Raw genomic sequence first — 72,089 nt, 5'->3', positions numbered from 1 at the left:
TGTCTACCTTCGATTTAAACCAGCATCAGCAGTTTTTCCCCTACACTTTATTTCAGCTCTGGTGGATTAAGCTGTACATGATTCTATTGTTCGCTAAAACAAGCATGTATTATACATGCACAGTTAAATACACTTGAAAATATCTTGAATATTAAAACAATGCTTTTATCTCAGTCTCCTCTGCCTACGCGATCTCTGATTATCGGTTGAAATATTCATACCTCGGGAAGGATGGTTCTGTGAATAAGAGAAAGGAGGAGAAATAAAAACCAGAAGGTGGTAGGAGGTAGATGAAGGGAGGAGAAAAGGTTCACTAGAATGTGTAGGAAAGAACTTGCAGTTGCTGGTTAGAACCAAAGATAGACAGCAAAAGCTGGAGTAACTCAGCGGGACAGGCAGCATCTCTGAAGAAAAGGAATAGGTGACGTTTCGGGTCGAAGCCCTTCTTCAGATCAGAATGCTGCCTTGTATTAGAGTTGTTGAGAGTCATAAGGCGTGGGAAAGGCCTTTCGGTGCGACTTTTCTGTGAGGACCCATAGTCCTGCCAGTGTGAGTTTGGCCCACATCCCGCTAAACCTTTCCTTTCCACATACCTGTCCAAATATCTTTTTAAAGTTTTTTTATGAGAGGGGAATATATTTATCGTAGCTATAAGGGGTGGGTGGACAAACTTTGATTTTTTTTTTCTTCTGGAGTGTCGGAGGCTGAGGTGGGACCTAGGGATGCCTGGCTCGCCGGTCGCAGAGATGGGAAGCCCATCCTCGAGAGGGAAGCCACCGAGACCGGGCCCTGCTCCTTCCCAAGGACCGGAGAACCAGAGAGAAGGGTGGAGAGAGGCGGCAGTGGCGGCGGCAGCGGACGCAAGAGGAACCGGTGGACTTACCTCCCGCATCCACAAGGCACAGAGATGGACAACCGTTTGCCGGCCGATGCGAGGACCCAGATGGACCAAGGCGGCAGCTGGAGCCTGGACCGAACGTGGTCTGCAGCAGCACAGTGCCATGAAGAACGCCTACAACTTTGGGCCGACCCTGCAACCCCACCAGGTCAATGGGCCTTTATGCCCAGCTACACTTAAAGCTAGATGTGTTGTAGTTCACGACCTATTAACAGAATAGTCAGACAACCGAATTTGTTTAGCCTCTTTATTCTACTCGCCCAGGTGGGAGAGAGCCTAGGTACCGGAGCGTTCAGAAACGCTCAGGCAGCTAGTGTAGCCTCTCTCTCCGAAAGCTTTCATTTACACACATTTTATACCCTAAATACATGTGCCAGTATTTTTCCATCGCTGCCTTATATGGCAAGTTTACAATGTCCTATAAATCTTTGTGTGCCTTTCGGGACCTCCGTGTCCGTTGTGTCCATCGTGACCTCTTCTTTCTTGGGAACAAAGGGCAGTCCATGTGGCAAGATGTTCTTCTTAATACTTCAAAGCTTTGAACGCCGGTTGCTGATGTCAGAGGATACGATCAGCCATAACCTGTGCTACATGCTGACAAACTGGATTGCTCCAGGATGCCCCAGGATGCCCCAGCGATATAATCGAGCTGGAACGTTTACACTCCTGCAATAAAACCCACATAGCTGCATTCCTAATGTTAGCCCTCACAGATGGACCAAAACAACACCAAAACCTGGCAACTCTTGTACATTGTCTCAGTGGACTATTCCTGTTCACCATGTACATGATATGGGATTCTGCTTATGAATAGAAATACTTTGTTGGACTGTATGCCAAAAAAAAAAGAAATCTCACTGTACATTGGTGCGTGTGACAATAAAGAACCAATAAAGTTAATCTGCATGAGCTTTTATTTCGAGAGGCTAGAATACAAAAACAGGGATGTAATGCTGAGGCTTCATAAGGCGCTGGTCAGGCCGCATTTGGAGCATTGTGAGCAATTTGGGGCCCCATATCTGAGGAAGGATGTGTTGGCTCTGGAGAGGGTCCAGAGGTGGTTTACAATATTGATCCCAGGAATGAGTGGGTTAACCTAGGATGAGAGTTTGACGGCACTGGGCCTGTACTCGCTGGAGTTTAGAAGGATGATGGGGGACCTCATTGACACATACAGAATAGTGAAAGGCCTTGAATCTACCTGTCAAATGTCCTGACGGTAAATAAATTGGTAAAACACACGCATTTTATGGTATTTTGAAATGGCTTTACTTATTTTAATATTATGTGTTTCTAAATGTATCTTAAAGCTGGGGACAGCATGCGACAGCGCCCACAATAAGCAATGATACCTGGCAACAAGCCATCTGTCGCCGAGAGATTTCAAACGGTTTGATTTCTCAGCGACGCGCTGAGATCCACTAGGATCTTTGGAAGACTCCTCACGATCATGCCTGCGACACCCCGGCGAACTGTTGGCGACAGCCTAGTCACCGGCAGTTGCCTTAACATCGCCTAAGTGGGACAGGCCCTTTACTCATCATTATTTGGAAAAACAACTGCTTTCTCCTGTGCATAATGCTTGCTTAGTTTAGTTTAGCTTAGAGATACAGCGTGAAAACAGGCCCTACAGCTCACCGAGTCCACACCGACCAGCGATCCCCGCACACTAACGCTATCCTGCACCCAGACTTTAGGGACAATTTACACATTCACACCAAGCCAATCAACCTACAAACCTGTACATCTTTGGAGTGTGGGAGGAAACCGGAGATCCCGGAGAAAACCCACGCAGGTCATGGGGGGAACGTACAAACTCCATACAGCCAGCACTGACCTGTCCCTGATGCTGTAAGACAGGAACTCTACCGCTGCACCACTGTGCCGCACTGTCTCATTTTGTGACTACTCTCATTTTGTCCTTGAGGAACCAGCCAAAACACAGCGACCAACATGGTTATTATATTCATAACATCTCAATTCCGTTTGTATTGTGCTTCTTTCAAGAGCCAAAGCTAAACCAGCATATCTCATTTGAAGCCATGTATTTAGTAGAATAATCTTAGAACACCTTGCTAGGGCTCTTATTGAGATATTTTAAATCACTAATTGCAAACTGTTCTTTCCATCTATATACTAAAACTCTCGTTTGTTCCTAAACTACAGCCAAAACGGTACACGATAGCGCAACAATTTTCGTCCCTTTGGTGCTAATGGAAGAAGTTTCATTGAAATCGATGTTATATTTTCAAATGTATTCACATTTTAAAGTTTAAATCTATCTCCTAGGGAGGGAGGGGGAGGGAGGAGGGAGGGAGGAAGGGAGGAAGGGAGGGGGTGGAGGGAGGGGGATAGGGGGGAGGAGGGAGGATAAGGGGGGTTGAGGGGGATGGAGTGGGGAGGAGGGGGGGAGGGGGAGGGGAGGGGGACAGGGGGAGGTAGGAGGGAGGAGGGAGAGGGGAGGAAGGAGGGGGAGGGAGGGGAGGGGGGAAGGGGAGAGGGGAGGGGGAGGGGAGGTAGGAGGGAGGAGGGAGAGGGGAGGAAGGAGGGGGAGGGAGGGGGAGGGGAAGGGGAGAGAGGAGGGGGAAGAGGGGAGGAGGGGAGAGGGGAGGAGGGGAAAGGGGAGGGGGGAGGGGGAGGTAGGAGGGAGGAGGGAGAGGGGAGGAAGGAGGGGAGGGGGGAAGGGGAGAGGGGAGGAGGGGAGAGGGGAGGAGGGGAGAGGGGGAGAGGGGAGGGGAGGGAGGAGAGGGTGCTGCACCAATGCAGGAGAGATTTGGACCCAACCGGTCCACTTGGTCTAGTTCTTGGTTAAAAGGGCATCCCAAGTATTCTAGAAATATATCTACTTTAAATGCCCTCACCAATACTCCAGTTTAAGGAACTCTCGAGATTCACCACCCTTGGTGAAAAGACAATAGACAATAGACAATAGACAATAGGTGCAGGAGTAGGCCATTCAGCCCTTCGAGCCAGCACCGCCATTCAATGCGATCATGGCTGATCACTCTCAATCAGTACCCCGTTCCTGCCTTCTCCCCATACCCCCTCACTCCGCTATCCTTAAGAGCTCTATCCAGCTCTCTCTTGAAAGCATCCAACGAACTGGCCTCCACTGCCTTCTGAGGCAGAGAATTCCACACCTTCACCAGGGTGGTAAAATGCGGTAATCTTGGCACAAATCTCTGGATGTTATTCTATATTTAAGGGACGTTATGAAGATTAGCGGTGGGTGATGTCAGCAAGTGTAGGGCAACAAAAGGGTCAAAGTTGCAAATGGACAGATGCCTTTACTTTCATTCTTCTAGTGTGCGACATCGGTTCACTCTCACACACAGCGACATACTTCAATGAACAACTTTCCACTTCTGCGTGCCCCACTACTTCCTCATTCCTCTATTGAAAAATCATTTTAAACTGGCTGTTTTCGGTATGCAAGCTATTTCATTTGCTGTGTAGTTCTGGCGGACTTATGGTTTCCAAAACTTACCACACTCTGCTTTGTCATTTTGTGTTGCTAAATCTGTTGCAGCTGTACACTTCCTGTGCATGCATCTTGCACTGTGAAACTCCCTCGGGCTTTTTTGAAAAGGCCTTCCAACGTTGTGAATGTAGATTTTATTTCTTAAACATGAAAATTCACATTGCTGATATTGCATTAGGAGCCAGAAGCTTAAAATTTGGATCTCATCTTTGTTTATGTCTTAAACGCTACTGTAGATTGCACTAGTTTTTTTTAGTTTAGTTTGAGATACAGTGCAGGAACAGGCCCTTCGGCCCTCTGAGTCTGCACCAACCAGCGATCCACATACACTAGCAACATCCCACACACTAGGGACAATTTTCAATTTTTACTCAAGCCAATTAACCTGTAAACCTGTACATCTTTTGAGTGTGGGAGGAAACCGGAGCACCCGGAGGAAACCCACGTAGGTCACGGGGAGAAAGTACAAACTACAGACAGCACCCATAGTTAGGATCGCACCCGGGTCTCCGGCACTGTGAGGCATAGGATTGCCAACTGTCCCGTATTAGCCGGGACATCCCGTATTTTGGGCTAGATTGGTTTATAGACAATAGACAATAGACAATAGACAATAGGTGCAGGAGTAGGCCATTCAGCCCTTCGAGCCAGCACCGCCATTCAATGCGATCATGGCTGATCACTCTCAATCAGTACCCCGTTCCTGCCTTCTCCCCATACCCCCTCACTCCGCTATCCTTAAGAGCTCTATCCAGCTCTCTCTTGAAAGCATCCAACGAACTGGCCTCCACTGCCTTCTGAGGCAGAGAATTCCACACCTTCACCACTCTCTGACTGAAAAAGTTCTTCCTCATCTCCGTTCTAAATGGCCTACCCCTTATTCTTAAACTGTGGCCCCTTGTTCTGGACTCCCCCAACATTGGGAACATGTTTCCTGCCTCTAATGTGTCCAATCCCCTAATTATCTTATATGTTTCAATAAGATCCCCCCTCATCCTTCTATTTTCCAGTGTATACAAGCCTAATTGTTCCAGCCTTTCAACATACGACAGTCACGCCATTCCGGGAATTAACCTAGTGAACCTACGCTGCACGCCCTCAATAGCAAAGCGTACAGGACCGCCCTTGTCCCATATTTGGCCTGGATGGCGCTGTAGGCCCAGGCACTGTAGGCCCGGACACTTTAGGCCCGGACACTTTAGGCCCGGACACTGTAGGTCCGGACACTGTAGGCCCGGACACTGTAGGCCCGGACACTGTATGCCCAGACACTGTAGGCCCGGACATTGTAGGCCCGGGCACTGTATGCCCGGGCACTGTAGGCCCGGACACTCTAGGCCCGGACACTCTAGGCCCGGACACTGTAGCCCGGGGGCCGCTGTAGTCCCGGACAGTGTAGGCCCGGGCGCCGCCTAAAGGAGAGCGTAGGGGCCGAGGATGTCCTGGTTGGGTTGCTCCTGGACCGGGCCAAGCTGGCCATCCGCGAGTCACGGCGCCAGGCGGAAGAGGGCTCTGCCCGAGCCGGCTGCCTGCCCCTTTTCCGGGGTTACGTCCGCGCCCGGGTGGTGTTGGAGACGGACTACGCGCTGTCCACGGGCACCCTGGGGGATTTCCGGGCCCGCTGGGCACCGCAGGGGGTTAAATACATCCTGGATAGGGATTGTAACACAGTTGTATAGTAGTTCATTCAGTATATTTGTTTGTCTTGTCCTATGGTGGTGAGTTCTGTTTTGTTTTATTGTGTTGTAAATATTATTTTTAATAATTGAATACTTTTTTTGATAATAAAAAGAAAAAGAAACAAAGCATGAAGCAGGCCAACCAAACGTCTATTCTACGTGGGTGAGTCTGGTTAATGAGAGTTGGCAGCCTATGCAACTGTGAAGGGCAATGCAGTTAGGTCTCATCCTCTCCTCATCTGGTAAGGACACACATTCACTTCCCACCTGGAGCACCGATCAATGGGAGCCCTGACTGCTTTTCTCCCTTTTGGTACCAGGATATAGTGGCAAGTTCCATAACCCACCATCCCATCAATAGCTAAGTTGATTTGATCCAGGCCTTCCTGTGCTGTGTGTCCAGTACCACAGTATAACATCACTTATGTTGCCTGGGAGGTTTAGTTTGTAGATGCAGCGCGGAAACAGGCCCTTCGGCCCACCGAGTCTGCGCTGACCAGCGATCCCCGCACATTAACACTATCCTACACACACTAGGGACAATTTACACATACTGTACACAAAGCCAATTAACCTACAGACCTGTATGTCTTTGGAGTGTGGGAGGAAACCAAAGATCTCGGTGAAAACCCACGTAAGTCACAGGGAGTACAAACTCCGTACAGACGGCGCCCGTAGTCGGGATGGAACCCAGGTCTCCGGCGCTGCAAGCTCTGTAAGGCAGCAACTCTACCGCTGCGCCACTGTGACGCCCTACGGAAGATGGAAATTTATAAAAAGTAAACCAATGGTAAAAAGCTTGATTTTTCAAGAAATTGCCCAAATATTTATTATTTTTTTATTGAGATTCCTGTCTTAAAAGCCAAGACCAGCTCAATGTTGCCCTCTGAGCTTACCTTGAAACCCATTCTAATCCATACCATTGGATGGTATTAAGAGAAGCACAGGACATATGTTTAAGGTGAAGGGGAAAAGGTTTCACTGGAATCTGAGGGGTAACTGTTTCACACAAAAGGTGGTGGAACATAGTACAGGAGAGGAGCAGGCCCTTTGGCCCATAGTCTGATGCCAAGACTCCTATCCACCTGCACATAATCCATATCCCTCCATCCCCTGCATATCCATGCCTGTCCCAAAGTCTTCTAAATACCTCTATCATATCTGCCTCTATCACCACCCCTGGCAGCACGTTCCACAAGCTCACCGTGTTACAGAACTTGCTCCACACGTCTCCTTCAAACGCTGTCTTTCAATAGACAATAGACAATAGGTGCAGGAGGAGGCCATTCGGCCCTTCGAGCCAGCACCGCCATTCAATGTGATCATGGCTGATCATTCTCAATCAGTACCCCGTTCCTGCCTTCTCCCCATACCCCCTGACTCCGCTATCCTTAAGAGCTCTATCTAGCTATCTCTTGAATGCATTCAGAGAATTGGCCTCCACTGCCCTCTGAGGCAGAGAATTCCACAGATTCACAACTCTTTGACTGAAAAAGTTTTTCCTCATCTCCGTTCTAAATGGCCTACCCCTTATTCTTAAACTGTGGCCCCTTGTTCTGGACTCCCCCAACATTGGGAACATGTTTCCTGCCTCTAACGTGTCCAACCCCTTAATAATCTTATACGTTTCGATAAGATCTCCTCTCATCCTTCTAAATTCCAGTGTATACAAGCCTAGTCGCTCCAGTCTTTCAACATATGACAGTCCCACCGTTCCGGGAATTAACCTAGTAAACCTACGCTGCACGCACTCAATTTCTTACCCTAAAGCTATGCACTCTAGCTTTTGACATTTCCATCCTGGGAGAAGGCTCTGACTGCCTACCCTATCTATGCCTCTTGTAATTTTATATATCTCTATCAGGTCTCCCTTTAAACTCCGGCATTCCAGAGAACACAATCCATGTTTGTCCAACCTTTCCTGACAGCTAATCTTGTCTCAAGATTGCTATGTTGAATCTGGGCAACATTTTCTCATTTGTGCAGGTCAAAACAGAGTGGGGAATGTCATGTCAAGTCAAGTCAAGTTTACTTGTCACATACATATACAAGATGTGCAGTGAAATGAAAGTGCCAACGCCTACGGATTGTGCTAAAACTACAAAACAGAATAGAAAAAAAAATTTGAACACAAAAAATAAATTAATGCAGTAAATTAAATTAGTCCCTGGTGATATGAGAGTTAACAGTCCTGATGGCCTGTGGGAAGAAACTCCATCAGAAGGAGAAGGGTCTCGACCCGAAACGTCTCCCATTCCTTCTCTCCAGAGATCCTGCCTGTCCCGCTGGGTTACTCCACCATTTTGTGTCTATGTCCAATGCATTAGCATCCTTCGTTATAGAAAAGGAAACAATACTGAAAACAGAACTCCTGGTGAGGTTGCACCAATGCCCTGGGTAACGCCATGATCTCCATACTTTTGAATTTGGTTCCCATTGCAATAAACAAAAGCATTCTGGTGGTTTTCCTTCCTTACCTACTGCTGATGCTTCCTCACCTGCTGTGAACAATGCACCTGTACACCCAGATCCCTCTCAATCTCAGAGCTCTGTAATCTTTCACCATCTGGATGATATGCTTCTTTTTATATCTTTCCTGCCAAAATGGACACTTCCACATTTTCCCAGGTATTTGCCCAATCACTTTGCCCCGTTTTCTTCTTCACCACTACTTTTGTGCATCTCTTCCATTCATTTGTTCTATATCTCCCTACATTGCCGTCTATTCACAAAATTGCTGGAGTAACTCAGCAGGTCAGGCAGCATCTCAGGAGAGAAGGAATGGGCGACGTTTCGGGTCGAGAGCCTTCTTCTGAAGAAGGGTCTCGACCCGAAACGTCACCCATTCCTTCTCTCCTGAGATGCTGCCTGACCTGCTGAGTTACTCCAGCATTTTGTGAATAAATACCTTCGATTTGTTCCAGCATCTGCAGTTATTTTCTTACACTACATCGCCGTCTATATTTCTCGTTTCCCTTTGCCCCGACTCTCAGTCTCAAGAAGGGTCTCGACCCAAAACGTCACCCATTCCTTCCCTCCAGAGATGCTGCCCATCCCGCTGAGTTACTCCAGCATTTTGTGTCTATCTTCAGTTTAAACCAGCATCTGCAGTTCCCTCCTCCATGTAATCTGTCTATGTCTTTTGTATCCTCCTAACGTCCTCTCCACAACTACCTTTCTGTGCCATCAACAAATGTTTGTACCTGTCTGTGCCATCAGCAAATTTATTTTTATTTCATATTTCATATTTCAGATACTGCGCGGAAACAGGCCTTTTCGGCCCACCAAGTCCGCGCCGCCCAGCGATCCCCACACATTAACACTATCCTACACACACTAGGGACAATTTTTACATTTACCCAGTCAATTAACCTACATACCTGTACGTCTTTGGAGTGTGGGAGGAAACCGAAGATCTCGGAGAAAACCCACGCAGGTCACGGGGAGAACGTACAAACTCCTTACAGTACAGCACCCGTAGTCAGGATCGAACCTGAGTCTCCGGCGCTGCATTCGCTGTAAGGCAGCAACTCTACCGCTGCGCCACCGTGCCGCCCTATACTTGACCGACCATACTTGACTGTCTTCATCCAAGTCAAACGTTGAGGCCATGCACCCGTGACTATGCTGGGAATGAGTAGAGATGGGGCAGCAGTGGCATGAATATTGATTTCTCTAACTTCAAGTAACCCCGGCTTTCCCTCTCACTCCATCCCTCCCCCACCCAAGTCGTACCAGCTTCACCTTTTCACCCAACAAACAGCAAACAATGGCCTGTTTCTTTTATCGCCGTTACTATTTTTGCATCTCTTTCATTCATTGTTCTGCATCTCTGTACATCTCGTTTCCCATTCCCTATCTTTGGCACTGCAGTTTTCCAACGATCTTACCAACCATTTCTCACAACCCTTTGTGTGTGCGGGCGTTCCCCAACTTATGAAGGGGTTACGTTCTGACAAACCCATCGTAAACCGAAAATATCGTGCGTCGAGAATGCATTTAAAACTCCCAGAAGGCTCCTCGCTAAACCACCTGGCACGCGCCCATGTATTTTGTACCATCGTAAAGTCTAAATATCGTAAGTGGAAGCATCGTAAGCCGGGGAGCATCTGTACGTGTAGGTATCAGTGAAGAGCTGTACGCTACTTGAAAACAACGAAAGGAGAAACACTTCACGTGAGGATACAGCAGCACTCCTGGAAGCCTCCTGCAGGCTTTGATAAAAGACAGTTCTGGATGAAACAATGTTCCATTCACCCTCCTTGATTTGGGGACTTCAATGCAAATGTACACCAGAAACATTGAAAGTGCAAGGTCAAAGTGATTAAGTATTATCTTCTTACAAAACAAAAGATACAGACAGCCAAAGCTAGAGAATTTGTTTGGTTACAATTAGATTAATTGGCTGCTTTTGCTGGTAACATTGTTACGAGCAGAAAATGTAGGGAAAAAGAAACTGTATACATATTAACAAATACCACAGCCTGAAAGAGATGGCATTCCCCCTCTAAGGAACACTGGCAACTTTCACTTGTAATGATGTGGAATTTAGAATTTTTAGATTTAGAGATATAGCGCAGAAACAGGCCCTTCGGCCAACCGGGTCTGCGCCGCCCAGCGATCCCCGCACACTAACACTATCCTACACCCACTACGGACAATTTTTATATTTACCAAGCCAATTAACCTACAAACCTACAAATGGGTCGACTGGGCTTGTATTCACTGGAATTTAGAAGGGTGAGAGGGGATCTTATAGAAACATATAAAATACTTAAGGGATTGGACAGGCTAGATGCAGGAAAATTGTTCCCGATGTTGGGTGAGTCCAGAACCAGGGTTCACAGTTTAAGAATAAGGGGTAGGCCATTTAGGACTGAGATGAGGAAAAACTTTTTCACCCAGAGAGTTGTGTATCTGTGGAATTCTCTGCCACAGAAAGCAGTGGAGGCCAATTCACTGGATGATTTTCAAGAGTTAGATACAGCTCCTAGGGATAATGGAATCAAGGGATATGGGGGAGAAAGCAGGAACGGGGTACCGATTGTGGATGATCAGCCGTGATCATATTGAATGGCAGTGCTGGCTCGAAAGGCCGAATGGCCCACTTCTGCACCTACTGTCTACGTTTCTCTGACTGAGGATTATCAGCTGAGAAGGTGTGAATCAGAAGTGTAGCTGGAGCAGTAAACTCACACGTCACACTAGTAACCACGCGGCCATTTGTTTCACCACAGAGTGGAGTGGTCCATACTCTGAAGGTTAATGCAGACAGTTAACCAGAACAATTTGCAAACACATTTAAAGAGGTGAAGACACAAGGGACTGCAGATGCTGGATTAGGAAAAAAAAGACAAAGTGCTGGACTGACTCAGTGGGTCAGGCAGCATCTCGAGAAGACACGGATAGGTGATGTTTTGGGTCAGGACCCTTCCTTCAGACTGATTGCGGTAGGGAAGAGGAAGCTGGGAGGAAGGTGGAGACGGCACGGTGGCGCAGCGGTAGAGTTGCTGCTCACAGCGCCAGAGGCCCGAGTTCGATCCTGACCATGGGCGCTGTCTATGTGGAGTTTGTACGTTCCCCCTGTGACCGTGTGGGTTTTCTCCCAGTGCTCTGGTTTCCTCCCACACTCCAAAGACGTACAGGTTTGTAGGTTAATTGGCTTTGGTAAAATTGTAAATTGTCCCTAGTGTGCGTAGGATAGTGTGGAGAGATCGTGGGTCGGCGCGGACGCGGTGGGCTGGAAGGCATGTTTCCGCGCTTGATCGCCAAAGTCGAAAGTCTAAAAGTCTAAAAGTCTAAAAGGGACAAAGCCTGGCAAGTGGTTGTGTTGATATGTAAGAGGAATGGGTATCAAACTCGATCGGTGGCCTTGGCATATGGACAACTACAAGGTGTTCAGTAAACTTGTTCACACCATTATGATAATCCAAAAGCCAGAACAGAGATTGCCATCTCACGTAAACCAACGTTTTTTTTGATATTTTTAGATTTAGATTTAGAGCCACAGCGCGGAAACAGGCCCTTCGGCCCACCTAGTCCGTGCCGCCCAGCGATCCCCGCACATTAACACTATCCTACACCCACTAGGGACAATTTTTACATTTACCCAGTCAATTAACCTACATACCTGTACGTCTTTGGAGTGTGGGAGGAAACCGAAGATCTCGGAGAAAACCCATGCAGGTCACGGGGAGAACGTACAAACTCCGTACAGATGGCGCCCGTAGTCAGGATCGAACCTGAGTCTCCGGCGCTGCGTTCGCTGTAAGGCAGCAACTCTACTGCTGCGCCACCGTGCCGCCCAGTTGTGTTGCCTTGGCAGACTGGACAAGCTAGATGCAGGAAAAATGTTCCCAATGTTGGGCGAGTCCAGAACCAGGGGCCACAGTCTTAGAATAAAGGGGAGGCCATTTAAAACTGAGGTGAGAAGGAACTTTTTCACCCAGAGAATTGAGAATTTGTGGAATTCTCTGCCACAGAGGGCAGTGGAGGCCAAATCACTGGGTGAATTTAAGAGAGAGTTAGATAGAGCTCTGGGGGCGAGTGGAATCAAGGGATATGGGGAGAAGGCAGGCACGGGTTACTGATTGTGGATGATCAGCCATGATCTCAATGAATGGCGGTGCTGGCTCGAAGGGCCAAATGGCCACCTCCGGCATCTATGTTTATGTTTCTATGTTTCAATGTTTGTATGATGATAAGACAAAAGAGCAGCCAAGAGTTCTAGTCCTGATCGGTGATAGTAAATGTGTGCAACGATAGATGTGTAGAAACATAGAAAATAGGTGCAGGAGTAGGCCATTCGGCCCTTCGAGCCTGCACCGCCATTCAATATGATCATGGCTGATCATCCAACTCAGTATCCCGTACCTGCCTTCTCTCCATACCCCCTGATCCCTTTAGCCACAAGGCCCACATCTAACTCCCTCTTAAATATAGCCAATGAACTGGCCTCAACTACCTTCTGTGGCAGAAAATTCCACAGATTCACCACTCTGTGTGAAAAATAAAATTCTCATCTCGGTCCTAAAAGACTTCCCCCTTATCCTTAAACTGTGACCCCTTGTTCTGGACTACCCCAACATCGGGAACAATCTTCCTGCATCTAGCCTGTCCAACCCCTTAAGAATTTTGTAAGTTTCTATAAAATCCCCCCTCAATCTTCTAAATTCCAGCGAGTACAAGCCGAGTCTATCCAGTCTTTCTTCATATGAAAGTCCTGCCATCCCAGGAATCAATCTGGGGAAGGAATTGCAGGAAGGAATTGCAATTGCTGGTTTACACCAAAGATAGACACAAGATGCTGGAGTACCTCAGCGAGTCAGGCAACATCTCTGGAGAGAAGGAACCCATTCTTCCTATCCAGAGATGCTGCCTGCTCCACTGAGTTACTCCAGCATTCTGTGTCTATCTTCTGTGCAACTATAGAATCAAGTTTGACTGCGATGACTTTTATGGCTAAATGCAGCAAGAATTTATCATCTGCTCAGGAGGAATGATGAGGGACCCAGCAGCAACTGGCCCCATAGGATCAGATCCCACCTGCACCAGTGGAAAGGATGAAGACTGACTGAAAATATCCACCGCCTTGAGGCTGAATGCTTAGCCTTTGAGACGTACTATAATAAGCTGGCCATTAGAATCGTACAGCTATTCAGCATGGAAGCAGGTCCAGCCCAATACGGTCAGCATTTGTGACTTCCACAATTTCTTGGGCCTCTGCACTTATCCACACCGATCCTCACAAAGAAGGTTGCATGGTGAGTTATCAGGACACAGCACCAAATTATTTCACAAAATGCTGGAGTAACTCAGCAGGTCAGGCAGCATCTCAGGAGAGAAGGAATGGGCGACGGAAACAGAGTTGAGAAATACTGGCAGAAAATTGCTGCCGAATACTCAATAGGAGAGAGAAACAGCTTTCACAAAGTCAGATGAATTTGGAGCTCTCATGAAAAGTAATTGATCTGCAAAGTTAACCAAAAAAACAACTGCCGGAGCGGCTCAGCAGGTCAGGCAGTATCTGTGGAGGGAAATGGACAGACAGTGTGTCAGATTGAAATCCTTCTTCAGACTAAAATTAACTCTGTTTACGTCCACAGATGCTGCCTGATTTGCTGAGCGTTTGATTTAATTTAGTTTAGAGATACATCGCAGAAGCAGGCCCTTCGGCCCACCGATTCCATGCCAACCAGCGATCCCCGTACACTAATGCTGTCCTACACTCACTAGGGTCAATATGCAAACTTTACTGAAGACAGTTCACCGACAAACCTGTTCGCCTTTGGAGTGTGGTGGGGGGGGGGGGAACCAGAGCACCCAGGGAAAACCCACGTGGTCACGGAGAGAACGTACAAACGCCCTACAGACAGCACCCATAGTCAGGTTCAAACCCAGGTCTCTGGCGCTGTCAGGCAGCAATTCTACCGCTGCGCCACCATGCTGCCCTTAAACAGTGAGACCGCACCTGGACAGTTTTGGTCTCCAAATTTGAGGAAGGATATTCTTGCTATTGAGGGCGTGCAGCGTAGGTTTACTAGGTTAATTCCCGGAATGGCGGGACTGTCATATGTTGAAAGACTGGAGCGACTAGGCTTGTATAAACTGGAATTTAGACGGATGAGAAGGGGATCTTATCGAAACGTATAAGATTATTAAGGGGTTGGACACTTTAGAGGCAGGAAACATGTTCCCAATGTTGGGGGAGTCGAGAACCAGGGGCCACAGTTTAAGAATAAGGGGTAGGCCATTTAGAACGGAGATGAGGAAAAACTTTTTCAGTCAGAGAGTTGTAAATCTGTGGAATTCTCTGCCTCAGAAGGCAGTGGAGGTCAATTCTCTGAATGCATTCAAGAGAGAGCTAGATAGAGCTCTTAAGGTTAGCGGAGTCAGGGGGTCGGGGAGAAGGCAGGAACGGGGTACTGATTGAGAATGATCAGCCATGATCACATTGAATGGCGGTGCTGGCTCGAAGGGCCGAATGGCCTCCTCCAGCACCTATTGTCTATTGTCTATAGAAGGAGAAGAATACAAAATAAAGGCTTTTCAGCACTCTCTGTTTCATTTCATATTCCCATCGTCCACAATATTGGCCACAGTAAATTGTTTCACGCGTGTACATAGTGCTAGGATCTGACGGTACAGGAATGGGGTCAATGGGCCGAAGGTCCTGTTTTTGTGCTGCACCACCAAGACTGCAGAATCGTAGAACCTTGCAGCACACAGATGGGAAATGTATTCCGTCTCTCTCTCGTTTGAAACAAGGCGAAAATTAAATTAAAAGTAATACCCGGGGGGAACATCACCACTCAGTGTGAAACGATGGAATAATGTGCCAAGGGAAGGTGGAGGGTAGTGCTGCTGGAATCGTCAGAAACCAGGGCGGCATAGTGGCACAGTAGTGGAGCTGCAACCTCACAGTGCCAGAAACACGGGCTCCATCCTTACTACGGGCGCTGTCTGCAGGCAGTTCCTATGTTCTCCTTGTGGCCGCGTGGGTTTTCTCCGGGTGCTTTCCTCCCACACTCTAAAGCCATACAGGTTTGTAGGTTCATATTTATTCACAAAATGCTGGAGTAACTCAGCAGGTCAGGCAGCATCTCGGGAGAGAAGGAATGGGTGACGTTTCGGGTCGAGGCCCTTCTTCAGACTGATGTCAGGGGGGCGGGACAAAGGAAGGATATAGGTGGAGACAGGAAGATAGAGGGAGAACTGGGAAGGGGGAGGGGAAGAGAGGGACAGAGGAAATAGCTAAAGTTGGAGAAGTCGATGTTCATATCACTGGGCTGCAAACTGCCCAGGCGAAATATGAGGTGCTGTTCCTCCAATTTCCGGTGGGCCTCACTATGGCACTGGAGGAGGCCCATGACAGAAAGATCGGACTAGGAGTGGGAGGGGGAGTTGAAGTGCTCGGCCACCGGGAGATCAGTTTGGTCAATGCGGACCGAGCGCAGGTGTTCAGCGAAGCGATCGCCGAGCCTGCGCTTGGTTTCGCCGATGTAAATAAGTTGACATCTAGAGCAGCGGATGCAATAGATGAGTGTAGGTTAATTGGCTTCTGTCATTGGTAAATTGTCCCTAGGTGTGTAGGATAGTGTTCGCTGGTCGGCACGGACACCATGGGCCGAAGGGCCAGTTTCCACGCAGTATCTCTACGGTCTAAAGTCAAGTCAGATGTCCCCAACATGTCCCCATCTCATCACACCCACTCGGAGAAGGAACTGGAGCCCATCCAGCAGAGATACTTTGCTCACGGCCTCTGTAGTGGGAGCGCAGCCTGACATAGATACAGTAACTACTTCCCTGTTTGATAATAAGTTAGAATAAAGCACGGAAGGTACTTTTTGAGAGAAGCTCCAAAAACCCCTGCATGCTATGTATCAACTTCAAAGCCTGCGTCTCTGTGGCTCTGTGAGACCTTTGGCAGCAGATGCATGACAGGGGCAATATTCCTTTTGTTTGCCTCCATCCTGCCCACTTTGTTCACCTCGAGTTTCTCTTCAGGGAATGACTCAATGAAGAGCCCCCTGGAATCGAACAGAATAATTCACGATTGACTAGGAGGGAGATGCTTGGATATCCTGGCACGCAGGGGGGTTTTGGGAGCAAGGGTTGTGGTGGGCTGGGCCCACCTCTTCAAACCACCTCCTGAGAGATGATTTCTGCATTTTACTGCAGTACGACAGACGCAAAAAGCTGGAGAAACTCAGCGGGGCGGCAGCATCTCTGGAGAGAAGGAATGGGAGATGTTTCGGGTCGAGACCCTTCGTCAGTCCCGTTTTACCGGTCGAGACCCTTCATCAGACCTTCTTCCCCTCCGGAGATGCCGCCTGTCCCGCTGAGTTACTCCAGTATTTTGCGCCTATCTTCAGTGTAAACCAGTATCTGTGCTTCCTTCCTACACACCCTCTTTAGCCCCACCTCCTTCCTACACACCCTCTTTAGCCCCACCTCCTTCCTACACACCCTCTTTAGCCCCACCTCCTTCCTACACACCCTCTTTAGCCCCACCTCCTTCCTACACACCCTCTTTAGCCCCACCTCCTTCCTACACACCCTCTTTAGCCCCACCTCCTTCCTACACACCCTCTTTAGCCCCACCTCCTTCCTACACACCCTCTTTAGCCCCACCTCCTTCCTACACACCCTCTTTAGCCCCACCTCCTTCCTACACACCCTCTTTAGCCCCACCTCCTTCCTACACACCCTCTTTAGCCCCACCTCCTTCCTACACACCCTCTTTAGCCCCACCTCCTTCCTACACACCCTCTTTAGCCCCACCTCCTTCCTACACACCCTCTTTAGCCCCACCTCCTTCCTACACACCCTCTTTAGTCCCACCTCCTGCCGTTTTAGCCAGCTGGTGGATTTAATCTGGGGCAAGAGGAACCGCTGAGTCAACGCTGCATTTGTAGTTACCCTAATTGAGGAAGGTCTGAAGAAGGGTCTCGACCTGAAACGTCACCCATTCCTTCTCTCCTGAGATGCTGCCTGACCTGCTGAGTTACTCCAGCATTTTGTGAATAAATACCTTTGATTTGTACCAGCATCTGCAGTTATTTTCTTACACTAATTGAGGAAGGTGGTCAGTTTTTGGTGTGCGTCTGAACCCAGGTGATGTCTCACCACCTTTAGACCAGGCAGAGTTACATGTACAGTGAGGTCATAAGGTCATAAGTGATAGGAGCAGAATTAGACCATTCGGCCCATCAAGTCTACTCCGCCATTCAATCATGACTGATTTATCTCTCCCCCCTAATCCCATTCTCCTGCCCTCTCCCCATAACCCCTGACACCCGTACCAATCAAGAATCTATCTATCTCTGCCTTAAATATATCCACTGACTTGGCCTCCACTGTCTTCTGTGACAATGAATTCCACAGATTCACCGCCCTCTGACTAAAGAAATTCCTCCTCATCTCCTTCCTAAAGGAACATCCTTTAATTCTGAGGTTATGACCTCTGGTCCCAGACTCTCCCACTAGTGGAAACATCCTCTCCACATCCACTCTATCCAAGCCTTTCACTATTCGGTACCTTTAATTGAAGTCCCCCCTCATCCTTCTAAACTCCAGCGAGTACAGGCCCAGTTCCGTCAAATGCTCATCATATGTTAACCCACTCATTCTTGTAAATTGTCTTAAAATTGTCTTAAAATGTCCCTAGTGTGTGTAGGATAGTGTTAATGTGCGGGGATTACTGGTCGGTGCAGACTCGGTGGGCCGAAGGGCCTGTTTCCACGCTGTAAACCAAGTGGTGCTGTTATTTATTAAACTATCAATGTCAGCACAGTGACACACTTGTTAATGCTGCTGCTCATAGCTCCAGGGACCAAGATTTGATCCTGACCTCAGCTGCCATCTATGCAGTATTTACACCTTCCCTCTGAGAACATTTGAGTTTCCTTCTGGTGTTCTGCTTTCTTCTCATTTCTCAGAGATGTGCTGGTAGGATGATTGCCGGCTGTAAGTTACCCCTCAGTGTAGATTAATGGTAAAAAAGAATCAAAACGGGAGCGAAGGTAGACACAAAATGCTGGAGTAACACAGCGGGACAGGCATCATCTCTGGAGGGAAGGAATAGGTGACGTTTCGGGTCGAGACCCTTCTTCAGACTGAGAGTCAGTGGAGAGGGAGACTAGAGATATTTAGATTTTAGATTTAGAGGTACAGCGCGGAAACAGGCCCTTCGGCCCACCGAGTTTTTCACATTAACACTATCCTACACCCACTAGGGACAATTTTTACATTTACCCAGCCAATTAACCTACATACCTGTACGTCTTTGGAGTGTGGGAGGAAACCGAAGATCTCGGAGAAAACCCACGCAGGTCACGGGGAGAACGTACAAAGTCCGAAAAAGACGGCGCCCGTAGTCAGGATCGAACCCGAGTCTCCGGCGCTGCATTCGCTGTAAGGCAGCAACTCTCAGCCAACAATGAACCATTGTACATCTCTTAATCACCACCTGCTTTGATCTGTCGTTTTCACACCTTACCGTTCCATATCTCTAGTCTCCCTCTCCTCTGACTCTCAGTCTGAAGAAGGGCCTTGACCCGAAACGTCACCTATTCCTTCTCTCCAGAGATGCTGCCTGACCCGCTGAGTTACTCCATCATTTTGTGTCTACCATAAAAATGCTGGGAGCGCACCCTGAGTTTCTTTGGAGTCATGTCAACAATGTTCTGTTTCTGGCCCACAAGCTCCACAGGAAGCTGGTCCTCTTGTCATTCAATTCCGAGTAAAGCTTATCCCACCTTTGTGCTTGTGTTGTAGCAGCTCGAAGATCCACTGGAGCAGATGAAAGCATTCTTGCTTCAACATTCCTGGGCTGCCGAGGTGGTGCAGCGTTGGAGTTGCTGTCTTTCAGCGCCAGAGGCCTGGGTTCGATACCGACGGCGGATGCCATCTGTACGGAGCTTGTACGTTCGCCCCGCGACCTGCGTGGGTTTGTCTGTGAGCTCGGGTTTCCTCCCACACTCCGAAGACGTACGGTTTTGTAGGATAATGGACCTGGTATAAATGTAAATTGCCCCTAGTGTGTGTAGGATAGTACTAATGTGCAGGGATCGCTGATCCATGTGGACTCATTAGGCCGAAGGGCTCGTTTCCACGCTGTATCTCTAAACTAAACTAAACCCATATTTGGTGGTGGGTACCAGATATTGTGGACCTTTATACGGGAAATCTAACCCCTGGAGGCATACAAAACCAAACGGGAGACCAGTAACCTGTCCTGCACGGGAATACAACACTTCAAAGGTACGGAAGCATAAAATGGTAAGTTAGTAGAAATCCAGTTGCCACACGGCTAATTCATAGTCAGAGAATCATACAACACGGAAACAGGCCCTTTGGGCCAACATGGCCTTGCTAACAAAGCTGCCTGCTGCATCTACACTAGTCCCACCTGACCGCATTTGGCCCATATCCCTCTAAACTCTTCCTGTCCATGTACCTGTCCAAATGTTTTTTAAACATTGTTATATTATTTGCCTCAACTGCCTCCTCTGGCAGTTCATTCGATGTGTCCACAACCCCCTGTGTGGAAAAGTTGCCCTTCAGATTCCTATTAAATATTTCCTGTCCCACCTTACAGGACAAGGATCCACAAACCTGTCTTCGTTGGCGGGACCGTTCAAAAAGCTTCGCAAAGCTTCACAAGCTACGAATAGCTTCAAATTCCTGGGTGTGCATATCTCTTGGGATCTGAAGGTAGACACATGCTGGAGTAACTCAGCGGGTCAGGCAGCATCTCTGCAGAAAAAGGAATGGGAGACGTTTCAGGTCGAGACCCTTCTTCAGACCCTTCTTTAAACCAGTAGTTTTCTTTCCTACTCTCTTGGGATCTGTCCTGGACCTCGTACATTCATGCAACCATAAATAAAGCCGATCAATGCCTCTACTTCCTGAGAAAATTGAGGAGATTCGGCATGTCAACCAATATTCTCTTGAATTCCCTCAGGTGCACAGTGAAGAACATGCTACGATAGACACAAAAAGCTGGATTAACTCAACGGGACAGGCAGCATCTCTGCAGAGAAGGAATGGGTGACGTTTCGGGTCGAGACCCTTCTTCAGAACATGCTGACTGGTTGCATCATGGCCTGCTCCTCCTATTCACGTATAAAGCCCTAAATGGACATTCCCCCCCCCCCTACATCAAAAATCTTCTAACCCCCCTCTCTAACTCCAGGTCCCTCAGGTCGGCCGACTTGGGGCTACTCACTAAACCGCGGTCTAGGCTTAAGCTCAGGGGTGACCGCGCTTTTGCGGTTGCAGCTCTTAGACTGTGGAACAGCATCCCTCTCCCCATCAGAACTGCCCCCTCCATCGACTCCTTTAAGTCCAGGCTCAAAACCTATTTCTACTCCCTAGCGTTTGAGGCTCATTGAGGAGGCGCTGTGAACTGTTTGCGTGCTACTGTATGTTTCATTTTTTTTCCTTAGTACCTAATCAGATGTACAGCACTTTGGTCAACGTGGGTTGTTTTTAAATATGCTATACAAATAAAATTGACTTGACTTGACTGGTTCAGCAACTCGAATGGCCAGGACCAAAGAAGATTGCAAAAGTGTTGAACACTGCCCGGTCCATCACGGGTATTGACCTCCTCACCATTGAAGGGATCTACAAGAGTCACTGCCTCATCAGAGACCCACACCACCCTGACCACATTCTCATTTCACTCCAGCCACAGGGGAAAAGGTACAGGAGCCTGAAGATTGTAATGTCCAGGATTATTTTCTTTATAATATATGCACTGAACTTTTTTATTGTTATTTATTATGATTTTTATGGAGTACTCTATTTAAATAGTATAAGAAGATAACTGCAGATGCTGGTACAAATCGAAGGTTTTTATTCACAAAATGCAGGAGTAACTCAGCAGGTCAGGCAGCATCTCGGGAGAGAAGGAATGGGTGACATTTCGGGTCGAGACCCTTCTTCAGACTCTATTTAAATATCTCTTGTTCTGCTGCTAGTAAGAATTTCATTGTTCCGTTTCGGGGCACATGACAATAAAACACTCTTGATTGTTGACTGTGTTCTCTTTTTCTTGATCCCCTATTCTAAGTAAAATCTGTGCATCTACTATATCTATTCCCCTTATGATTTTATGCGATCACCCCTCATCACCTTGTGCTCCAAGGAATAAACTCTTAGCTTGCCCAACCTCTCCCCTGTAGCTCAGGCCCTCAAGTCCTGGCAACATCCTTGTGAAACTTTGCTGTATTCCATCGTGTTCAACATCTTTCCCATTGGTGGGTGACCAAAACTGAACTCAATATCCCAAATGTGGCCTCACCAATGTCTTGTACAACTGTAGCATAACATTCCAATTTCTATATTCAGTAGCCTGACTGATGAAGGCCAATGTGCCAGAAACCTTCTTGACCACCCTGTTTACCTGCCATTCCCTGTGTAGGTCCTGCCCTGGATTGATGTCTCAAAATGCAACACCTTGCACTTATCTGCATTAAACTCCATTTACCATTCCTCAGACCACTTGCCCAACTGATCAAGTACTTGCTGTAATCTATATACTAAAACTCTCGTTTGTTATCTTGTTTGTGACTGAACCTCAGCCAAAACGGTACACTATAGCGTGACAATTTTAGGCCCACCTTACTCACCATTGTCACTTTAGTGATAATGCAAGTCGTTTTATTGAAATCGGTGTTATATTTTTCACATTATTCACATTTTAAAGTTTAAAAGGAGGGGAGGGGGAGGGGAGCAGGGAGGAGGGAGGAAGGGGGGAGTGGGGGAGAAGGGAGAGGGGAGGGGGGGTTGAGGAGAGAGGGGAGAGGAGAGGGTGCTGCACCAATGCAGGAGAGGTTTGGGCCCAACGGGTCCACTTGGTCTAGTCTATGATAACCGTGTTTCACTGTCTACAAAATCACCCACTTTAACTGCGGATTCCAACATACCACAAATGAATTTAAAAAGAGCTCATCGAAGTGGAGACGGTGGAACCAAATCTTTTGACATCGCTCGTGATTGTGAAATTATGGCACTCAATGTTCAAGCTGCAACCTAAGAGTAATCTCTGCATTGTCATGTTGGATACTACCCAGTTTGCAGTTATTGAAGCAAATGATATCTTCTTCTTAGGATATCTCAGGATTCCATCTGTTTGGCAGGACCGTGATGTGGCTGTGCTCCCCAAAATGCAGGGCATAATGGGACAATTATGTTATACTTTTCATAGGCCTTTCAGAGAGAGCTAGATAGAGCTCTTAAGGATAGCGGAGTCAGGGGGTATGGGGAGAAGGCAGGAACGGGGTACTGATTGAGAATGATCAGCCATGATCACATTGAATGGCAGTGCTGGCTCGAAGGGCCGAATGGCCTCCTCCTGCACCTATTGTCTATTGTCTATACCTCTGCCCATTGATCGCTTCAATCTTCAGAACAGAAACCACTCCTTGCATTTGAAGCCCATCTATAATCACATCCCAAGAATCCAGAAGGTAAAGATCAAACATTTATAAAGCGCTCATGAAACATTAATTATTGTTATGCATTATGCATTTCTCCATCCCTCCCCCATCTTAGTTCTCCGACCAATTTGACTGTCCTCCTTTTATTTATTCGTGTCATCACACAGCTGTTCGCCAACAGCGAGCAGATTTTAGTGCCAGGTCGTTGGCCTCTGCAAGACCCTTTACAGTGCATGTGTCATGCAGCATGTCACAGCTCAGGAGATGTTCCATAGTCTGGAGGCCCCGACCACACTCGCAGTCTGCCGCATCTTCAGTACATCCCCACTTCAGCACGTTCGATTTGCTCCTCCCCACGCCTGTCCGCAGTCTGTTGAGACTGCGCCAGGTTATCCACGGTTGGTCGGAACCTGGTGGGAGTTTCTCAGAGGGATCGATTGCCATTTTTAGATTTTCTTTTAAGATTTAGAGATACAGCGCGGAAACAGGCCCTTCGGCCCACCGAGTCCGCGCCGCCCAGCGATCCCTGCACATTAACACTATCCTACACACACTAGGGACAATTTTTTAAAAACACTTACCCAGTCAATTAACCTACATACCTGTACGTCTTTGGAGTGTGGGAGGAAACCGAAGATCTCGGAGAAACCCCACGCAGGTCACGGGGAGAACGTACAAACTTCGTACAGACGGCGCCCGTAGTCAGGATCGAACCTGAGTCTCCGGTGCTGCATTCGCTGTAAGGCAGCAACTCTACCGCTGCGCCACCGTGTCGCCCTGTGAGTGCCTTCCGGAGATTTCTCTAGTCTCTCTTCCCAGAGTTTGAGCCTTCTGGACGATGCGCTGCAGTCCAGGGGATGGACAGAAGAGAGGAAACTTCCGCGTGATTTCAAACGCTGAGGTAGTAAAGGGTGGTCATGTAGGGGGTGTCTTTCATCCTCTGATTGTCTGAGGCGTTCTTTTCGACTGACTACAGCTCTTCTGATTCCAGGAGGTGCAATGCCAGAGAGTAGGTAGATGTTGTCAGTCTTGGTACGTTTCATGCATCCACTGATTAAATGCATCCACTGTCTCTCTGATTATATTTTATCTTTGTATACCTCGCTGTCATCTTCCCCAAGCTAACAATGATATATTCTACATTTTCCTTGACCCTCTCGTCCCCTTTGATCTCTCATTTTCACACCTTACCCTTCCATATCTCTGTGTCTCCCACTCCCCTGCCTCTCAGTCTGAAGAAGGGTCTCGACCCGAAACATCGCCCATTCCCTCTCTCCAGAGATGCTGCCTGTCCCGCTGAGTTACTCCAGCATTTTGCGCCTATCGTCGGTGTAAACCTGCATCTGCAGTTCCTTTCTACACACGTCAATATGCATTCTTTCCTAATCAAAAAAATTCAAGAAGCTAAAGCAATATAATTTTATGAATACATTTGCTAGCCATTTAGGCCACTTTCATATTTGGATGTTGCTATTTTCCGTGTAAGTAAGCACCTTGTCAACAAATAAGCAAAACCCCTTCACATGACTGCACAGAGTTTTCCATTTTTCCCTTTGCTGAATCCCTTCGGAGTTCCTGACATATGTGAACAAACAAATCAATAAACTTTCCATTATTATTTAAGGTCCAGTAACTTTGAGATGCAGGTTCCCAAATGAATATGCCACACACACCCTCAGTATTCACACTAGCTGCATTTATTCTTTCAGTTTATATTTTTTTCCTTGTCTTTCTTCCTGCAGAGTGACCAGTAGCAGATACAGGAAATGTTTACTTGCAATGGAACCGGTCTTTGAAATTGGTGCAAATTGATCGCGGAGCTGAATGAGCTATGCAACAGAAAATAAGCACATGGCATAGGTCGATCGGGTGAAGCGTTAAGGTGTGTAGGAAAGAACTGCTGATGCTGGTTTAAATCGAAGGTAGACACAAAAATGCTGGAGTAACTCAGCGGGACGGGCAGCACCTCTGGAGAGAAAGAATGGGTGACGTTTCGGGTCGAGACCCTTCTTCAGAAGTCAAGTGTTAAATTCCTAGTGTCCAGATATTGTGCATGAGAAGGGGTAAATGGCCTGAGATAAGTTAGTGTGTCTAAATGTTGCTCCTAATAACATTACAACATGGCCGCACATTGACACAGCTGGTGGAGCTGCTGTTTCACAAAGACCTAAGTTCGATCCTGACCTTGGGTGCAGTTTGTGTAAAGTTTGCACGTTCTCCCCGTGACTACGAGGGTTTCCTCGTGGTGCTCCGGTTTCCTCCCACATCCCAAAGACATGAAGGCTTGTAGGTTAATTGGCCTCTATAAATTACTCCTATAATGGGCCTTTCCAACTTAGGCGTTTTTTTTGGCGACTGCCAGTGACTGTCATAGTCGTAGCAGTTTGCCGAAAAACCGGCGACTGGACCCCTCCTACGGCAATGTCTACGACAAGCTACAACAACCTACCACCTAGTCGACGTCAAGCTACGGCAAGCTACCGACAACCGGCGACCCAATCGTCGCGAGTATGACGGCCACCTACGACCGCACCTACGACAACCTACAACCACGCAGGTAACAACCTACGACAACTGAAGTCAACCTACGTCTACCCGCGACAAGCTACGACCCTGTTGGTGACAACAGAAGACAACTGAAGATAATTCACGTCATTTTGGCCTCGGGTTTTGACGCCGGTACCTGTCGCCGGTTGACGTCGGTCATCGCCAATGGAATTCACTAAAGTCAGCACCAGTGACAACCTAGGTCACCTGGCCACAACCTGGCAATAACCATCGATAGCGCCCAAGCCAGGAGACGTCAAGCTACGATCATTGGCGTCAAACCAACAGTCGCCAAAAAATTTAACATTTCAAAATCCAGCGGCGACCAGAAAAACGCTATGACACTTTGGAGACGACTTACGACCGTACAGGCGCCAATCAATCAGAAAATCGATCTCCCTCCTGTACTCTGACCCACTCATTATGCCACTGCTGATTACTTAACACACAAAAATATGCAATGTGAATAATTCCGACAATGGAATGCAAAATAATATTAGTAAACACTAAAATTGTTTTTTTTTAATCATCTTTTATGATCTTTAAAATCTATAGCAAAGCCTAGATGATGCAATAATTTTAATTTAATTGCTGTTATAATGTAAATAAATACCACACTGTTCGTTCAGCAATCCCTCTCCGACCTCTATGATCCATGTGCATTATTTTCAGATCCCAAAGGCCATGTTCTTACATTTCATTGTATCATTCCTGTTCAGATTTTTTCAATTGGTAAACAATTTAATGACCTAAATATTCATTGCACTGCCCGGAAGAATACCAGTGGGAAAAAAAGGAGTTCTAACCAGATTTTCTATTTCTTGCCACTGAATTGTGCCACATTATAATAAACAAATATTGTTTGTCCACCAGACTGTTTTTAACTTGCCAGAGATAGGTACAAAAAGCTGGAGTAACTCTGCGGGTCAGGCAGTATCGCTGGACACAAGGAATGGGTGACGTTTCGAGCTGAGACCCTTGAAGGGTCTCGACCCAAAATGTCACCCTATTCCTTTTCCCCAGAGATGCTGCCTGACCCGCTGAGTTACTCCAGCTTTTTGTGTCTATCTTTGGTTTAAAGACTTTGTGTTCTGTGAGATCATTTTATCCAGAGCTCGATTCTGCTTTTCACTCACTTAGTGAGAGGAACCATAAATGGTTACTGTGGAGAACAATCCAGGAAGGACACCTCTCTTTATTCCATTTCTTTTCAACCAGCATGGAAGTTGTGGGTCCATGTGATAATCAGGCTTGCATTATACTTCCACCAATTCCTTCCCCAATCTTCTCCACCTCCAGAAGTCATCCCTTATGATCAAATACTCAGCTCAACTACTGTTTGCGGGCACCGAGGTGGCTGATGCCATGGAGGTTGGATTGGGGGGGGGGGGGGGGGGGGGGTAGGAGCTGCATAAGGAGATGAGCTGGTGGGTAGAATGGAAGGTGGTGCAGGTTTGTATGTTTGCCTCGTCGTTGTCTTCCCCTCAGCCAACAATGAATATTCTACATTTCCTTGATCGCCGTCTGCTTTGATCTGTCATTTTCACACCTTACCCTTCCACATCTCTAGTTTCTTTCTCCCCTGTCTCTCAGTCTGAAGAAGGGTCTCGACCTGAAATGTCATCCATTCCTTCTCTCCAGAGATGCTGCCTGTCCCGTTGAGTTACTCCAACATATGTGTCTATCTTCGGAGTAAACAAGCACCTGCAGTTCCTTCCCACACATATTTGGAAATGGAAATCTTCTCTGCACCGTTCCAACTTGACACCATCTTTCCTATAACATGGTGCCCAGAACTGAACATAATACTCTAAATGCAGCCTCACCAACATCCAACATTGGGTTGGCACTGCCAACCCAATCTACCTGCAACATGACATCCCAAATTCAATACTTTTGACTGACGAAGGCCACTGTGCCAAAAGCCTTTTTACGATACGGTACGATACCGACAAAACTTTATTCATCCCTGGAGGGAAATTGGTCTGACAACTATCGCAACACACAACAAGGTACACGGAAACTTGAAATTAAAAGTGAAAACAAAAAGAAAAAGACAAGTGACTGTTGGCTGGCTGCCGTGTGCACAGCGCCTTCACTGGAACGAACGAACAAACAATCAAACCAACGCAGGTTTATCCCCCGGGCAGAGGATTCTAACACTAGAGTGCCCCCTCCTCCCCCACACCTGGCCCCCTTTTGTTCTCCCACCGTTCATCACGGTGGGTCCCCATTGTCTTGCTCTCCCCCCCGTCACGCTCAACTGCAAGATGATCGCGGGTTGGTCGCGAGGCCCCACCACCGCCGACACACCCGCTGCCGTCAAGACCCCCGCTGCCACCAAGACTCCTGTTGCCACCGCCGAGGCTCCCATCATCACCGCCGAGGCTTCCATCATCACCGCCGAGCCTTCCATCATCACCGCCGAGCCTTCCATCGCCGCCACTGAGGCTCCTTCGTCCCCGGCAGATCTCACCGCCCGGCTTCACCGCAGTCCCCTGGGAAGCCAAGTCAAGTCAAGTCAAGTTTATTTGTCACGTACACATAAATGTGCAGTGAAATGAAAGATTACCCACAGTCCAACAATAAGAGCAATAAAAATAAGCAATAACACACACAATCAAACAAAAAGAAACATCCATCACAGTGAGTCTCCTCCAGTCACCTCCTCACTGTGATGGAAGGCCAGAATGTCTTTTCTCTTCCCCTGCCGTCCTCTCCCGCGTTCAGGCTGTTGAAGTTGCCACGTTCCAGGCCGCGCCGGACGGTGAAAGGTCCGCAGCGGGCCGACCCAAGCCCCGCGATCTGGGGCGGGTGAAGATGCTGCCACTGCACTTTGGGGCGGTCGTGGCTCCCGACATTGAAGCCCCCGCCGGGCGGAGAATATCCCGCGGCCTATTTCAGGCTTATTTCAGGCCGCGCCGGACGGTGAAAGGTCCGCGGTGGGCCGACCCAAGCCCCGCGATCCGGGGCTGGCGAAGATGCTGCCGCTGCCGCTGCCGGAGCTCCCGATGTCGGCCCCCACGAGCCTCCGACGTCCCCCGGCTGGAGCCTCCACAGGCGAGTCCCAGGTGGAGGCCGCCAGCTCCAGGTGTTTGGCCGATGGTAGGCCGCAGCGGGAACGGAGACACGGCCCAGAAACAAAAGGTCGCGTCTCCATTCGGAAGAGACAATTTTACATTTACAGTTCCTGTTCCCACCCATAGTACACAACCCCCAAAAAACTACATCATATTTACAGTACAATGAAGACAAAAAAACAACAAAAAAACACAAAGACAGACAGACTGCAGGTACACCACAACTGCTAGGGCAGCTCAGGCGCAGTTCCGGTCATTGTTCCAGTCGGCGGCAGCACGGCTGTTCGGCGGGTGGATCGGGCCCGCACGGCTCCCTGGGACACTCCCCCCCACGCGCAAGGCCCCCCCGGGGCAAGGCCCCCCCGGGGCACTGCCCGCCCAATCTACCTGCGACGCCACCTTCAAGTAACTATGTACCCGCACTCCTGTATCCCTCTGCTCTACAACACTCCCCAGAGCCCTACCATTCACTGTGTGGGTCCTGCCCATGTTAGACGTCCCAAAATGATTATCTGTATTAAAAACCATCAACCATACCTCGGCCTACATGAAGACATCCATCTTCACTATCTACAATACCACCCACTTTTGTATCATCTGCAAACTTGCTAATCATGCCATGTACGTTTTCTTCCAAATCATTGATATAGATGAGAAACAGCAATGGACATTGAGGGATACCACTAGTAACAGGCCTCCAATCTGCTCCTCTAGTTGATTGGGTACTATTCCGCGGGTGAGCACGCAATGCAGACGCGGCACGGTGGGGCAGAGCTGCGGTGGAGGACAGCGACACATCGCCAGGCCAGGAACACCCCTGCAACTCCAACTCAGGGTCACCACCAGCACAACTAGAAACAAAGAAAACTCTTGGAGGATTGGGCAGACTAGATACAGGAAGAATGTTCCCCGATGTTGGGGGAGTCCAGAGCCAGGGGTCACAGTTTAAGAATCAGGGGTAGGCCATTTAGCACTGAAATGAGGAAATGCTTTATCACCCAGAGAGTTGTGAATCTGTGGAATTCTCTGCCACAGAAGGCAGTGGAGGCCAATTCACTGGATTTGTTCAAGAGAGAGTTAGATTTAGCTCTTTGGGCTAAAGGAATCAAGGGATATGGGGAAAAAACCCAGAACGGGGTACTGATTTTGGAAAATCAGCCATGATCATATTGAATGGTCATGCTGGCTCGAAGGGCTGAATGGCCTACTCCTGTATCTATTTTCTATGTTTAAGACTTATGGCCAAATATTTTGGACTTGAAGGGCACAAGATGGCGTCTAAAACATGATTATTGTTGTGTATTGACTCTACTTTCATCCATCTTATTCCTACAATGGGATTGTCATTGAACTGTATGCAAAAACTGTATGGGCGGCACGGTGGCGCAGTGGTAGAGTTGCTGCCTTACAGCGAATGCAGCGCCGGAGACTCAGGTTCGATCCTGACTACGGGCGCCGTCTGTACGGAGTTTGTACATCCTCCCCATGACCTGCGTGGGTTTTCTCCGAGATCTTCGGTTTCCTCCCACACTCCAAAGACGTACAGGTATGTAGGTTAATTGACTGGGTAAATGTAAAAATTGTCCCTAATGTGTGTAGGATAGTGTTAATGTGCTGGGATCGCTGGGCGGCGCGGACCCGGTGGGCCGAAGGGCCTGTTTCTGCGCTGTATCTCTAAATCTAAATCTAAAATGTTTTACTGTACTTAGGTGCCCGTGATAACAAAGTATCATTGGACCATTGAAGACTGGTAGTTAAATCAAACAGTGCAAATATCATTAAGTGGCTGTACACCTTTTCTTCAGCACCTCCTTGTATGAGTATTAGTGCAAATTTCACACCTCACCCACTCTGTCAAATGCTATGGTGCAACAAAAGAAGGAAGCATTACTTATTGTGGTTGGTGCAGAAGATTCTAAGCCTGTGTTCAATCCACAGAAGCAGGCCTTTGCAACTAGCTAACATAGTTCTGCAAGTGATTCCATTGATTGGCAAACTCATAGGAGTTCCTTTGATATTGTAGTTGAAGTCTCTCTTTTTTTTTGCCTTTGGTTGCTAAGGAAGTGGAGTGGTTGAGGAAGTGGTACTTTATCAAGAGGACATCACTGAACCAAAATAACTGAAATTTGCAAGCACCTTGTGATTAACATCCTCTCCTGCAATCCTTTGTACGGTGTCATTTTACAGAACCCGCCACATGTCATTGCCAGTCCTCGAGCAGAGCTCTACATCTTCTCTCTCTTCCCAGCTGTGCTCCAAAATATCTTGTCCCACTGATCTAAGTACAGGCACTCACTAACCAACTGGATGCATTCTGTAATGTGTGGTATTCAGACTCCAAATCCAATCTGCACTCACAAGGTCATAAGTGATAGGAGTAGAATTAGGTCGTTCTAATCTGGTCTCCTAATCTGAGGAAAGACATTCTTGCCATAGAGGGAGTACAGAGAAGGTTCACCAGATTGATTCCTGGGATGGCAGGACTTTCATATGAAGAAAGACTGGATAGACTCGGCTTGTACTCGCTGGAATTTAGAAGATTGAGAGGGGATCTTATAGAAACTTACAAAATTCTTAAGGGGTTGGACAGGCTAGATGCAGGAAGATTGTTCCCGATGTTGGGGAAGTCCAGAACAAGGGGTCACAGTTTAAGGATAAGAGGGAAGTCTTTTAGGACCGAGATGAGAAAGTTTTTTTTTCACACAGAGAGTGGTGAATCTGTGGAATTCTCTGCCACAGAAGGTAGTTGAGGCCAGTTCATTGGCTATATTTAAGAGGGAGTTAGATGTGGCCCTTGTGGCTAAAGGGATCAGGGGGTATTGAGAGAAGGCAGGTGCGGGATACTGAGTTGGATGATCAGCCATGATCATATTGAATGGCGGTGCAGGCTCAAAGGGCCGAATAGCCTACTCCTGCACCTATTTTCTATGTTTCTATGTTCGGCCCATCAAATCTACTCCGCCATTCAATCATGCTGATCTATCTCTCCCTCCTAACCCCATTCTCCTGCCTTCTCCCCATAACCTCTGACACCGGAACTAATCAAAAATCTATCTCTGCCTTAAACATATCCGCTGGCTTGGCCTCTGCAGCCTTCAGTGGCAAAGAATTCCACAGATTCACCATCCTCTGACTAAAGAAATGTCTTCTCATCTCTTTCCTAAAATAACGTATTTTAATTCTAAGTCTGGTCCTAGGCTCTCCCACCAGTGGAAACATCCTCTCCACATCCACTTTATCCAAGCCTTTCACTATTCTGTATGTTTCAATGAGGTCCCCCTCATTCTTCTAAACTCAAACTACTGAGTTGATTTGAGCTGATCTCGAGTGATGGTGATGGGGAATATTGCAAGGTTTGTCTGCAGTGCCTTCAGACTGGGTTGTGCAGCGTAGGTTTACCAGGTTAATTCCCGGAATGGCGGGACTATCATATGTTGAAAGACTGGAGCGACTAGGCTTGTATACACTGGAATTTAGAAGGATGAGAGGAGATCTTATCGAAACGTATAAGATTATTAAGGGGGTGGACACGTTAGAGGCAGGAAACATGTTCCCAATGTTGGGGGAGTCCAGAACAAGGGGCCACAGATTAAGAATAAGGGGTAGGCCATTTAGAACTGAGATGAGAAAAAACTTTTTCAGTCAGAGAGTTGTGAATCTGTGGAATTCTCTGCCTCAGAAGGCAGTGGAGGCCAATTCTCTGAATGCATTCAAGAGAGAGCTGGATAGAGCTCTTAAGGATAGCGGAGTCAGGGGGTATGGGGAGAAGGCAGGAACGGGGTACTGATTGAGAATGATCAGCCATGATCACATTGAATGGCAGTGCTGGCTCGAAGGGCCGAATGGCCTTGTCCTGCACCTATTGTCTTAAAAAAGGTGCCTGCGTTCGTACCCCTGGCCAGTACTGGCTACCATGAAAAGGTTCTTCACCAATCTGCTTATTCCAAGCTCCCAAATTAAAAACAACAACTTGATTGCAATTATTCTTTGGAGAAGATACAGGAGGAAGATCAGTGAATAAAGCCTAGTTGCAGTCCCTTTAGTGCTGTGTCCAACGACAAACAAAATGGAATATGTATAATCAGAGGATGGTGTTTCGATGGGGCACCAGTCTTTGGGGAAGCCTGCAATTTTGATTGGGTTTCACAGCCTTATTCAAAAAGCATAGATGCAAAATGATGGTGTAACTCAGTGGGACAGGCAGCATCTCTGGAGAAGGAACGGGTGACATTTCTGGTCAAGACCCTTTTTCAGACTGAAGAATGTCAACTTCTAGCTTGTCTGACGCTGGGATTGACAGGACAAGCTATCAGTTCGCATTTAGGTTCAACAATGCAGGAAAGCGTGTGGACCAAAACTATGAACGAGATGTCGATTTATCCCGATTCTTCAAACAGGTAGGACTTTGACTGCCCACGTTTGCTGTGTTCATTGCATTTTGCACAGTGGTTTCCCAGAGGAACCATGAACTGCACACAGGCATTGCCCTAGTTTCATAGCCATCAGTACACCTAATGAGCAAGGGCAAGCTAGATGGAGGATTGGCGCAAGATGAAAGCATCGTGCAGTTGCCAGGAAGCCAGACATGGATCAGAATGAAGTCCTGCCGGTAATCATACACGCGCTGCCTTTTAATCAAACGGGATGCTTTGCAACTTGAGAAGGTTGTGAAGTCACCTGCAAAAACCTGCCTAGAGCCACCTCCCTGAACCTTTTGCAAATCTGCAATCTGAGAAATGCAAAGCATTATCCTAATTTTGTCATTGCTTGTTGGAACTGAAAGACTTTACTTTAGCATGATCAAACAAGAATTCACATAACAGAAGCCCAAGAGACAGCATATGCTGGAATCGTCAGCAACAAAAAGACATTTTGAAGAACCAATTAATCCCTTGAATTCGCTGTGCAATACTATAAAGCCATGGCTCAGTCAACCATTGGCCTTAGCTACTTTGACATCTGACACTCCCAGAATCTTTCATTTGTAAATAACCTAAAAATTATTCTCAGTATTAAATATTCATCTTTACACAGCACCTGCAGTGCTCCAGGGTAGAGAATTCCAAGGACACCAGCAAACATTACATGCACCGTAGCTTATTGCATACAAATGCCCAATGCAACCTTTCTTTCTGGACAAGAACAGGGAATCATAGACATAGGAACTCTTACTGCAATAGAGTTGCAACAGATTAGTGCTGCACATGACACAAATCTTCACCCAGAACAGCATTCTTCTCAAGTCTTGCATGTGAAGATGAAGACTACACAACTTTTCACAAGAGACTCCAGCTGCTGGAATTTGTAGCACAAACTCCTGAGGGAATTCAGCAGGTCAAGAAGCTTTTGCAGACGGAAACAAAACAATTGACATTTTGGGTCAGGGCCCTTCAAAGAACCATAGAAAATAGGTGCACGAGTAGGCCATTCGAGCCAGCACCGCCATTCAATATGATCATGGCTGATCATCCAAAGTCAGTACCCCGTCCCTGCTTTCTCCCCATATCCCTCGATTCCATTAGCCCCAAGAGCAATATCCAAGTCTCTTTTGAAAACATCCAGTGAATTGGCCTCCACTGCCTTCTGTGGCAGAGAATTCCAGATTCACCTCCACCAAGATGGGAAGAAATCCAAAGCAAAACATAAGCTGCCTCTTTCCTTCCACCTCTACTGCGTAACCCATTTCATTCAGATCACTTACTCCACCTTTGAGGACTTCCTTGTCCTGTCTGTGTGTACTTAGAATACTGATTATAGACACAAAAAGCTGGAATTGCAGAAATTAGGCCAAGCAACCACACTATGGACAGTGGAAGTGGCCAAGTAGCTACCTTGGCCTAATTTTAGTTAAACTGAATTCCACCATTGATGCCAACACCTTTAAAAAACGTTTTAGATGGCAAAAATGGAAAAAGTCCCCCTGTTTAAGTTAACACGAGGAATTGTGGACACAAGGAATTGCACATGCGGGTTTACAAAAAAAAAAGGACAAAGTGTTGGAGTAACACAGCACCCCTGGAGAACATTAACATTAGAGGTGTCAGAGGTTATGGGGAGAAAGCAGGAGAATGGAGTTAGGAGTGAGCGTTAGATCAGCCATGATTGAATGGTGGAGTAGACTCAATGGGCCAAATCATCATCATCATCATATATATACAGCCGGAAACAGGCCTTTTCGGCCCTCCAAGTCCGTGCCGCCCAGTGATCCCCGTACATTAACACTATCCTACACCCACTAGGGACAATTTTTTACATTTTTACCCAGCCAATTAACCTACATACCTGTACGTCTTTGGAGTGTGGGAGGAAACCGAAGATCTCGGAGTAAACCCACGCAGGTCACGGGGAGAACGTACAAACTCCTTACAGTGCAGCACCCGTAGTCAGGATCGAACCTGAGTCTCCGGCGCTGCATTCGCTGTAAAGCAGCAACTCTACCGCTGCGCTACCGTGCCGCCCAATGGCTTAACTATATTCCTTATGAACATGGGTAGGTGACATTTGAGGTCAGGATCGTTCTCTTCCATTATGATGGGAAACTAGAAGTGCACTGAATATTGCACGCAACAAAGGCTTTTCACTGTACTAATAAGTGTACTTTACTTTTCACGTGATAATAAACTAAACTGAAACTTTAATTGCACTCCATTGTGGCATTAAAAACATGTTCACATGCAAAACGCTTTAGAGATAACATTATTGCACCTGCAAACATACTAGCCCAAATCAATTAGAATGGACTTGTTGAGTTGACATTTATAGTCACTCATTTTGAAATTCCCAAACCCAGTTTCCACCACCGATCTCATATCGAGTTATTTACAGGTCAAACTCTTTATTATCACCTTCCATCTAGATCTAGTAAGAGTTTAGTTCTATGTAACAATGTTGACTGAAGGAGAAGAGGGTAGTTATTACTTGTTAATGAATAACCACTTCCTCAGAAGTAAGTGATCCAATGCACTGCTAGTGGGAGTGAAAGCAGAAGGCCAGTTTGGAACATTACTTGCTTTCCGATTTCAACATCAAAATTCTGTACCAAGTTAGAATTCTGTTTTACCTCTCTCTCTCTCTCTCTCTCACACGGACATCCACTTCCAAAGAACCAAGTTTTACGCAGGAATATTAAACAGAAGCTTCAACTCTGTAACTGCATCAAGTGACCGCGACGCTCATTTAAAAACAAAACCACAACTCCATTAGATTTTGAATGTTTATTTGCATATCAAAAAAAAAACAAGTTACTCTGCAATCCAAGGGGCCCCAACAAAATGGCACGCTACATTCAACTTAAATGAACACCTTGGTATCTTTGTTCCATTCACAGGCATTTGGTTATGAGGATTCCTGCAGTCGTTTCCCAAGCTCCTCTCGGCATGCAAGCCATCAGAAGTCAAAGCCAGTCAGATAGATGGTCAGTAGTTCAATTCGTTAATTTTTGTTTTTGAAAGACCAGGAAGGAAAAGTGGGGGGGACAGTGAAAGGAAGCAGTAGGATGAGAAAGGAGCCAGCCAGTTCATTCAATCCAATCACACTGCGTCCAAGGATGGGGTTTTTTTTTCCTTTTTTTTTTTAAAAACAAAGATATATAGGTAGAAGGCAATGCTTGTGAGATGTACAGCATATCAGAAAGCCATCTCATTTTCCCGATTCTTCTTGCGCCGCTTTCTTTTCGGCCTCAATTGCTGAAAGAGAACAGAGCAGAGAGACTGGTTGGCAAGCAAGTTGATTAAACTGTGCAGCAACAAAAAAAAAAAATCACCAGCCCCCGCCCCGATAAACTCCAGGGGAGATAGATAACTTCGAAGAGAGGGGGAGTGGGTGCAAATACACGAGGAGATTGGAGATCTTTAGATTGGGCTGTGCCATTACAACATTGGCGAGGCTGACATTAGCCAACCCTCCCCTAGACGGTTAAACATCAACTACGAATCCCCGGCGAGCTGATGCAATTAGTGCATGTTGCTTTGTGCAAAGCGTTTAGAGATTGCAGGCTGTACAATTGCAGAGCCTGGGGTAGCTAGCTGTACAATTGCAGAGCCTGGGGTAGCTGTACAATTGCAGTGGGGTGGCTGTACAATTGCAGTGGGGTAGCTAGCTGTACAATTGCAGTGGGGTGGCTGTACAATTGCAGTGGGGTGGCTGTACAATTGCAGTGGGGTGGCTGTACAATTGCAGTGGGGTAGCTGTACAATTGCAGTGGGGTGGCTGTACAATTGCAGTGGGGTGGCTGTACAATTGCAGTGGGGTGGCTGTACAATTGCAGTGGGGTGGCTGTACAATTGCAGTGGGGTGGCTGTACAATTGCAGAGATCCCAACTAGCTTATCTCACGTCCACTATCCCCCGAAACAGCGCATAATGAATGCCGAACGGCTTCTGCATTGTAACTTCCAACTCACTGGTTTGGTCGGGCAAGGTGGAACTTTCCTTCGTATCAGTTTGATGGAGTTTATCCTTCTCGAAATTAGTGATCGCCTTCTGCAGGTCGGAGCCGATTGCGGGCTTGGATTCCTCGTCTGCCATGTCTAGGCTAGGCTAGGCTAAGGGGGGTTCAGAGATCTGCAATAGAACACAAGCGTTACTTGGGGGAGGGGGGGGGGGACAAGAGAGCCAGTACATCCCAGCAGGTCCCAGCCCATGGGTCGAGGCACTTTGAAACATACACAGCGTTATGTGATCACGTCCTTAACACAGGCAGCTTGCCACGAGTACAAGCAAGTCCTCAGATCCTCAACACAACTTTTCCCCCTTTCCCACCATTACTCATTTCCTCTTTTTAAAAAAAAAATAAAATAAAATAAAAAGACATGCCACAAAAGAGTCTTAAAACCCCCAGCCAGCGCAGTGATAAACTCACCACCAATTGAACAGTTACTCCAAAGAATTCCACACCAACTACAAAGAATGTAAGAGATCTGACACTTTTGCAACAAACAAAAAAGCTAAAATATCACTTGTTCCAGCGTTTGGCACAAAGAGCAAAACTGCAATCGAAGCAACGCTCTGTCAATGAAATTAACAGGGGGAGAGAGAGGGGGGGGGGGGTAAATGACTGATACCCTCTTACCACTCGAATGCACTTCCTTCAGCAAGCCGCTAACTCAATTGCAACTGACGAGCTGTGTCTTGGGGCCAGGCTGTTATATGGGGCTGTTGTATGCAAATGACGGGTTGCTTTAACACCGCCCTTTGAGAGGACTTGCTGGGTCTATTCGCCCATTCAATGGTCGAGAGGGGTGTTGCCAGCTGCAACTCCTCACGTTAGTTGAACAACTTCTTGCCAACAGCGACATCAAGCGAAAGGTATAGTCTGGGTGCAGTGCAGTGCAGTGTGGACCCCACCCTCCCACCCTCCTACCCTCCTCGGTCCCTGCCTTCCACTTCATATCGCCCTTAAAGCAATATAAAGTTGCTCCTGGCACTTTCAACGCTAGCCATCGCACCCTTGGGGATGCACAGGGTCGCCCCAGTGTTGTCGAGCGAGCGAAATGCAATATATGAACAAAACGGTCTCCTTTTAACAGAGAATCTTTTTAACAACAAACAAACATGTTCCAGAGAACATCTCATCAAGTCACAGGGGAAGGGGAAAGGGAAAGACATTCTGGCCTTCCATCACAGTGAGGAGGGGACTGGAGGAGACCCACTGTGTGATGGATGTTTCTTTTTGTGTGTGTTTTGTGTTGGTTGGGGTTGTGTAATTTGCTTATTTTATTGCTCTTATTGTTGGACTGTGGGTGACGAAATCTCGTCCAAAAGACTTGTTTTTTCGATGACAAATAAAGGTAATTCTGATTCTGAATTCTGATTGTGGTTCAGACTTCCTGCATTACAGTAGACCCACGGTTAAAAGTTGTAGCGTGCCCTGAAAGGGTTGTCAAAGACTATATACACGAAGGCCCTGCGTTCATTCCCTTTGATGGCCTAACAGTAAAACAAAGCCTAATGTATATCATTCACAGGATGCTGTTTCTTTAAGAACAGTGTGAGGCAGCGATAGCAGAAGGCAATATTGTTGTGGCCTTTCAACCTGTCTTGAGGGTGAATACACATTTCATATGTTTTGTGTGATTATGATACAAAAGTTGTAGAATAAAGCATAACATTTAATTTCATAATGCAACAACTCCAGTGACCTACATATTCTACATTTTGCTTGATCTCCATTCCCTTTGTCCTGTTTTTACACCTTCTACTTCCTAATCTATGCACCGCCCACTCCCCTAACGTTAGTGTGAAGAAGGGTCTCGACCCCGAAACGTCACCCATTCACTCTCCAGAGATGCTGCCTGGCCCGCTGAGTTACTCCAGCACTCTGTGTCCATGTTCTCCAGAGATGCTGCCTGGCCCCCTGAGTTACTCCAGCACTCTGTGTCCATGTTCTCCAGAGATGCTGCCTGGCCCGCTGAGTTACTCCAGCACTCTGTGTCCATGTTCTCCAGAGATGCTGCCTGGCCCCCTGAGTTACTCCAGCACTCTGTGTCCATGTTCTCCAGAGATGCTGCCTGGCCCGCTGAGTTACTCCAGCACTCTGTCCATCTTCGGTGTGATTCTGACCTCTGGAGTTTGCTCATGCTCCTGTGAATGAAGGAACTGCAGATGCTGCTTTACACCAAACGCAGATGCGAAATGCTGGAGCAACTCAACGGGACGAGCAGCATCTCTGGACAGAAGGAATGATGACGTTTCATAGAAACATAGAAACATAGAAAATAAGTGCAGGAGGAGGCCATTCGGCCCTTCGAGCCAGCACCGCTATTCATTGTGATCATGGCTGATCGTCCACAATCAATAACCCGTGCCTGCCTTCTCCCCATATCCCTTGATTCCACTAGCCCCTAGAGCTCTATCTAACTCTCTCTTAAATCCATCCAGTGATTTGGCCTCCACTGCCTTCTGTGGCAGAGAATTCCACAAATTCACAACTCTCTGGGTGAAAAAGTTCCTTCTCACCTCAGTTTTAAATGGCCTCCCCTATTTTCTAAGACTGTGGCCCCTGGTTCTGGACTCGCCCAACATTGGGAACATTTTTCTTGCATCTAGCTTGTCCAGTCCTTTTATAATTTTATATGTTTCTGTAAGATCCCCTCTCATCCTTCTAAACTCCAGTGAATGTAAGCCTAGTCTTTTCAATCTTTCCCCATTTGACAGTCCCGCCATCCCAGGGATCAATCTCGTGAACCTACGCTGCACTGCCTCAATTACAAGGATTTCGGGTTGAGACCCTTCCTGAGACTGAGAGTCGGGAGAGGGAGACACAGAGCTAAGGAAGTGTAAGGTGTGAAAACAAGACATCAAAAGAGATGCGTCTGCAGAAGAGTCTCAACCCGAAACGTCACCTGTTCCTTTTCTCCAGAGATGCTGTCTGACCCGCTGAGTTACTCCAGCTTTTTGTGTCTATCTCTTCCCTGATAATACCGCTGTTATTGGCTGGATCTGCAATAACGATGAGCCAGAGTGCAGGAAAGAGATCAAGAACCCAGAGTCATGCTGTCGGGACAATAATCCAGCCATTAATGTCAGCAAGCCGAAAGGGTTGGTTGTTGAACTAACGAAGCACAAAGAAGAACACTGCCTCCACTCCTCAGTAGAGGCGATGCAGGGATGATCGACAGCTTCAGAATCATAGGCATTTATATCACCAGCTACCCAACCTGGGCAGCCACCGTGGTGCAGCGGTAGAGTTGCCGCCATTACAGCGCTTGCAGCGCCGGAGACCCGGGTGAATGTACAGCGCTCGCAGCGCCGGAGACCCGGGTTCCATCCTGACTATAAGTGCTGTCTGTACTTGCTCCCCGTGACCGCGTGGGTTTTCCACGAGATCTTCAGTTTCCTCCCACACTCCAAAGACGTACAGGTATGTAGTGTAGTTGGCTTGGTGTATGTGTAAAATGTTTCCAGTGCGTGTAGGATAGTGTTAATGTGAGCGGATGGCTGGTTGGCGCGGACTTGGTGGGCCGAAGGGCCTGTTTCTGCGCTGTATCTCTTAACCAAACTAAACCTGTTCCTTGAACATTGATGCGATATTAATACAATACAATACAATATAATATATCTTTATTGTCATTGTACAGGGGTACAACGTGATTGGGAATGCAATAATGTAATTAGCTAGTCAGTATTAATTTAAACAACACAATGAAACAAATTAGATCAGTTTTAAAACAGAATAAAGTGTGCGTTGTGACGATCCGGCTCAGCAGGACCGGTTCATAGCAGCTATGGCCCTGGGGATGAAGCTGTTCTTGAGTCTGGAGGTGCGGGCGTAGAAGGCCTTGTATCGTCTGCCCGATGGAAGGAGTTCGAACAGACTGTTGCAGGGGTGTGAAGAGTCTTTGTGGATGCTGGTGGCTTTTCTGAGGCATCGTGTGAGGCAAGGCTGGTAGCTGTGTTCTGATTGAGCTCCATGGACTACCCGCTGAAGAGCTTTCCTTTCTGCCTCCGTGCAGCTGAGGTACCACACAGGGATGCCATGTGTTAGGATGCTCTCTATGGTGCAGCGGTAGAATGTCGTCAGCAGCTGTTGGGGGTAGACCAGACTTCTTCAGTGTTCTTAGGTAAGCATGTCCACGAGGATTCTCTTGAATCCCTACAGATGCATTATAGGATAAGCTCTGATGGGATGCACCTCAGCCTGGTAAAGCAACTGCACTACACTTGTCCACCTGCACCTAATGGGTCCATCACAGGCTCTGTGCTTCCTTTCATCCAATCCATCTGACCTGTGTATTGCATTGGGAAGGCAGGGAGTATCGTCAAGAACGTCGGTCATCTTGACCATTCCCTTTTCAGTCTTCCACCTTTTGTGAGACGATACAAGAGCTTGATGGTTTAGAGGACCAGACTTAAGACAAGCTCCTCACTCAATGCTACCACTCTTGGGAGATACAGGGGACCCAGGGAGAGCTAGCCGACTGGATAGAAAATTGGCTTCATGGAAGGAAGCAGAGGGTGATGGTGGAAGGTTGTTTTTTTCGACTGGAGGCCTGTAACTTGTGGTGTGCCTTTTAGATCAGTACTGGGCACATTGCAGTTTGTGGTTTATACCAACAGATTAGATGAGAACGTACATGGCATGATTAGTACGTTTGCAGAGGACACTAAAATGGGTGGTGTCATAGAAAGCGAAGATGGTTGTCAAACATTACAGCAGGATCTTGATTAGTTGGGCAAGTGGGTTGAGGAACAGTTAATGGAGTTCAATGCAGTTAAGTGCGAGGTGTTGCATTTTGGGAAGTCAAACCAGGGCGGGACCTACACAATGAATGGCAGGGCTCCGGGAGTGTCGTAGAGCAGAAGGATCTGGGAGTGCAGGTACATAGTTCCATGAAAGTGGTGTCACAAGTAGAAAGGGTGGTCATGAAGGCTTTGACACATTGGCCTTCATCAGTCAAGGTATTGAGTGTGGAAGTTGGGATATTATGTTACAGTTGTATATGAAATGAGTGAGGCCCTATTTAGAGTACTGTATTGTGTTCAGATTTGGCCACCCTGCTCTATTGTGCACTACAATGTTACACCATTCTGCTGTTTTGTACTTGTTGTATTTATCATTGTGTAGGAAGGAACTGCAGATGCTCCTTTACACCGAAGATAGACACGAAATGCTGGAGTAACTCAGCGGGACAGACAGCATCTCTGGATAGAAGGAAGGAGTGACGTTTTGGGTCGAGACCCTTCTTCAGATGGGCCTCGACCTGAAACGTCACCCATTCCTTCTATCCAGAGATGCTGCCTGACCCGCTGAGTTACTCCAGCATTTCATGTCTATCATCTCTCCAAAGACGTCATGTCTCCAAAGACGTACAGGTATGTAGGTTAATTGGCTGGGTAAAATGTAAAAATTGTCCCTAGTGGGTGTAGGATAGTGTTGGTGTGCGGGGATCGCTGGGCGGCACGGACTTGGAGGGCCGAAAAGGCCTGTTTCCGGCTGTAGATATATGATATGATATGATTGTGCATACTGTTTACTCTGTGATCTTTGTGAACAAGGAATTTCATTGTACCCTAGTTTGTATGATAATAAACTAAACTAAATTAATCCAATAAATGTCCATTGTTGAGGCTCTGCTAGAAGAAAGTGAGCTTTTGAAAATTCATCTCTTTGATCACATAACATATGGATAGAAATGTTTAGCAGCTACTAGACCAAGAGGACCCGTTGGGCCCAAACCTCTCCTGCATTGGTGCAGCACCCTCTCCTCCTCCTCTCCCCTCCCCTCTCCCTCTCACCCCCCTCCCTCCCTCTCCCCCTCTCCCTCTCTCCCCTCTCCCCCTCCCTCCCCTCCCATCTCCCCCCCTCCTCTCTCACCCCCCTCACACCCCCTCCTCTTTCACCCCCTCCCTTCCTCCCCTCCCCCCTTCCCCCTCCCTCCTTCTCCTACCGTTCCATCCACACCCCCTCCCCCCACACCCTCCCCCCTCCCTGTGAATAACTTAAAAAATATAACACCAATTTCAATGAAACTTCATCCATTAGCACCAAAGGGACGACGGTGAGTAAGGTGGGCCTAAAGTTGTCGCACTATCGTGTACCGTTTTGGCTGTAGTTCAGGAACAAACAAACAAACAAGCAAGAGTTTTAGTATATGGATTTTCAGTACTCAGCCATTACTCTACAGACAGCATGATCGTGACTGGCACACTGGAATCACTGGCTCTGGACCACTCAACATGGAGATGCAGATAATTGCAGAATGGTACTGCGTATTGTATAGCTGGGAGCTTCTCAATAGACACAATATCCATCTTGGACAAATCAGTGGGCAACAGAGAAAATAAGAAGCAACACACAATTGTGCAATGAATATGTGACCTCAGCTTACACAGACATGAAAATCATGCTATTTCTTCTTATTATTCTTATTTCCTTATATTCTGTTCCTCTAATAACTTCTCTCACCTTTTCCTCTTTTCTGCTTTTCAGTTTAGTTTAGAGATCCAGTGCGAAAACAGGCCCTTCCCCCACCGAGTCCGCACTGACCAGCGATCCCTGCATATTAACGCTATCCTATACACCAGGGACAATTTACAATTGTACTAAGCCAATAAACCTACAAACCTACATATCCTTGGAGTGTGGGAGGAAACCGAAGATCCCGGAGAAAACCCACGCAGGTCACGGGGAGAACGTACAAACTCCGTACAGACAGCACCCGTATTCGTGATCGAACCCGGGTCTCTGGCGCTGCAAGCGCTGTAAGGCAGCAACTCTACCGCTGCGCCACTGTGCCCCCCCCCTCTCTCTTCCTGTCTTCAATTGGCCACCCGCATGAATGCTATAAGATTTTCTTTTCTTCGACAAACCCAAGCAAGGATTTCCAGCAAACCGAAGCAAGGATTCTTTGTGATGTGGGGATATTTCAGTGTTCAAATGCCTCTTCTACATTAAAACCACTGGCTCAGGATAGACAATAGACCATAGGTGCAGGAGGAGGCCATTCGGCCCTTCGAGCCAGTACCGCCATTCAATGTGATCATGGCTGATCATTCTCAATCAGTACCCCGTTCCTGCCTTCTCCCCATACCCCCTGACTCCGCTATCCTTAAGAGCTCTATCTAGCTCTCTCTTGAATGCATTCAGAGAATTGGCCCCCACTGCCTTCTGAGGCAGAGAATTCCACAGATTCACAACTCTCTGACTGAAAAAGTTTTTCCTCATCTCAGTTCTAAATGGATCACACGATGTTGCAGTGAATTCACCCGGGTAGCAATATACCCAGGGAGGCGGTTGAGAGTTCAATGCCCTGATATCACCTCTCACACCCGTCAATACTCTACATGAGCTACTCAGGCAGGATGTCTGAAATCAGCAGCACAGGGTACTATTTTCTTCTTATCTTCTTATCGAGTCCACATCACAAGAATAGAAATTGTCCAGCCAGAGCTGAGCACACTTCTCGGCACCTGCATACAATGGCGTCTCGTGCTTCTTGAGCGGGGTGGTGGAAAGACTGGTGGAAACAGGGACATGACGTGAACCCTCTTTCCTTGACCCCAAGGGTACTACTAATAATCATCTATGAAACAAACACATGGCCTCGATTCATAGCTGCCTTCAGTTGAGAAGGAGGAGAAATTAGAAGCGGAATACCATCCCTTCGCATGTCGTTATCTATATTGTCGCGTAGGTCTCACCAAACCGGTCCTTGTGCTTTATGGTGGGGAAGCAACATAGTCTAATCCCACTGTCTGGGCAGCTGCATTTTTTCCAGCACTCAGCATCTTCCTGGGTGAACCCCATTGACGGTCCAGGGCCCCTGGCTGCTCTGCTGCTTGGGAATTGCCACACTGTCTGCGATGTATTGTTCTCAACTTCACAAGCTATAGGAGTAGAATTAGGCCATTCGGCCCATCGAGTCCACTCCGCCATTCAATCATGGCTGATCTCTGCCTCCTCATCCCATTTTCCTGCCTTCTCCCCAAAACCCTTGACACCCGTTCTAATCAGTAATTTGTCTATCGTTGCCTTAAAAGCACGGTGGCGCAGCGGTAGAATTGCTGCCTTACAGCGAATGCAGCGCCGGAGACTCGGGTTCGATCCTGACTACGGGCTCCGTCTGTACGGAGTTTGTACGTTCTCCCTGTGACCTGCGTGGGTTTTCTCCGAGATCTTCGGTTTCCTCCCACACGCCAAAGACGTACAGGTTTGTAAGTTAATTGGCTGGGCAAATGTTTTTAAAAAATTGTCCCTAGTGTGTGTAGGATAGTGTTAATGTGCGGGGATCGCTGGGCGGCGCGGTCCCGGTGGGCCGAAGGGCCTGTTTCAGCGCTGTATCTCTAAATCTAAAAAAAACAAAAAACAACAACATCCACTGACTTGGCCTCCACAGCCCTCTGTGGCAATGAGTTCCACAGATTAACTACCCTCTGACTTAAGAAATTCCTCCTCACCTCCTTTCTAAACGAGCGCCCTTTAATTCTAATGCTGTGACCCCTGGTCCTGGACTCCCACCAGTGGAAACATCCTTTCCACATCCACTCTATCTAGGCCTTTCATCTATATACTAAAACTTGTTTGTTTGTTTGTTTGTTTGTTCCTGAACTACAGCCAAAACGGTACACGATAGCGCGACAATTTTAGGCCCACCTTACTCACCGTCGTCCCTTTGGTGCTAAATCGGTGTTATATTTTTAAAGTTATTCACATTTTAAAGTTTAAATCTATCTCCTAGGGAGGGAGGGAAGGGGAGAGAGGGGGAAGGAGGGAGGATAAGCGGGGCTGAGACGGATGAAGGGGGGAGAGGAGGGGAGAGGAGAGGGGAGGGAGGGAGGGGAGGGAGGGGAGGGGTTGAGAGGGGAGAGGGGAGAGGGGAGAGGGGAGGGGGGTGTGGAGGAGGAGAGGGTGCTGCACCAATGCAGGAGAGGTTTGGGCCCAAACCACTTGGTCTATGTTTCAATGAGGTCCCCCCTCAAGCTTCTAAACTCCAGCGAGTTGAGACCCAGTGCTGTCAACCACTGTCTGAGCTTTCTCCACAGTGTCCTTCCATTGATCCATTGACTTGGCCTCCACAGCCTTCTGTGGCAATGAATTCCACAGATTCACCACCCAGCTCAACAATCTCATCCACTCTGCTGTGATCTACGGCACAACTAATGGATTAAATGAAATGTGACTCCTTCTGAGACTGGATGCTTCAAAACCCATGAATGACAATGGAGGATCGCTAGCTCAATACGTGAGTGTGGGCTTGCACTGCAATCTGCTGACCATCTCCTTCAGTTCATTAACAGTTTACAACGACAACTCGACCAGCAAATTCCCACCAACAGAACTAAATGGTTTGAGAGTTAATCCAAAAATGGACACAAAAAGCTGGAGGAACTCAGCGGGTCAGACGGCATCTCAGGGGAAAAGGAATAGGTGACGTTTCGGGTCAAAACCCTTCTTCTGACCTGAAACGTCACATGTTCCTTTTCTCCAGAGATGCTGTCTGACCCGCTGAGTTACTCCAGCTTTTTGTGTCCATCTTTGGTTTAAACCAGCATCTGCAGTTCCTTCCAACACATGAGTTAGTCCAGTTGTTTTTGGTTTCGATTCATAAGGTCAGAAGTGGTAGGAGTGGAATTAGGCCATTCGGCCCATCAAGTCTAATCCGCCATTCAATCATGGCTGATCTAATTCTCTCTCCATTCCCCTCCCTTCTCCTGATAACCCCTGACACCCATACTAATCAAGATGCTATCTATCTCTGCCTTAAATATATCTACTGACGGTCTTCACAGCCTTGTGTGGCAAAGAATCCCACAGATTCAAATGGAATTTTTGAGGGTGTTATTCTCAGAACAGGATCCTCAGTCTCCTCCATGCAATCTTTAGCAATGACTAGACCAAGTGGACCTGTTGGGTCCAAACCTCTCCTGCATTGGTGCAGCACCCTCTCCTCCAACCCTCTCCTCTCTACCCCTCCCCATCCCCCCTCACCCCCTCCCCCCCACCCCCTTCCCCCTCCCCATCCCTCCTCCTCCCTCCTCCCTCCCCTCCCCGTCCCTCCCCCTCCCCCAAACCCCTTCCCCTCGCCCCATTCCACCCCCTCAACCCCTTTTATGCTCCCTCCACCCCTACCCCTCCTCTCCCTCCACCTCCCCTCCCTTACCCCCCCTTCCTCTCCCCCCACTACATCCCCCTCCACCCCTTACCCTCCCTCCACCCCCTCCCTCCCTCCCCCCTCCCTCCCTCGGAAATAGATTTAAACCTTAAAATGTGAATGACTTAAAAAATATATAACACTGATTTCAATGAAACTTCTCCCATGAGCACCGAAGGGACGATGGTGAGTAAGGTGGGCCTAAAATTGTCGCGCTATCGTGTACCGTTTTGGCTGTAGTTCAGGAACAAACAAACAAACAAACGAGAGTTTAAGTATATAGTTTGTAGCCAGTCATCCTGACTCATGAGGCTTTGGTTTAATGATTCCCGCAAAAGGCAGCACACTGACAATTGCAGCCCCCCTTGCACAGTTCCTGGCATGTTGGCCTAGTTTGCTAATGCAAGTTTCAATGATGCAGCATCACTGATGGGCAAAAGGACGAGGAAGATCAAAGGCTGCTTCTCCCGGCTTTTCCTGGGTTCATTCACTGGATCTTCTACATCTGCCTGAGAAAACAGATAATGTATCTGTTGAGAGTAACATCGGTACGATTGTTAGTGTTGCACTCCTGCAATAATGCACTAAAATGCCAGCCAACACTGCGTTATCCAGTTTGCGGCCTGGATTAAACACACAACGTTCTACTTTTTAGGATTAGAAAGATGTGAACAAAACCAACTGCAGCTTTGCAAATCACATGCAACAAATTCAAACAACTGCTGAGGAAATATCTGTGATTTGGTCTTACTCAAGAGAGTACATTGTGTATCAGGCAGTGCTGGTAACAGTATGTTTGCCTGCAGATAACTATTGTATGGAGTTGGCTGTAACAATCCAAGCTAATATTCTGGGGCGTGACTAAATGTACTGCAGTTTTTACGTTGCTGCGTTTTTGAAGGAGTTGCAAAACTAAGGCCTCGGTTAGCTGTTTCATTGGTTCCAATCGTTCTTAAAGAGAAAATAGATACAAAATGCTGGAGTAACTCAGCAGGACAGGCAGCATCTCTGGAGAGAAGGAATGGGTGACGTTTTGGGTCGAGACCCTTATTCAGACTTCATGAGCTTTCTGGATAACAGTCCATCCTCATTCAATACCATTCAAACAGAGACACTAACTGCTCAAACAGGTTACTTCTGCTAATGGGATGTTGCTAACCAAGATAGATCCTGAAGTTAGACACAAAATGCTGGAGTAACTCAGCGGGACGGGCAGCATCTCTGGAGAGAAGGAATGGGTGACGTTTCGGGTCGAGACCCTTCTTCAGTCTCTCCTGAGATGCTGCCTGACCTGCTGAGTTACTCCAGCATTTTGTGAATAAATTTCTTCAGACTAGCGTCAGGGGAAATGGAAATGCGAGATTCAGATGGTAATGTAGAGAGAAATAGAACAAATGAAAGAAATGCAAAAAAGTAATGATGATAAAGTAAACAAGCCATTGTTAGCTGTTTGCTAGGTGTGAACGAGAAGCTGGTGTGACTTGGGGAGGGATGGAGAGGGTGGGAATGCAGGGCTTACTTGAAGTTAGAGAAACCAATATTCATACCATTGGGATGTAAGCTGCCCAAGTGAAATATTAGTTTAGTTTAGGGATACAGTGCAGAAACAGGCCCTTCGGCCCACCGAGTCCGCACTGACCAGCAATCCCAGCAACTCTACCGCTGCGCCACCGTGCCGCCCCTATGAGATGCTGTTCCTCCAATTTGCGTTTAGCCTTGCTCTGACAAGGAGGAGGCCTAGGACAGAAAGGTCAGTGTGGGAATGGGAAGGGGAATTAAAGTGTTTAGCAACCGGGGTGAGGCGAACTGAGCGAAGGTGTTCCACGAAACGATCGCCCAGTCTGCGTGTGGTCTCGCCGATGTTTAAGAGTCCACATCTTGAACAACGGATACAGCAGATGAGGTTGAAGGAGGTGCAAGTAAACCTCTGCCTAACCCGAAAGGACTGTCGGGGTCCCTGGACAGAGTCGAGAGAGGAGTATAAGGACTGAGCTTATCTGCATAAATAGTCATTGGTTTACAAAAGCATTTTTGAGTGGGGTCCAGCTGAATTTATCATCATATGCACAGGATGACACGACAGTGGATGGTATTGCGATATCAAACATTATTGTCAAACATTACAGCAGTCTTGATCAGTTGGGCAAGTGGGCTGAGGAAACATAGAAACATATAAACATAGAAAATAGGAAATAGGTGCAGGAGTAGGCCATTCGGCCCTTCGAGCCTGCACCGCCATTCAATATGATCATGGCTGATCATTCAACTCAGTATCCCGTACCTGCCTTCTCTCCATACCCCCTGATCCCTTTAGCCACAAGGGCCACATCTAACTCCCTCTTAAATATAGCCAATGACCTGGCCTCAACTACCTTCTGTGGCAGAGAATTCCACAGATTCACCACTCTGCGTGAAAAAAGACTTTCTCATGGTTAATGGAGTTTAATACAGATCAGTAAGTGCGAGGTGTTGCATTTTGGGAAGTCCAACTAGGGCAAGGCCTTCACAATGAATGGCAGGGTTCTGCAGGAGTGTTGTAGAGTTGAGGGATCTAGGAATGCAGGTACAGAGTTCCTTGAAAGTGGCGCCACTGGTAGACGGGGTGGTCAAGAGGGCTTTCAGTACATTGGCCATCATCAATTAGGGTATTGGGTATGGAAATTGGGACGTCATGTTACAGTTGTACAAGACATTGGTGAGGCCACATTTGGAGTATTGTGTTCAGTTTTGGCCATCCTGTTATAGGAAAAATGTCGTTGAACTGGAAAGAGTGTAGAGAAGATTTACGAGGATGTTGCCAGGACTTCAGCGCCTGAGTTGTAGGGAGAGGTGGGACAGGCTAGGCCCTTATTCCTTGGAGCACAAGAGGATGAGGGGTGATTTTGTAGAGGTGTATAAAGTCATGAAGGGGATAAATAGGTAGATACACAGAGTCTTTCATCAGATTAGAGGAATCAAGAACCCATAGGTCATAGGTTTAAGGTGAGAGAGGAAAGATTTAATAGGAACCCAAGGGACAACTTTTTCACATGATGGATATATGGAGTCATTTGCCAAAGGATGTAGTTGAGGCAAGTGCTATACACCATTTAAAAGACATTTGGACAGGTAATATGGAAAGGAAAGGTTTAGAGGGATATGGGCCAAATGCAGGAAGGTGGGACTAGCATTAGATGGGGCATTTTGGTCGGCATGGTGAGGTACCAATACAATGAAAATCTTGCAGCAGTATCACAGATGCATAGACTCAGACCACACATAAAACATAACAGAAATTGTACATAAACTCAACGTGGGCTTACAAAATGACGACCGTGCAAAAAAATCAAGATATGAATGCACAACACACTCAGAAAAATACAAGTCTATGGTAGTGCAATAGTTCATAGTGTTCCATTGTTGAGATAACATTAGACTTGTATGTGCTGTTCCAAGAACCTGATAGTTTAGTTTAGTTATACAGCGTCGATACAGGCCCATCGGCCCACCGAGTCCACGCCGACCAGTGACCCCTGCACATTAACACTACCCCACACACACTAGGGACAATTTACATGTATACCAAGTCAATTAGCCTACAAACCTGCACGTCTTTGGAGTGTGGGAGGAAACCGAAGATCATGGCGAAAACCCACGTGGAGAACGTACAAACTCTGAACAGATAAGCACCCATGGTCAGGATCGAACCTGGGCCCCTGGCACGGTAAGGCAGCAAATTTACCACTGCTCCATCATGCAGCGTTCTGTATGGGTGCTGGTTGTAAGGTACGGACTGAAAAGTGGGGGATCCTTGGAGATAAATGCCATGAGGCAAAGCTTCATGTAGATGCTTTCAATGGTGTAGCTGCTTTTGATTGTTTGCCATTTTTAAATATTCAATGTGTATCCTACATTCAAAGCTCCTTTTTATCAGTGCAAGTTTATATCACATCTCTCATCACTTTCCAAGTGCAAGGCACCAGCTCAGCAGGTCGGAGAGTATGAGATTAAATTCACTGGTATGCCCACGGCTGTTAATAAGCTGTTGAAATACCAGCCACAGCATGCTGAATTATAATCATTAGTCGGTTTAATATCTCAATTTTCTTTGATAAATCAAAGTTAAAGATACAGTATATATGGAATATTTTTATTTCTATGATCCAGGGCAAGTCAAAGTCACAGATGGGAAAAACCCATGTTTGGTGAACCGGTGGTTTATGAGCGTACAAGTACTTCTTTCCTGGAAGGTAGGAATAAGTAAAAGCTCTGGTGAGGGTTCAGTAGGAATATAAAAGGTCTGTCAACAAAATGAGAAAATGATATATATACATGTGTTAGATCAGCCACTGGTGATGTGCTGTTTTCTGTTTATTTGTTACCCCACATTTCATCCCAGTCATTGAGAGGAAATGTTTTTCTTACCTGAGAGTTACGTTCGTAAGTTGAAAAGACCCCTTATCAGGATGCCGACCTTCAAAACGTCACCCGTTCCTTCTATCCAGAGATGCTGCCTGTGCCGCTGAGTTACTCCAGCATTTTGTGCCTGTCTTCAGTGTAAACCAGCATCTGCACAATAAGGTTTAATAGTTGTGTGGCCAACACTGGGAATGGTTTGCTAGCTAGCACCATATAGATGATACCTGACTAGTGAGCACCTGGGTGCAGAGGAGAGTGACCTGTTGAGGTCAGTCAGCAAATGGCCATCGACACAGTAGGAAGGTGCAAAATACACAGAATTCTATAATATCAACCCTTAGGTGATGCCAGAAAGGTCTTTGCAGGAAAGACATTTGGTCAAAGTTCAATGACATTGCAAGGCAATGATATTTAGTTTAGAGATACAGCGTGGAAACAGGCCCTTCGGCCCACCGAGTCCGCACCGACCAGCGATCCCCGCAGACTAACACTATCCTACACACACTCGGGACTATTTTACTTTGATACCAAACCAATTAACCCACAAACCTGTATGTCTTTGGCGTATGGGAGGAGACCGAAGATCTTGGAGACAACCCATGCTGCCATGGGGAGAAGGTACAAACTGTGTACAGACAGCACCCGTAGTCGGGATCGAACGCGATTCTCCTGTGCTGCAAACGCTGTAAGGCAGCAACTCTACCGCTGCCGTCCTTGGCCCAGATGTGAATTCCTGATGTGCGTCCAAAGTGGTTCCTACTTTTTAAGCACATTGGGATGTGCACATGCATGGGCATCGGGAAATGGCACAATCAGGTTTGCCTTGTTATGGAGAAACCAGGATCTGGAGATGCTGGTTGACAAAAAGAGACAAAATGCTGGAGTTGCTCAGTGAGTCAGGCAGCTTCTCAGGAGAACATGGATAGGCGACGTTTCGAGTTGGGGTCCAGCTTCAGACAGATTGTAAGGGGGGGGGGAAGCAAGTTGGAAGAGAGGAGGGGCAGGACAATGCTTGGGTTGAAGGGTGAGGACCAGGGTAGCTATCCTTGTTCTGTCTATGGGGTGGGAGACTGAGAACAGAACGACGAAACATGGAGGAGGCCCAGGTGAGGGATCCATCTTTGACAGCAGGGGGAAATCAGGTTTGCTAAACAATAGACAATAGACAATATGTGCAGGAGGAGGCCATTCGGCCCTTCGAGCCAGCACCGCCATTCAATGTGATCATGGCTGATCATTCTCAATCAGTACCCCGTTCCTGCCTTCTCCCCGTCCCCCCTGACTCCGCTATCCTTAAGAGCTCTATCTAGCTCTCTCTTGAATGCATTCAGAGAATTGGCCTCCACTGCCTTCTGAGGCAGAGAATTCCACAGATTCACAACTCTCTGACTGTAAACGTTTTTCCTCATCTCAGTTCTAAATGGCCTACCCCTTATTCTTAAACTGTGGCCCCTTGTTCTGGACTCCCCCAACATTGGGAATATGTTTCCTGCCTCCAACATGTCCAACCCCTTAATAATCTTATACATTTCGATAAGATCTCCTCTCATCCTTCTAAATTCCAGTGTGTACAAGCCTAGTCGCTCCAGTCTTTCAACATATGACAGTCCCGCCATTCCGGGAATTAACCTAGTAAACCTACGCTGCACGCCATCAATAGCCCTAAAGAAAGAGGACGTCCTAGATGTCCTGGAATAGAAAGCCTCATCTTGCGAGCACATACAGCAGAGATGGCGAAATGGAGAGAAGTGGATAGCATCTTTGCAAGAAGCAGGATGGGCGGAAGTGAAATATAAATAACTGAGTTATTGACAGGTTTGTAATAGACATCTGCCTTTAGTCTGTCTCTGTGATGGTGCCAGAGAAACCACGAAAGGGGAGAGACATGTCAGAGAGCAGCCAAGTGACTTTGTGGGTAGGGTAGAAGGTGGGGGTGAAGTTAATGGAATCAACGAGTTCCACGATGCAGTCATCAATGTAGCGGAGGAAGAGTTGGGAGATGGTGCCAGTCCACATTTGAAACAAGGACTGTTCAACGTAACCGACAAAAGGCAGGCGTAGCTGGGGGCCATGAGTTTACCCATGGCCAAGCCATTAACTTGGAGAAAGTGAGAGGAGTCACAGGTTTTTAAGGGTAAGGGACAATTTACGCTAGGCGGAGGAGAGTTTTAGTGGAAGTAAATGGACAATAGAAAATAGGTGCAGGAGTAGGCCATTCGGCCCTTTGACCCAGCACCGCCATTCAATGTGATCATGGCTGATCATTCATAGAAACATAGATACAGGAGGCCATTCGGCCCTTCGAGCCAGCACCGCCATTCAATGTGATCATGGCTGATCATTCATCGAAACATAGAAACATAGATACAGGAGGAGGCCATTCGGCCCTTCGAGCCAGCACCGCCATTCGTTGTGATCATGGCTGATCATCCACAATCAGTGGATGCCTTCTCCCCATAATCCCTTAAATCCACTAGCCCCTAGAGCTCTATCTAACTCTGTTAAATTCATCCAGTGAATTGCCCTCCACTGCCTTCTGTCGTAGAGAATACCATAAATTCACAACTCTCTGGATGATAAATTTTCTTCTCACCTCAGTTTTAAATGGCCTCCCCTTTATTCTTAGACTGTGGCCCCTGGTTCTGGACTCCCTCAACATTGGGAACAATTTTCCTGCATCTAGCTTGTCCAGTCCTTATATAATTTTTTCTCCTCCTTCTAAACTCCAGTGAATGCAAGCCCAGTCTTTCAAATCTTTCCTCATGTGACAGTCCCGCCATCCCAGGGATTAACCTCGTGAAGCTACGCTGCACTGCCTCAATAGCAAGGACGTCCTTTCACAAATTAGGAGACACAACCAGTACCTTGTTCCTGCCCTCTTCCCATGCCCCCTGACTCCGCTATCATTAAATGGACCGGGTCTCCATTCAAGGGAGAGCCAGAGGGCCTCGGGACTTCCCTGGAGGTGATGGAGGTGTAAAGGCAGTGGACTGCCGTGGTCAGATGAGGCAATGAGAGCCAGGAACCTGAAAGTTATTGTGGAGTTGAAGAGCAGGTGAGGTGTCTCAGATGTAGGTTTTAATTTTTAGTTCTAGAGGGACAGCTCGGAAACAGGTCCTTCGGCCCACGGAGTGTGCAGCGGCCAGCGATCCCCGCACACCTAACCATCCTACACGCGCACGCTCGGGACAATTTACATTGACACCAAGCCAATTAACCCACAACCCTGTACGTCCTTGGAGCGTGGGAGGAAACAGAAGATCTTGGAGAGGACCCCACACGGTCACGGGGAAAACGTACAAACTCCGTACAGACGGCACAGTTGTCAGGGCCGAACCCGGGTCTTTGGCGTTATAAGGCAGTATCTCTACCGCTGCGCCACCGTGCCGGTCTAAAGGGACTTGGTGGGGGGACGGGGGGGAAGGTGGGGAGGGATATAATGGAATCAAGAGTTCAGTGGGGCAGGAGCAGGCAGAAGCAATGGGTCAGTTCTGTTTGTGTTGTCCCACTCAGCAGTCACTCCTGTCTTAAGGCATTGTTCTCCATCAATTAACTGTTGCTTACCACTTGATTTGATTATATCGTGTGTGGACAAAAGAACAATGTATGCATTCTGCTGCATTAATGTGTGACAACCTAATAAGTTACTATCAGGGTAAAACAAAGTCCACGTAAACCATCGTGAAAGTGATGCAGACTGAACATTATGTGCTTGGTAAGACTTATAAGACTGTGACTTCAGCACAGACAGTCAGTGATTATTGTCCACAGGGGTTTATTGATGAGAGGGCTACCTTGTAATCTTGAGGCTGATTACTGGGTGACTGAATTGAAACATGAGAGATTTAGCCCACTGATTAGTGCAGTTACTGCTGCACCACACATCATCAACAAAGGAATGATAAAAGAAACAATAAGGTTGGTATGTTGCTGTGTGTGCAGCTCTGAATGGGACGAACCCCATTTTAACATTCTCTCTACAAAGGCAGATACTTCTGTGTGAGTTAGGACAGGTTTTTGTTGTAAATTAGTGGGAAGTTCACCAACCCTGCCTCATATCACGAGTATCTCTAGTTCTGTTTTTATTAGCATTTAACACATTTAGAGTAACACTTGTCTGCTGAAAGAGATCTATTCCATCCAGTGTGTCATTGCAGCTTTGGAGGGAATTGCAGATGCTGGTTTACACCGAAGATAGACACCAAATGCTGGAGTAACTCAGCGGGACGGGCAGCACCTCTGGATAGAAGGAACGGGTGTCGGTACATAAGTGACTAGTCAGTACAATAGAGGAAGGACGCGATAGCCCAAGAAACCAAACAATATTTATTTCTGTTCAATTTCTGCCACTTTAATTCTCCATCCTTACTCTCACTCTGACCCATCTGTTTGCTCCTGCAATATTTAATGAGGCCCAAGGCCAGCTAAAGGACCATACTTGCACACACGCGCGCGCGCACGCACACGCACGCACGCACGCACGCACGCACGCACGCACGCATGCACACACACACACGCACACACTTGCACACACTAACACACACACACTAACACACACTCACACACACACACAAATATGCACACACTAACACACCCGCACTAACACACACGCACGCGCACGCACACGCACACGCGCGCACATACACACACACACACACACACACACACACACAATTTTCTACAAACAGCACTACCCTTTTCTCTCTTTCCCAGTTCTGATAAAGGATATTTGATCTGAAATGTTAACTCTCTTGATCCACTGAGTGTTTTCAGTGTTTGTTTTTCAAGAAGGGTGATTTATAACCATTTGCTAGTGTTGGAGAAATTTAGTTTAGACTTTAGTCTTTACTTTAGACTTTGGAGATACAGCGTTGAAACAGGCCTTTCAGCCCATCGAGGATGTGCTGACCAACAATCACCCCATCACTAACACAATCCTACACACTAGGGACAATTTGCAATTTTACTGAAGCCAATTAACCTACAAACCTGTACATCTTTGGAGTAGCACACACATGCACCCACGCACTAACACACACACACGCACCCATGCACTAACACACACATGCACACCCACTCACACACACACACTCACACGCACACACACACACACACAGACACACCCACTCACGCACACACATTCAAACTCACACTCAGGCACACACACTCACACACCCTCACTCCCACACACACACACACACACTCACACACCCTCACTCCCACACACAGACACACCCACTCATGCACACACACTCACACACATGCACACACATGTGCGCACACACACCCACGCACTAACATACACATGCACACACACTCACACACCCTCACTCCCACACAGACACACCCACTCACAGACACACCCACTCACACTCACACACATGCACACACGTAGAATAAGGCAACCAAGCTTGTGGCATTAGAAACCGCAGACAAATGCATTTCATGGGGCAGCGTGTGTCGTGAGCTTAAAGTCGATGGGACAAGCTGATCACTGTGGGGGTGAGAATGCAGTAAATGCTTTAGGTGTCGTTCAAAGTAGCTCAAGTAAGTCAGCCTCTTCCTTCTACTGTACCTGACCTCCTTCATGTGCATGGGTTGATGGGATGCAGCATTACTGGCAAAACTGTCTCTAATCATTCTGAATGGAGGAGCAGCTAACAAACAGCCACCTGGCTGGGTCTGCACTTACAAGTTTTCAGGAGAGAGTTAGACATAGTGCTTAGAGCTAACAGAATCAAGGGATATAGGGAGTAGGCTGATTTTGGATGAGCAGCCATGATCATATTGAATGGCGGTGCTGGCTTGAAGGGCCGAATGGCCTCCTCCTGCACCTATTTTCTATGCTTCTATGTCAATGTTTCTATGTCTATGTTTCTATCTAGACTTGACTGGTTGAACCCACTGATTTCCTTCCTCTTTTGAGCTATTTTTACAACTTCAGTAACTTCATGCTGATTATTACTGAGACTGGCTTTTTATTTAGATAGACACAAAATGCTGGAGTAACTCAGCAGGACAGGCAGCATCTATTGGAGAGAAGGAATGGGTGACATTTCGGGTCGAGACCCTTCTTCAGACTGAGAGTCAGGGGAGAGGGGGACTAGAGATATGGAAGGGTAAGGTATGAACATTTGAGAGCTGGAGATTGGGAGGATTCACAGAGGGGGGGGAGCAGCGAAAGAGGGTGTTCTTAGATTGATAAGTTTGTAGGAGAAGAATTAGGTCATTTGGCCCATCAAGTCCGCCATTCAATCACGGCTGATAGAAACATAGAAACATAGAAAATAGGTGCAGGAGTAGGCCATTCGGCCCTTCGAGCCTGCACCGCCATTCAATATGATCATGGCTGATCATCCAGCTCAGTAACCTGTACCTGCCTTCTCTCCATACCCCCTGATCCCTTTAGCCATAAAGGCCACGTCTAACTCCCTCTTAAATATAGCCAATGAACTGGCCTGAACTACCTTCTGTGGCAGAGAATTCCACAGACTCACCACTCTCTGTGTAAAGAAATGTTTTCTCATCTCGGTCCTAAAAGACTTCCCCCTTATCCTTAAGCTGTGACCCCTGGTTCTGGACTTCCCCAACATCGGGAACAATCTTCCCGCATCTAGCCTCTCCAACCCCTTAAGAATTTTATATGTTTCAATAAGATCCCCCCTCAGTCTTCTAAATTCCAGCGAGTACAAGCCTAGTCTATCCAGTCTTTCTCCATATGAAAGTCCTGCCATCCCAGGGATCAATCTGGTGAACCTTCTCTGTACTCCCTCTAAGGCTAGAATGTCTTTCCTCAGATTAGGAGACCAAAACTGTACACAATACTCCAGGTGCGGTCTCACCAAGGCCCTGTACAACTGCAGCAGAACCTCCCTGCTCCTATACTCAAATCCTCTTGCTATGAATGCTAACATACCATTCGCTTTCTTCACAGGGGATCTATCTTCCCCTCCTAACCCCATTCTCCTGCCTTCTCCCCATAACCCCTGACACCCGTACTAATCAAGAAACTATCTCTGCCTTAAAAATATCAATGGATGTGGCCTCCACAGCCCTCTGTGGTGATGAATTCCACAGATTCACCACCCTCTGACTAAAGAAATTCCTCCAAAATCTCCTTCGCAAAGAACGTCCTTTTATTCTGAGGCTATGACCTCTGGTCCTAGACTCTCCCACTAGTGGAAACATCCTCTCCACATTCAATTGCAGAACCTTGAGGAGATTTCACAGTGGAGCAGATGAAAAGTGTAGGAAAGAACTGCAGATGCTGTCTTACGACGAAGATAGACACAAAATGCTGGAGTAACAGGCAGCATCTCTGGAGAGAAAGAGTAGGTGACGTTTCTGGTCGAGATCCTTCTTTGGGTAATGTGCACAGTTCTGGTCGCCCCACTACAGGAAGAGTGTGGAGGCTGTGGAAATGGTGCCGAGGAGGTTCACCAGAATGTTGCCTGGATTAAGGGGCATCAGCTGCAGCAAGAGGTTAAAGAGACCTGGATTGTTTTCACTGCAATACTGGAGTTTGTGGGGAGACCTTGTAGAAGTATCTACAATTATTAGAGGCATAGATTGGGTAAATGGTCAGAACCTTTTATCAGGATGGAAACGTCATATATGGATGTAGGGGAGAGGGATTGGATTTGGGTGGAGGAAGAAAAAGAGTTGGGCATGGCCCTGGGGGGAGAGTGAAGATTGGGCTTGGCACTGTGGCAGAGTGGTACAGTACAGCAGAGTGGTACACTACAGTGGTACAGTACAGTATAGTGGTACAGTACACTACAGTAGGACAGTTCAGTAGTGGTACAGTATAGTGGTACAGTACAGTACAGCACAGTGGTACAGTACAGTACAGCACAGTGGTACAGTACAGCACAGTAGTACAGTACTGTACAGCACAGTGGTACAGTACTGTACAGTACTGTACAGCACAGTGGTACAGTACTGTACAGCACAGTGGTACAGTACAGCACAGTAGTACAGTAGAGTGGAACAGTACAGTGGAACAGTACAGTATAATGGTACAGTACAGTATAGTGGTACAGTACAGTACAGTGGTACAGTACAGCACAGTAGTACAGTAGAGTGGTACAGTACAGTATAGTGGTACAGTACAGTACAGTGGTACAGTACAGTACAGTAGTACAGTAGAGTGGTACAGTACAGTGGTACAGTACAGCACAGTAGTACAGTAGAGTGGTACAGTATAGTGGTACAGTACAGTATAGTGGTACAGTACAGTATAGTGGTACAGTACAGTACATTGGTACAGTACAGCACAGTAGTACAGTAGAGTGGTACAGTATAGTGGTACAGTACAGCACAGTAGTACAGTAGAGTGGTACAGTATAGTGGTACAGTACAGTAGAGTGGTACAGTACAGTAGAGTGGTACAGTACAGTATAGTGGAACAGTACAGTATAGTGGTACAGTAGAGTGGTACAGTACAGTATAGTATAGTGGTACAGTACAGTAGAGTGGTACAGTACAGTAGAGTGGTACAGTACAGTATAGTAGTACAGTATAGTAGTACAGTATAGTGGTACAGTACAGTATAGTGGTACAGTACAGTAGAGTGGTACAGTACAGTAGAGTGGTACAGTACAGTATAGTAGTACAGTATAGTGGTACAGTACAGTATAGTGGTACAGTACAGTATAGTGGTACAGTATAGTGGTACAGTACAGTATAGTGGTACAGTATAGTGGTACAGTATAGTGGTACAGTACAGTAGAGTGGTACAGTACAGTATAGTGGTACAGTACAGTATAGTAGTACAGTATAGTAGTACAGTATAGTGGTACAGTACAGTATAGTAGTACAGTATAGTAGTACAGTATAGTGGTACAGTACAGTAGAGTGGTACAGTACAGTATAGTGGTACAGTACAGTACACTGGTACGGTACAGTGGTACAGTACAGTAGAGTGGTACAGTACAGTAGAGTGGTAGAGTACAGTATAGTGGTACAGTACAGTATAGTGGTACAGTACAGTACAGTGGAACAGTAGAGTGGTACAGTACAGTATAGTGGTACAGTACAGTATAGTGGTACAGTACAGTAGAGTGGTACAGTACAGTATAGTAGTACAGTATAGTGGTACAGTACAGTGGTACAGTACAGTAGGGTGGTACAGTACAGTAGAGTGGTACAGTACAGTAGAGTGGAACAGTACAGTAGAGTGGTACAGTACAGTGGTACAGTACAGTGGTACAGTACAGTAGGGTGGTACAGTACAGTGGTACAGTACAGTGGTACAGTACAGTAGGGTGGTACAGTACAGTGGTACAGTACAGTAGAGTGGTACAGTACAGTGGTACAGTACAGTGGTACAGTACAGTAGGGTGGTACAGTACAGTGGTACAGTACAGTGGTACAGTACAGTAGAGTGGTACAGTACAGTAGAGTGGTACAGTACAGTGGTACAGTACAGGAGAGTGGTACAGTACAGTACAGTGGTACAGTACAGTGGTACAGTACAGTGGTACAGTACAATAGAGTGGTACAGTACAGTGGTACAGTACAGTGGTACAGTACAGTAGGGTGGTACAGTACAGTGGTACAGTACAGTGGTACAGTACAGTGGTACAGTACAGTAGAGTGGTACAGTACAGTATAGTGGTACAGTACAGTACAGTGGTACAGTATAGTATAGTGGTACAGTACAGTGGTACAGTATAGTGGTACAGTACAGTATAGTGGTACAGTACAGTATAGTGGTACAGTACAGTATAGTGGTACAGTACAGTGGTACAGTACAGTATAGTGGTACAGTACAGTATAGTGGTACAGTAGAGTGGTACAGTACAGTAGAGTGGTACTAATCAATACACCTCAGGAACAAACTCTTTGACCCACCATGTCTGCACTAACCATGATGCTGATTTAACTAAACACCTTTGAATGTACATAGTCCATATCCCTCGATTCCCTGCCTGTTCATGCCTGTCCAAGTGCTTCTTAAGCATTACTATTGTATCTGCTTCTACCACCACCCCAGGCAGCACATTCCAGGCCTCTGTAAGAAAAAGTACCTCGCAAATCCTTAAACTTCCCTCGCTCACCTTCACCCTCTGCCTTCAGCATTTGACCTTTCCACCAGGGGGTTCGATCAACCCATCTACGCCTCTCATTATTGTATCTACCTTCATTAGGTAGCCCCTGAGCCTCTGACTCGCCACTGAAAACAAGTCACGTTAAACCTGCACCAGATAACCACTTATGAGGTGTTTGCACAGTAATCAACCACAACCAGAAACATCCTTTCCTTACTGCTAATACTCTCCATTCCAGGCAGCATCCCTGGTGAACGCCCTCTCTTCAAAGCCTCCACTTCTTACCTGCCGTGTGGCGCCCAGAACTGCACACAATACTTAAAATATGGCCTAAGAATGTTTTATGCAGCTGCAATCTGACTTCCTGACTTTTATACTCATGCCAAGCGCTTTTTTTTACCACCCTGTCCCACTGTGTTGTCTTTCAGTGAGAAGCAGTTTAAGAAGATATTTAATACTTGTCACAACTTCTCTACAAAGGCAGTTTATACAGGCAGATGAGGAGGAATTTCTTTAGCCTGAGGGCGGTGAATCTGTGGAATTCTTTGCCACAGAAGGCTGTGGAGGCCGTCAACAGATATTTCTAAGGCAGAGATAGATAGATTCTTGATTAGTACGGGGGTCAGAGGTTATGGGGAGAAGGCAGGAGAATGGGGTTAGGAGGGAGAGATAGACCAGCCGTGATTGAATGGCGGAGTAGACTTGAATGGCCTAATTCTGCTCCTATCACTTATGAACATATGAACTTATGACGGATGACTTTTCTCCAGAGATGCTGCCTGACCCGCTGAGCTACTCCAGCACTTTGTGGCTATCGCTAGACTAAGTACTTGGGTATTTTCAAACATCGAGCGGCACGGTGGCGCAGCGGTAGAGTTGCTGCCTTACAGCGAATGCAGCGCCGGAGACTCAGGTTCGATCCTGACTACGGGCGCCGTCTGTACAGAGTTTGTACGTTCTCCCCGTGACCTTCGTGGGTTTTCTCTGAGATCTTCGGTTTCCTCCCACACTCCAAAGACGTACAGGTTTGTAGGCTAATTGACTGGGCAAATGTAACAATTGTCCCTAGTGGGTGTAGGATAGTGTTAATGTGCGGGGATCGCTGGGCGGCACGGACCCGGTGGGCCGAAGGGCCTGTTTCTGCGCTGTATCTCTAAATCTAAAATCTAAATCTAAAATAGCTGTTGATAGGGTAATTTCACTTGTCTCGTGGGATCAATGGAAATGTGGCAAGTATTCCCGGAATGGCGGGACTGTCATATGGTGAAAGACTGGAGCGACTAGGCTTGTATACACTGGAATTTAGAAGGATGAGAGGAGATCTTATCGAAACGTATAAGATTATTAAGGGGTTGGACACGTTAGAGGCAGGAAACATGTTCCCAATGTTGGGGGAGTCCAGAACAAGGGGCCACGGTTTAAGAATAAGGGGTGGGCCATTTAGAACTGAGGTGAGGAAGAACATTTTCAGTCAGAGAGTTGTGAATCTGTGGAATTCTCTGCCTCAGAAGGCAGTGGAGGCCAATTGTCTGAATGCATTCAAGAGAGAGCTGGATAGAGCTCTTAAGGATAGCGGAGTCAGGGGGTATGGGGAGAGGGCAGGAACGGGGTACTGATTGAGAATGATCAGCCATGATCACATTGAATGGTGGTGCTGGCTCGAAGGGCCGAATGGCCTCCTTCTGCACCTATTGTCTATTTATTTTCTGATCGCCGCCGCCCCCTGGAGGTGAAATGGCAAACATTTCTTCTGAGTTTAACATCAAGTTGCTTCCTTCTCTCCAGTAAAAAAAGCTATGACTACTCTCGGGTCCCTCCACACCACCCTGCAGTGTGGTGCATGATATACTTACAAACCCATTGGAACAATTTAGCATACTGATAGCAAAGCTATTTCCATCTGCGACACAAACAACAGCAGCAGTGCCTTTGGATACTGTCATCCTCCACCAAGCTTAACATCAGGTCGAAGTCTGAAATATCAAGCCTGAAGAAAGGTCTCGACCTGAAACGTCACCCATTCCTTTCATCAACTTTGCCACTGATTTCCACCCGCCTCTCTAATTCACCTGGGCCAGCCAGAACAGGGATAGTTCCCCTAGTTATCACCTTTCACCCCACTTAACTCAGTCTTCAACACGGCACGGTGGTGCAGAGGTAGAGCTACTGCCTTACAGCGCCCGAGACCCGGGTTCGATCCTGACTACGGGTCCTGTCTTTTTCGGAGTTTGATCGTTCTCCCCGTGACCTGCGTGAGTTTCCTCCCACACTCCAAAGGCGTTCAGGTTTGTAGGTTAATTGGCTTGGTGTAAATGTCCCTGGTGTGTGTAGGGTGGTGTTAATGTGCGGGGATGGCTGGTCGGTGTGGACTCGGTGGGCCGAAGGGCCTGTTTCTGCGCTGCACCTCTAAACTAAACTAAACTAAATTTCCATCAGCTATAGGATCCCACTGCCTGTAATATCTTTCTCAGCCCATCCCCTCCTGCTTTCCGCAGAGACCATTCTCTCCACGGTCCCTAGGTTCACTCATCCTTCCCATCCCAACCCTTCCTCTTTCCAGGCACCTTCCCCTGTGACTGTAGGATGTGTAACATCTGTCTCTACACTTGCTCCACACTTTTGGTGCTTTCAATGTGGCCTCTACGATGGTGAAACTAAACTCAGACTAGGTGTCCACTTTGCTGACCATCCTCACTGTGGCCAACTGGAAACCCTATTCCAGCCATTTTAATTCTCCTTCCTTTTCCCATGTTGCTGGACCTGTCCTGGACTACCATCTGCCTCATTGGTGACCCTCGGACTACCTTTGATCGGACTTTGCTGGCTGTACCTTGTATACTAAACATTGTCCCCTTATCATGTGACTGTGCACTGTAAATGGCTCGATTGTAATCACGTATGGTCTTTCCGCTGGCTGGACAGCACGCAATAAAAGTTTTCCACTGTACCTCGGTACACATAACGATAAACTAAACTAAACTGAACATTGACCTGCCTCTGCCGCTGTAGGGCAGCAATTCTACTGCTGTGAGAGTTTGCTAGATTTAGCTCTTAGGGCTAAGGGAATCAAGTGATATGGATGATCAGCCATGATCATATTGAATGGTGGTGCTGGCTCGAATGGCCTACTCCTACTCCTGCACCTATTGTCTCTATGTTTCCTTGACCTTCCCTCCACTGTCTAGGCGAGGCCAAACACAAACTCAAGGAGCAGAACCTGATCATCTGATTGGATAGTCTACAACCCAATGACATGAAAATGGAATTCTCTAATTTCAGGCAATCTGCACCCCCTCTGGCCCCTTCACCCTCCCCCCCCCCCCCCCCCCCCCCTGCTCTGCTCTCTCACAACCCTTCTTCCTGCTATTACTCTGCTTCCTTTCCCTCCTCCCCACACACCGCCCCACTGGATTCTCCCACCACACGCCCCTCCTCTCCCTCTGACATCCCCAACAGGTCCATCACGGGCTCACACCTCCCCACCATCGAAGGGATTTACAGGAGTCGCTGCCTCAGAAAAGGCAGCCAGCTTCATCAGAGACCCACACCACCCTGGCCACGCACTCATTCCACCCCTGCCATCGGGAAGAAGGTACAGGAGCCTGAAAACTGTAACGTCCAGGTTCAGGAGCAGCCTCTTCTCCACAGCCATCCGGCTATTAAACACTACAACCTCAGAGCTCTGAACTACAATAGACGGGCATTGGTTTTGTCTTTCTGCACTGTATTTGTTTGGTTGTTTTTATGCATGTGTGTATGTGTATATATATATATATATATATATATATATATATGTATGTATGTATATATATATATATGTATGTGTGTGTGTACATAATATGTTTGTGTGTGTGTGTGTGTGTGTGTGTGTGTGTGTGTGTGTGTGTGTGTGTGTGTGTGTGTGTGTGTGTGTACATAATATGTTTGTGTATGTGTGTATGTGTGTGTACATAATATGTTTGTGTGTGTGTGCGTGTACATAATATGTTTGTGTGTGTGTGTGTGTATGTGTGTCAAGTCAAGTCAATTTTATTTGTATAGCACATTTAAAAACAACCCACGTTGACCAAAGTGCTGCACATCTGATTAGGAAAAAAAAAAAGAAACAACATACAGTGGCAGGCAGCTAAACACAACGGCGCGGCCATCTTGAACAAAATGTTTAACTAAAGCAGAATGGTGTCCCGCGGCCGCGCCATATGTGTGTGTGTGTGTGTGTGTGTGTGTGTGTGTGTGTGTGTGTGTGTGTGTGTGTGTGTGTGTGTGTGTGTGTGTGTGTGTGTGTGTGTGTGTGTGTGTGTGTGTGTGTGTGTGTATATATATATATATATACATTTGGAGGTATATATATATGATGTGTATCATATACGGAAGGAACTGCAGATGCTGGTTTAAACCGGACAGACGGGTCCACTTGATCTAGTAATATGTTAAAAAGAATATTATGTATTTAAAAAATAGAATTTTTGAAAAGGAAAAATATTCTGCCTGTGTGAACCATCACAAATTGTTGGGTTGTTTATAGTCATCTAACTCTCCGGAACTGGAAGGTGCCGAGAGAGAAGGGAGAATTGAAACTATATGCATCAGCAACAATGACCTCACCAGTTCCATTGGTCAAAGTGACTGAGCAAAGATCTGTCAAATTAACGATAGCATTGAAAAATGTGAACATTTCCTGGAGAGAAAAAAGCATATCATCTGCAAGGTGAGATATTGCAGAGCTCTGAGATACAGCAGGACCTGGTGTCACAGTACGTGAGATGTCCAAAAGCCCAGGGTGCAAATACACCGAGTAATTGGGAAAGGTAACCTAATGTTATTGTCGAAAACCAGGAATGCTGGAAATCTGAAAAGAAAAAACGCTGGAAACTCTCAGTAGTTGGACAAGGCATAGAGTCATTGAGTGATACGGTATGGAAACAGGCTCTTCGGCCCAACTTGCCCACATAGGCCAACATGTCCCAGCTGCACTAGTCCCACCTGCCTGCGTTTGATCCATATGCCTCCAAACTTGTCCTATCCATGTACCTGTCCAAATGTTTCTTAAATGGTGCAATAGTCCCTGCCTCAACTACCTCCTCAGGCAGCTTATTCCCTCCATAAACCCACCACCCTTTGTGTGAAAAAGGTACCCCTCAGATTCCTATTAAATCTTTTCCCCTTCACCTTAAACCTATGTCCTCTGGTCCTCGATTCCCCCACTCTGGGCAAGAGACTCTGTGCATCTGCCCGATCTATTCCTCTCATGATTACACGTTTGGCCTCACTCTGACAATGGAGGGTGCCCAGGACAGAAAGGTCAGGGTGGGGATGGGATGGGGGGTGGGGGGGTGGTTAAAGTGTTTAGCAACCGGGAGATCACGTAGGCCCAAGCAGACTGAGCAAAGTTGTAACTTCTAAATTGGTTGTTTTTTTAATCAAGCTACTCCGTATTTACGAGACGAATTTTTCAAAAAGGCAGAGAGTGCGTAAAAGTTTAAGTGTTGAAAAGCATAACAATATGGGTGAAGAAAGTTACATCCAGGGCAATACTCTCATGTGTAGGGAGCTTTGTAACATCCGGGATGGTTGCCAGTTAAATCAAATAACTCTGAATCCATTAACTAACCTTGTTTTAAACATAGAAAATAGGTGCAGGAGGAGGCCATTCGGTCCTTCGAGCCAGCAGCCATTCATTGTGATCAGGGCTGATCGTCCACAATCAATAACCCGTGCCTGCCTTCTCCCCATATCCCTTGATTCCACTTAAAGTTCAGTACCTTGTTTCAATGGAGATACAGCATAACAAGCAAACTTTCTGACCAATAATTCTGGCAGAATTTGGTTTGTTCAAGTTTCATTTTATTGCTACCTAAATACATTTCATCCTCATGGACATGTTGCAAGGGTCGCGATAGTAATACAAGATAAGAAAGGATAGGACACTAACAAACACAAAATGGTGGAGTAACTCAGCGGGTCAGGCAGCATCTCTGGAGAGAAGGAATGGGTGACGTTTCGGGTCGAGACCCTTCTTCAGACCAGAAACATCACCTGATCCTTCTCTCCAGAGAGCTGCCTGTCCCGCTGAGTTACTCCTGCACTTCGTGTGTAAACCAGTGTAAACCAGCATCAGTGTAATCAGTGTAAACCAGCATCTGCAGTCCTTTCCAAGTGGAATATGAGCTGTTGATCCTCCAGTTTCCATGTGGCCTGGACATCCTTGGTAAAGGTGAGGCAAGGGGGTGCCAGGACACTGAGAGTCATTGAAGAGTGGGATATACTGGAAGCTGGAAGGGGCCGGACATGGAATCAGGGGGTTTGGAGTTGAGTTCAGTGCGGCAGGAACAGGTAGAATCACTGGGATCTGCCAGGGTAGTGGTGTTTGTGGATTTTGGGAAGGAGATAGAAGCGGGTAATGTGGGTCTGGGTAACGACAAGGTTGGCGGCTGTGGAGGAGAGACCGCCGGAGGTGATGAGATCGCAAACCGTCCTGGAGGTGATGGCCTGGTTTTCGACTGTGGGGTCACAGTCAAGACGTTGGCATGGGGAAGCGTCCGAAAGTTGGCGCCTGGCCTCAGCACGGTAGCGGTCAGCCCTTGGTCTCCCTTGTCGGCCGATGCTGACAACAATGTTGGGATCGTTGCTGAATGAGTGGTGGGATGTGCGTTCAGAGGGCCTGAGATGGGAGAGGGTGCCGGGAGTGGAGGAGTCAAGATGGTTGATGCCACGCCAGCAGTTGGAAATAAAAAGGTCCAGAGAGGTGAGAAGGCTGGGTGGGGGGGAGGAGGAGGTGGGGGGGGGGGGGGAGGAGGTGGGGATGGGGGGGGGAGGAGGTGGGGGGGGGGGGAGGAGGTGGGGGGGGGGAGTTGGGGGGGGGGGGGTCCATGAGGAGAGGGAATGTTGCAGATGGAATGTTCTCCTACCAACACTCCTTCCAAATCAGTTTGTAATTATTGCTTTCCTGCATGTTCCCATCTGTTTCCTGGCAATTATATCGTGGAAAATATTTACTCATTTTGGTAGATAAAGTAGAAGATCGGAACAATTTTTAATTGGTGGGCAGGCACTGATCCTCCCCAGCTTACAAATGCCTTGCTTTTGTGCAGCTAGTTTATATAAAGGAAGGTTTGAGTGTGCCAAAGCATGGAGCGGGCGGCTGCTCTGGGACTGTAGCCATCCTCTGCCACGTTGGAACTTTGTTTGAAGCTGCATTGAAGCTGCATTTCTAACTCACAATCGATTTGAGTTACAAACAGTTCACAGGAATAATAACTTGTTGTGAATTGGCCAGGTCCTGTGTGAGCTAGTCTATGCACTAGGAAAACACATCGCGAGAGTAGCAAGTCTGTATTACCTACAGGGCTCTGGAAGTCCTTGTTCACCTGCAGGTACAGAAGGCAACTAGGAACGCAAACAATGTATTGGCATTTATTGCAAGAAAATGTGAGTGTTAAGCGCCATGTCCCAGTTACGCGATTTTTAAGGCGATTGCCGGCGACTGTCAAAGTCGTAGCAGATCGCCGAAATTTTCTTTTGCCCTACGACAATGGCCACGACAATGCCGAGTCAGGTCGATGCAAGTAACTTTTTTTGTCAAACTAGCACCTGGCTAAGAGTTTACACCGTCTTCGGAAACATCGCTAAATTCCCACGCTTACCTGACCGTCAAACTGTCGCCTCCAATCTACCTGTCAAATGTCCTGACGGTAAATAAATTGGTTAAACAAAACTATCTTCTGATATGTTCAAATGCCTTTTCTTAATTTAATATTATGTGCTTCTAAATGCATCTGCGACAACCTAGCAAACCTGGGGACAGCATGCGACAGCGCCCGCAATAAGCTACGATACCTGGCGACAAGCCAGCTGTCACAGAGAAATTTATATCTGGAAAATGTTTCCGCGACGCGCCGAGATCCGCTACGATTCATTGAAGACTCCTCACGATCACGGCCGCGACACCCCTTAACATCGCCTAAGTGGGACAAGCCCTTTAGAGTAGAGATGGGCACCATGTCTTTTTTAGATTTAGAGATACAGCGCGGAAACAGGCCCTTCGGCCCACCGGGTCCGCGCCGCCCAGCGATCCCCGCACATTAACACTGTCCTACACCCACTAGGGACAATTTTTACATTTACCCAGTCAATTAACCTACATACCTGTACGTCTTTGGAGTGTGGGAGGAAACCGAAGATCTCGGAGAAAACCCACGCAGGTCACGGGGAGAACGTACAAACTCCGTACAGACGGCGCCCGTAGTCAGGATCGAACCCGAGTCTCCGGCGCTGCATTCGCTGTAAGGCAGCAACTCTACCGCTGCGCCACCGTGCCGCCCTACGTTCCTATGTTATAGGAAAGATGTTATTATAGCTGGAAAGGGTAGAGAGAAGATTTACGAGGATGTTGCCAGGAGTAGAAGGTGTGAGCTATAGGGAGAGGTTGAGTAGGCTGGGTTTCTATTCCTTGGAGCACAGGAGCATGAGGGGTGATCTTATAGAGGTGTACAAAATCATGAGAGGGATAGATGGGGGTAGATGCACAGAGTCTCTTGCCCAGAGCAGGTGATTTGAGGACCAGAGGACATAGGTGTAAGGTGAAGGGGAAAATATTTAATAGGAATCTGAAGGGTAATTTTTTCACACAAAGAGTGGTGGGGGTATGGAACAAGCTGCCAGAGGACGTAGTTGAGGCTGGGACTATCCCAACATTTTAGAAATATTTAGACAGGTACATGGATAGGAGAAATTTGGAGGGATATGGGCCAAACATGGCAAGGTGGGACTAGTGTAGCTGGGGCATGTTGGCTGGTGTGGGCAAGTTGGGCCGAAGGGCCTGTCTCCACACTGCATCACTCTGTGTCTCAGTGACTCCAATTATTTAGGGCCCTGATATAAGACTGAATCTGGTCCCGTCTCTCAAACAAACGAAGGACATATCTGCAATAGAGAGCAGCAAAGGTTGACCGGAATGATTCAAGGGATGGGAGGGCAGTGGGGGATAATGATAATGACTGGGCCCACACTCTCCTGAGTAGAAGACCGATAGCTGACTGGGATATTTTCAAAATTCCTTCAGCGCTTGGTATCGCCTGGGCAGCTCGCAGCCCAGTGGTAAGAACATCGACTTCTCCAACTTTAGATGGTTCCTCTGTCCCTCTCTTCCCCTCCTCCTTCCCAGTTCTCCCTCTATCTTCCTGCCTCCACCTATATCCTTCCTTTGTCCCGCCCCCCTGACATCAGTCTGAAGAAGGGTCTCGACCCGAAACGTCACCCATTCCTTCTCTCCTGAGATGCTGCCTGACCTGCTGAGTTACTCCAGCATTTTGTGAATAAATCAGCGCTTGGTATGGTCGGCGAAGGAATGGCCTTTCCTTTGGCTGGAGTGTCGTCGAGTTGTAAGGTTTAAGCCTAAAAATGGAAGATGTAGGCGGATTGATCCATCCCCTAGGCGGATTGATCCATGCCTGGCTTTCGTATTGCTGACCTGATCTATGATCCATGCCTGGTTTTGGTGGTGTTACCTGTATTATGCTGTTGATTAAATTCGTTTCACTTTGTAACCATGAGGTGTGCCTTGCAGAGCTTTTCTCACCTGCTCTCTGCATTGTATTTGTAATATAGAAGTTCAACGATTTGTGAAAATCTACACTTCTTACATCGAGAACCAAGGGTCAGAGAATTAGATCAAGTAGAGACCAGGTGTGGCAGGATAAGAAATCTTCCCACCAAGGGAATACTCCACCCAACAGTGTAGAAAGGAACTGCAGATGGGCACGGGTTACTGATTGTGGATGACCAGCCATGATCACAATGAATGGCGGTGCTGGCTCGAAGGGCCGGATGGCCTCCTGGATAGCTGAAGGTAGCTGGAGTAGCTCAGTCTGAAGAAGGGTCTCGACCCGAAACGTCACCAATTCCTTTTCTCCAGAGGCGCTGCCTGACCCGCTGAGTTACTCCAGCTTTTGGTGTCTATCTCTACCCAATAGGCTATGTAGGCTCAGTGGTTGAGGATATTCGAGGTAGCTATCAATAGATTTTTTTTTTTAATGTTAAAAAAATTAGTGCAGGGGAGATACTGAGATAGAAGGGCAGCCATGATAATCTTGAGTGGTAGAGCAGGCACAGATGGTCCAACATGATTCAACTTCGGCTATCCCAAACTATAGCTCACTGGACTTATTTGGAAGACATAGAAACATAGAAAATAGGTGCAGGAGGAGGCCATTCGGCCCTTCGAGCCAGCACCGCCATTCATTGTGATCATGGCTGATCATCCACAATCAGTAACCCGTGCCCAATTTCTCCCCATATCCCTTGATTCCGCTAGCCCCGAGAGCTCTATCTAACTCTCTCTTAAATTCATCCAGTGATTTGGCCTCCACTGCCCTCTGTGGCAGAGAATTCCATAAATTCTCTGGGTGAAAAAGTTCC

At 47.2% G+C, this 72,089-nt stretch overlaps 1 long non-coding RNA gene across 1 annotated transcript; it reads right to left on the bottom strand.

The window, feature by feature from the left end:
• Nucleotides 1-35,833: 35,833 nt before the first annotated feature.
• LOC144598489 (uncharacterized) lies at nucleotides 35,834-37,856 on the bottom strand. Its single transcript, XR_013547871.1, has 3 exons — nucleotides 37,704-37,856; nucleotides 37,036-37,195; nucleotides 35,834-36,319 (listed from the first exon to the last, which is right to left on the bottom strand). It is a non-coding gene; the product is annotated as an uncharacterized LOC144598489 (long non-coding RNA).
• Between the last annotated feature and the right edge of the window lie 34,233 nt (nucleotides 37,857-72,089).

Source organism: Rhinoraja longicauda, chromosome 12, assembly GCF_053455715.1.
Source record: "Rhinoraja longicauda isolate Sanriku21f chromosome 12, sRhiLon1.1, whole genome shotgun sequence".
Classification (NCBI taxonomy): domain Eukaryota; kingdom Metazoa; phylum Chordata; class Chondrichthyes; order Rajiformes; family Arhynchobatidae; genus Rhinoraja; species Rhinoraja longicauda.
The sequence above is the reverse complement of the archived record's forward strand: the minus strand, read 5'-3'. Positions and strand labels throughout refer to the sequence as shown.